General features: G+C 61.9%; 4 protein-coding genes across 4 annotated transcripts; all 4 read left to right on the top strand.

Moving 5' to 3' along the window:
- The first annotated feature begins 1001 nt into the window (after window positions 1–1001).
- On the top strand, window positions 1002–7826 carry LOC136790781 (maestro heat-like repeat-containing protein family member 2B). Its single transcript, XM_066996561.1, has 16 exons — window positions 1002–1488; window positions 1910–2032; window positions 2533–2701; window positions 3023–3121; window positions 3479–3633; window positions 3940–4083; window positions 4373–4465; window positions 4757–4826; window positions 4936–5049; window positions 5311–5384; window positions 5608–5727; window positions 5995–6087; window positions 6270–6423; window positions 6626–6666; window positions 6926–7064; window positions 7753–7826. The coding sequence occupies exons 1-16, from the start codon at window positions 1372–1374 to the stop codon at window positions 7824–7826; spliced, it is 1779 nt and encodes a 592-aa protein (XP_066852662.1). The 5' UTR covers window positions 1002–1371.
- A 783-nt stretch (window positions 7827–8609) lies between these two features.
- LOC136790744 (maestro heat-like repeat-containing protein family member 2B) lies at window positions 8610–17093 on the top strand. Its single transcript, XM_066996330.1, has 20 exons — window positions 8610–8714; window positions 9135–9290; window positions 9489–9611; window positions 9883–9962; window positions 10436–10535; window positions 10629–10724; window positions 11090–11194; window positions 11325–11448; window positions 11969–12090; window positions 12354–12506; window positions 13119–13273; window positions 13526–13667; window positions 13873–14069; window positions 14584–14721; window positions 14896–15007; window positions 15139–15285; window positions 15594–15776; window positions 16155–16310; window positions 16415–16802; window positions 16952–17093. The coding sequence occupies exons 1-20, from the start codon at window positions 8667–8669 to the stop codon at window positions 17062–17064; spliced, it is 2838 nt and encodes a 945-aa protein (XP_066852431.1). The 5' UTR covers window positions 8610–8666; the 3' UTR covers window positions 17065–17093.
- Window positions 17094–22546: 5453 nt separating this feature from the next.
- On the top strand, window positions 22547–38816 carry LOC136790780 (maestro heat-like repeat-containing protein family member 2B). Its single transcript, XM_066996560.1, has 40 exons — window positions 22547–22968; window positions 23159–23292; window positions 23714–23836; window positions 24337–24505; window positions 24827–24925; window positions 25271–25425; window positions 25732–25875; window positions 26165–26257; window positions 26549–26618; window positions 26728–26841; window positions 27103–27176; window positions 27400–27519; window positions 27787–27879; window positions 28062–28215; window positions 28418–28458; window positions 28718–28856; window positions 29549–29601; window positions 29725–29835; window positions 30103–30222; window positions 30403–30510; window positions 30931–31086; window positions 31285–31407; window positions 31680–31759; window positions 32235–32334; window positions 32428–32523; window positions 32889–32993; window positions 33124–33247; window positions 33768–33889; window positions 34153–34305; window positions 34918–35072; window positions 35325–35466; window positions 35672–35868; window positions 36307–36444; window positions 36619–36730; window positions 36862–37008; window positions 37317–37499; window positions 37878–38033; window positions 38138–38260; window positions 38432–38525; window positions 38675–38816. The coding sequence occupies exons 1-39, from the start codon at window positions 22944–22946 to the stop codon at window positions 38492–38494; spliced, it is 4614 nt and encodes a 1537-aa protein (XP_066852661.1). The 5' UTR covers window positions 22547–22943; the 3' UTR covers window positions 38495–38525; window positions 38675–38816.
- A 5501-nt stretch (window positions 38817–44317) lies between these two features.
- LOC136790779 (maestro heat-like repeat-containing protein family member 2B) lies at window positions 44318–60529 on the top strand. Its single transcript, XM_066996559.1, has 40 exons — window positions 44318–44687; window positions 44878–45011; window positions 45433–45555; window positions 46056–46224; window positions 46546–46644; window positions 46990–47144; window positions 47451–47594; window positions 47878–47970; window positions 48262–48331; window positions 48441–48554; window positions 48816–48889; window positions 49113–49232; window positions 49500–49592; window positions 49775–49928; window positions 50131–50171; window positions 50431–50569; window positions 51262–51314; window positions 51438–51548; window positions 51816–51935; window positions 52116–52223; window positions 52644–52799; window positions 52998–53120; window positions 53393–53472; window positions 53948–54047; window positions 54141–54236; window positions 54602–54706; window positions 54837–54960; window positions 55481–55602; window positions 55866–56018; window positions 56631–56785; window positions 57038–57179; window positions 57385–57581; window positions 58020–58157; window positions 58332–58443; window positions 58575–58721; window positions 59030–59212; window positions 59591–59746; window positions 59851–59973; window positions 60145–60238; window positions 60388–60529. The coding sequence occupies exons 1-39, from the start codon at window positions 44663–44665 to the stop codon at window positions 60205–60207; spliced, it is 4614 nt and encodes a 1537-aa protein (XP_066852660.1). The 5' UTR covers window positions 44318–44662; the 3' UTR covers window positions 60208–60238; window positions 60388–60529.
- The last annotated feature ends 419 nt before the right edge of the window (window positions 60530–60948 follow it).

Genomic DNA, 60948 nt, shown 5'->3' with positions numbered 1-60948 from the left:
AGTCGGTGGAGGAGATGCTGGTGGACCAGCCATGGGTCGTGTGCCTGGTGTCATCCCGGGTGACAGAGGTGAGGCGTTGCGCGGGGTCTGGTGCAGCTGTGGTGTGCGTGTGAGTGCCACGAGGTGTCGGGGAGCCCTCCGAGAAGGCAGGGGGGCAGCAGGGGAGCTGTGAGGCTTCCTGGGCTGCTCGGGCAGGAAGAGAACAACCCAGGTGAGCAGGAAGCCCTGGGCAGGAGCTTTGGGGTTCTCCCTGGGAGCTGGGGTTAGGGGTTCCCCATGCCACAGGCGTGCTGGGTTTCTTCCTTCCCACGTGGCTTCAGTGGCTTTAACCCACTCTCCTCTCCCTTCTCCCGGGACCTGGGGTCCCTGGAGAGTGGAACCAGATGGGACCGGGGCTGGGCAGAGAAGTGCACGGAAGGCCGTTGCTGAAAACCACGCAAGGACCGGAGCGAACTGGAGCGATGGAGAGTGGGGATATGCTGTGGGTTTGGGCCATGGGGGTGCTGCCACCTCCGGCCCTGCCCTGTGATGTGTCCCCGTATCCATGGCAGCCCTCAGGGAGGTCACAATGGCTGGGTGCCTCATAGCTGCTGCGGTGAGCGCAGGTGGCCCATTGCTTCTCGGCGGCCACAGGAGGAGGACCTGGAGAGAGATTCTGGGGTGATCCTGCTGTGAAGGGGAGGCTGAGAAGATTTTTTGGTGAGGGGCAGGGGGAGGCCGGGGGCTGCATCCCTATGAGTTCCCAGCACGACCAGAGATGGGGACCCCAGCCTGTGCTGTTGGTGCTGGGGAGGTTTCCTCTCCAGGCTGGGAGGATGCCTGCCCCAACCTGGTGCGAATCCCCACAGCCAGCCAAGCTGACGCAAACTGTTTGGTTGTTTCCTTCCAGCTTCCTTTGCTTGTGTAGGGGTCAGGACTGGACCTACACATCATGAGGACTGTTATAAGCGAGACCACGCAATTTTCTGGTCTATCGAAGATAATTTATTAATTAGGTAAGCAGGTAGAAGCAAAACAGCGCTGGGCGGCTGGGGAGTCTCCGCTCCATCACAGCACGCAACTTTCCCTTTTCAGTGTCGCCGTTTTATAGCATCCACGTTTTGGCTTGTCAGGACTTGTTGAATCTTCTGAAGCTGTGCAGTTCGTTGTTGGGGGTCGTTGTTTTTCTTTCAATGATCATGCCTTGTGCTCGTGTTCAAGGGGGAGGGTAGTGAAGCGGCAAACAGTATTTCACAGAGTCTTTGTTTTACCAAGGACGTTTATCCAAGACCCCCTCCCCACTATCTACTTGCTTAGTCTTCCCCCTTAACAAGGTCGTAAATTGCAAAACCTTATCTTCTCAGCAGATTCTCTGAATTCCTTTTAAAGACAATGAACAAACACCCGCTAATTTATCACAAGGACGGTGGCAGAGAGACGGGGTCTGAGACTGTTGCCATCTCTGCCACCGTCGTGAATTCCTTGTTAAAGAAGCTGCAAGACAGAGAGGTGAGCTGCGGACATCCCGCTGTGCCGTGGGGGGTTGAGGGCTCCCCTCCACCCTGGGTGCCACCGAGGGGTCTTGCCTGATGGCCCCTCTGTCCTGCTGCTGGTGCCCGGTCCCCAAAGGCTGATCCTGCGGTCACGCTGGGCTGACGCTGCTGCGCTGCCTCCTTTCCCGCAGCAGCTCAGCCTGGAGCTGCCCAAGCATCCATCCTTGTCCTGGCCCTGTACCATGGTCCCAGGCTGGTGCCTGGTGCTTGGTCGGTTCCCAGGGCTGCTGCTCCCTCGGCTCCTTTGTGTAGCTGGACACAAGCTGGGACAGGACGCGGTGGTGCTGCTTGTGGGCTCTCACTCTAGAGTGAGGGGCAGCAGCTCGCAGCTGCCCGGGAATAAGGGCAAAGCAAGTGGTGTCGTGGTCTCTCCCTAGGGTGACCGAGCGGAGACCTACCGCCGCCTCCAGCATGTCTTGCAAGGAGATGATACCCGTCTGCAGAGCGGCGTTGTGAACCGAGTGCTCGCAGAGGTGTCTGGAGACATGAAGGCAGCCCAGGTGAGCTTGTTCTCTAGAAGGGCGAAAGGAGCAGCCTGCCTCTCCCCAGCTGTGGGTGTGACATGGAGTGGCGCACAGATGGTTCACTGGGATTCAGGCCTGGGGACTTCCCCAGTGCCCCTGTGGCTGCTCCCTCTCCCAGGGAGCGCATCCCGCTAGGGGAAAGGCCGTATCCAGCCCTGCTCCAGACTGTGCAGAGCGTGGTGAGCTCCTCCACGCCAGGCGACGTGTGCGCCACCTCCCAGGGCTGGAGTTGGGCCGTGCAGCCCCCCAGTTCCTGCCTCGCGCGACTCCTGCTTAACGCAGAGGCTCTGGGGACGCGTCCCAGCTCGGGCACAGCTGTCCCGGGGGTGTTCTGTGGGGGAGACGCGGTCGTCTCGCCAGTGGCTCTGACAGCAAAACGATGAGCTGAAGCCCCGTGGTCCTCACTGGCCAGCAGGGCCTGACCTGGTGCCTCAGCCTTTCTCCTGGGCAGCATTTCACCTGTGGCTCTTTTTCAGGGTGCAATGAACAATGTGACAGCAGCTGCTGGTGACGTCCTGGTGGCTCTGGCTCGTTCCCACTTCGAATTTGTGATGTCCGAGCTCCAGGGCCACCTGAAGACCATGAGGGGAGGAGCATGCCAGGAGTTTGTGCTCACCACCTTGAGCAAACTGGCCAGCAGCTATGGTATGGCCCCTTTGGCCTCGTGCTCTGGGTTATGGTCCATGACGGCCAGGAGCAGGGACCCTGCCCCTCCCTGAACGCTGTTTTGGGCCGGAGGGCTGTGGGGTTGTGGCACCTCCTCGCCTGGAGCTGGGATTTCCGCCCCGCCACCCCAATGCCAGTGCTGCAAGGGTGGAAGCTGCTGGGGACTGAACCCGCAGCGACCTCCCCTGTCCCTCTGACACGTCCCCCAGCCCGGCAGCCCCAGCCCTCCTGCCCGCGGTGCTGCTCTGGCTCTGGCTGACCGTGGCTCCCTCTGTCCCTCTGCCTGTCCTCTCTCTGCAGCCCTGCGGTGCATCCCCTTCGTCGAAATGACGCTCCTTGCTCTGCACGCCATGCTGAGACAAGTGGAGAGCAGCCGGATCCTGCGCACCATCTGCAGTGGTGAGTAGAGGGGAAGGGGCCGGGCAGGCCCTCGGTGCCTCGCTCGGATCGCGGCGTGGTCCTGCGCTGGGGGGCAAACTTTGGGAAGGGCAGGGCGGGGGCTGCAATGGTAAGTGCTGGAGGGGAAGAGGCCTGCGAGGAAGAGGAGGAGGAGGAGGAGGAGGAGGAGGAGGAGGAGGTGCGGTGTGCAGAAGGGGAGAAGGGGCACCGTATTTTAGTTCAGATGCCGGGAGCGCAGCACTTGGCAGTCCCAAGCCGACGCCTGGTGAGCCAGGGACTGCTCCACGCAGGCGTGGGTGAGGGAGCCAGGCACGCTGCCTGTTGCAGACTTTGACGAGCTCCTTCCTTCTGGTGCAGTGCTGGAGCAGTGGTCGAGGGCGATCAACGCTTACTTCAACGCCTGGGAGCAGTGCCCCTTCCCTCGCATCGGGGAGAAGCAGCTCTGCGAGCAGGTGTACTCCCTGTTCTGCCACGCTGTGGTAAACTGGCTGGGCCGCCATAAGAAGGAGGAGGTGAGCGCTGCTGGGGCAGCAGCGGGGCTGTGCCTGGCTGGGGCTGCCCGTGCCCCCTGGGTGGGAGCAGAGGGGTGAGGGGAGGGAGCGGGCGGGCTGACGCCGTGCCCGGGGCTGGGGGCTCCCAGCTGGCAAGTGCTTGGGCCCCAGGGCCCTTTGGCAGGGGAATGCTTGCTGTCCTCTGGAGAGAGCCCTTCTGTGGGGCAGAAGGGAAAGGGAAAGCCCTCTCTGTGCAAAGGCAGGCATGTGCTGGGGGACGCCGAGTGCTAGACAGCCCTCAGAGCATCTCGTCTCTTCCCTCTGCAGGACAAGCAGGCCATCTTTGGAGCAGTGACTGCTATGATGGCTGTCGTCCTCCATGATGCGCAGCACCAGGACCAGGTGTGGAAGCAGGTCGTCTGGCTCCTGCAGCAGTACCAGGAGGTCCAAGATACTTCCCGGGTGACAGAGGTGAGGCGTTGCGCGGGGTCTGGTGCGGCTGTGGTGTGCGTGTGAGTGCCACGAGGTGTCGGGGAGCCCTCCGAGAAGGCAGGGGGGCAGCAGGGGAGCTGTGAGGCTTCCTGGGCTGCTCGGGCAGGAAGAGAACAACCCAGGTGAGCAGGAAGCCCTGGGCAGGAGCTTTGGGGTTCTCCCTGGGAGCTGGGGTTAGGGGTTCCCCATGCCACAGGCGTGCTGGGTTTCTTCCTTCCCACGTGGCTTCAGTGGCTTTAACCCACTCGTCCTCTCCCTTCTCTTGTAGAGCCTCCATTATTTCCTGAAGACCTTGGAGGAACTTCACGCTGTCGCCCCCAAGGACAAGCTCCGTGCCATCGCTGCTGCTGTGCACCACGAGGTAAAGGGAGCCCGTGCCTGTGCTGCTGGCCCAGGTCCTGCAGGCCGGATTGCCACAGAGGGGCAGGGCAGGGCAGGGCGTCCTTCCACCGGGACCTTCCTGGAGGTGCCTCGAGGCTGTGAGCACCCTGATCCTGGCTGTTTTGTGCAGGCCCGAGGGGCAGCTCAGTTCCTTCAGCACTTCCCTCTCAGCCACCTGGCAGGAGGACTCTGGAGTGCCGGGACCCAAAAGGCAGCCTCTGATCGCTGCTCTGCCTGCGATCTTTCTCTAAAATGGACCTTTCTCCCACAGCTTGGGGACGAGACCAGGCAGCACAGTGCAGGCCATAAAGAAGAACTGAGGCAGTGCATTGTGCTTCAAGGTAAGGGAGGGAATGGGACGATGCCTGTCGTGTTCTCCCAACTTCCTTGTGAACCTCAGCCATGGGGTTTTGCTGACTATTCATGCAAAATGTGGTTTCTGGCCCACAGCTCGAATCTACCCGGAGGAGACGGTCACGTTCCTGCTGTCCCAGCTGAGCAGCGAGAACCAGGGCTCCCGCGGGACAGCGCTGACTCTGCTGGGAGCTGTGGCCCGCTCTGACGGTCAGTACCACAGGCCAGGGCCGCCAGCCAGGGCTGGGGCAGTCAGGGGGCTGAAGCTATCTGCTGTCAGAGCTTTCAGGCCCTGTAACGCAGTAGTAGCGGCAGAAACAAAGTCCTTCTGGGACGCCAGTGCTTCCCCTGCAGTCAGAGCCCAGCCCTGCTGTGCTGTCCCGCTCGTCTGTGAAAAGCCTGGGAGCTTCGAGGGATCCCTTCTGCCATCTGAGCCCTGCCTGAACGCATACCTCTCTGTGTCTCTTGCAGAACCTGCAGTGAGAGAGAAGCTGCCCCTAATTGTAGAGGCCGTGCAGCCCTTGTTCACTGAGTCCGGCACCCAGGTGAGCTCATTTAGGAAGGAACAGCGAGACCAGTGGGGCAGAGAAAGCCCCCAGAGCGGGCAGGTTGTTGTGCTGTACAAAGCCTAGCCCCGACCCCTGGCAGCGAAGGCTTCTCCTGTGCACTCGTTGCCTCTCCACGGGCTGCGAGGGCTGCCCCCAGGCAAAGGTGGCTTCCCTTTGGCTGCTGGCGGGGCAGACCGTAACCACCCTGTCTCCTTGGCAGTTGAGGAGAGCGCTCCTGGGTTTCATCAAGGATCTGCTCAGCGTCAGCATCCCGAGCTGCTTGGCATGGGATGTGGTGGCGCACATCTTTGTCGAGTTCAGGCGGGCCTCGGACAGACTGGTAAGGACAGAGCGGGACACCCGCGGCTCGGTCCCGTGCCCAGGCTGTGCCGAGAGCTCCCTCAGTGGCACTCGCAGCATCGCCTGGGCCCCGCAGAACCTCGTGTGCCCGACAGCCCTGTGCAGCGCTCGCTGCTCCCAAGCTGCCCAGCACTTCCTTGGGGCTGGGACGTGGCCCCTGAGTGGGGCCTGGCTGTCCTCATCCTCCACAGAGCCTCCTGAGGTGGGAGCTGAGAGTAATGGGGGGTTTCCCAACGCTGTCTTGCAGGCGGTAGAAGACGTCCAAGAGGAAAGAGACCTTCAGGCCCAGTGCATAGGTATCCTGGAGTCTCTGGATCTCTCTGTGGAAGGGATGACCGAAGTAAGTGGTCCTGCTCCCTGCTGCTGCAGCCACTTTTCACCTTCAGGGTGTTTTTGCCAGCCCTCGCCTGCCCCCCCGGAGCTCGACCCTAATGGGCTCCAAGGGATGCGCAAGCCATCCTTTTCACCTCTGAGCCGAGATGGGAATGCTGATGTGCCAAACTTCCTCCTCCTCCTCTGCAGCTCTTGTGGCCACGGCTCCTGCAGTACGTGGTGCCGACCCAGTACTGCGGCATGCTGGTCCCGCTGTTGCGTTGTCTCCAAGCCCTGATCGAGAGGCAGAAGCAAACGGAAGGGCAAGAGGACACCGAGAAGCCTGCTGACGTCCAGGAGCAAGGTGGGACCAGAAGGTGCCCCAGCAACCTGTGCCGGGCTCGGCCAGGGGCCTGCCTGGTGCATGCCTCCCTGCACCCTGGCAGCCCCCAGGCCAGCTCTGCAGCTGCACGGGTACTCTCAGCCCCGCGTCGGGGCGTCGAAGGTGCGAGGGGCTGGGTGCAGAGGTGCTCAAGGGCTCACCCTGCCTTTTTTCCTCCTTGCAGCCAAGAAGCCCACGCCACAGGCCCTACTGGTTCGGCTGTTGGTGAGTAGCGGGGCCCCGGGGCAAGAGCTTTTCTGGCCAGGGGCAGGGGGAGATGCTGGGGCAGGGATGCTTTTGCTGGCAGCCCCGAGGAGGAGGCAGCGCGTCCCAGCGTGCCCAAGCCCATGAGCTGGGGATCCCGCTCCCTCCCTGGGGCTGGAAGCACGTGGGGGGAGGCGCCGAGGCAGAGTCGAGCTCCCTCGTGGGAGAAGCCGCGTCCCTGGTGGAAGGAGTGACCCCGTCTCTCTCTGTCCTCCTCTAGGTGGTGGCGGCTTGTGATCAGTGCAGAGAATGCGCGGTTGCTGCCCTACAGCTGCTGCAGGCCCTGCAGAGCAGGATCCACAGCTCCCTGAGGGGACTGTGGCCCATCTCCATCCCCTGCATGCTGCAGTACCTTGAAGGTAAGGTGCCAGTGTGGAGGGCCGGGCTCAGGAGAGCTGGAGGGGGCAGGAAAACAGCCTCCCAGCATGGCGTAGGGGAACCGCTGCCGTCCCCCTTCCAGGCAGCCAGCGTGGAGGCTGGGGGCAGCGATCTGCTGGGATCAGCTCGTCCCAGGGGTGGACGGGGCCATCGATGTCCCCGTGGAGGGCAGGTCTGGGCAGTGTCCCCCTGCCCCTGCTGGGACGGTGCTTGGGGCAGGGGTGGGACCAGCGCCCCTGGCTCTGGAAGGCCGAGTGCCTGGGGCAGGTCTGCAGCAGCCGTTCTGGGCAGCTCGGTCCCACGCTGGGCAGCGCAGTAGCCTGGGAGGAGGCCCTAAATGGGCTGCAAGTGTTGGGTCTGTCAGGAGAAAATGTGTGCGGCTGTGCACGCTGGGGCACGGTGCTCGAGTAGTGCGGGGATCACAGTCGGGCAGCGGCGATCGGCCCCAGTCAGTCTTTCCTTCCCTGGCTTGAGTCGGTGGCTCTGGCCAATGTCCCTGGGATCCAGCTGAGGTCTGCAGCCTGGCAAGAGCTTTGGTGCAGGCAATTTTAGGCCCTTTCAAGCCTGGGACTTCTGGGGTTTTTGGCTCCCAGGGAAGGAGAGCACTGAACTCTTCTCCGGTGCTGGCTTAAGTGACAGCGAGGCATTTTGCTTCCTCTTGCTTTCCAGAAAAAACAGAGGGCTTCCTGGACTCTGAAGAGTGGCAGTGCAATCTGCTTAAGGTACAGCATCCCTGGGGGTGAGGCTGTGGGCAGTTGTGCCCCGACAGCTCCTGGGGCACGTGAACGTGAAAGGCCCGGGCAAAGGGCGAGACAACATTTGCCTCCTGTCGTGTTCCCCCCCAGTTCCTGACGGAGTCGGTGGAGGAGATGCTGGTGGACCAGCCATGGGTCGTGTGCCTGAGCCGGGAGCTGAGCCAGCAGCTGAGCAACCCCTCCAGCAGCGCCGAGGACAAGGTTTGCGCCCTGCCTGCGCCCTCCTGGCAGCACAGCCCCGGGGCACCCAGCTCCGGGGCTGGGGCTGAAGGAGCGCGTTCCCCGTGCGGGCTGTCGTCACCGCTCCCCCTGCCCTCGCCCCAAAGATGCTTCCCTCCGTGCTGCCCAGGGTCGGCTACAGCCGGGCGCCGCGGCTGCTCCCTGGGCTGTTGGGGCCTGTCGCGGCCAGGCCCTGTCCTGACAAGTCGCGCCGTTACCACGTCTCGGTCTCGGTCTCTTCTCTTTCAGAACTTCCTGTACCAGGCTCTCGGCACGGTGCTGGCCTCTTGTCGGCAGCTCACCCACGTCCAAGGGCAGCTGCTGAAATACTTGAAAGAAACAGATGCCACCAGCCCATGTGACAGACAGGTGAGGTTTCCTCTCCTGCCCCTGCTCTGCCTGGTGTCCCCTCGTCCCAGCCCTGCTCCAGACCTTTTTCATTTCCTTGTAGCTGTTGTTTCCCTCAGGCAATGTCCTGCCTTGCCGTCGTAGCTGGCCAGGACTGGCCAGCGTGTGCCAGAGCTCACTCCCATTTCTCCATCACTGCAGGGAATAGCTTCAGTGGTCTCCTATGCTGCTGAGCGCCACTTCTACCTGGCCCTGGATGCAATGCGCAAGTTCACCAATTGGCTCATCACATTTGACAGATGTCGAAAGGTAATGGGTGCAGGGTTTTAGTGTTCGGCCTTCTCTTGCCCTGTTCTCACTTCCTGAACAGTGGCGGCCGAGTCGTGGCAGCCACATTGCATTTACCCCTCCCGTAAGAGCTACCTAAGACGCACTGCCCCCTCCAGAAAGCTGAGGGCCAGGAGCCGGAGCCCTGTGAGCTCTTGCTGGCTCTGCCCCTCACCTGGGGGCCATGGGCAAGCCTTTCATGGCCAGTACGCCCCTGACGGGCACAGGCTGCTCACCTCAGGGCAGGAATGGGACAAACTCCTTCGGATGGTTTTCCACGGCCCTGCACAGCTGAGCCACACAGCCCCTTACAGCCCCGCTCCCCAGCCCCACAAATTCGTCGAGTCCTGGGGCACAGCAGGGCCAGCGGACTGACATCTCGGGACATCTTACTCAACACAGGCGCAGAAGGGACACCAGAGAGCTCAGGCCACTTGGGCTGCAGCCATGCTTACCTATGGCAAGGTTGCACTGCACGCGCCCAAGTCAGAACTGCTGGCCTGCGTGGAGGAAGACATCCTGGCCAACATCCTGGAGCTCTTCCATGCCTGCAGAAAGGTAGGAGCGTGGGGCACAGAGGGGCAGGGAGGGCTGGGGGCCCCCACGTGCCGAGGTGGAAGGTCTCTTTCTGAACGTCCCCTGAGTGGTTTGTCCTGAATGTCCAGGTCCAACCCCAGCCCCTAAGAACCCCTCGCCCGTGTTCCTCTCCCAGCTCTTCAAGCAGTTCAACTGGTGTTTTTCTCTCTCGGGTCTCAGGAACTGCAGCACAAGCTCGCCCTGCTGAACGGCATCAAGGAGGTCACCTGTGCCATCCAGGCTGCGGACACCAAGCACAGCTTCAGGCTCTGCAAGAAGCCGGAGGTGCTAGAGATCCTGCTGGTGAGTGCCTGGAGCCGGGGCTGCCCGCAGGGGAGGCGCGATGGTCTCCCCCAGCCACCCACCAGCTCCTGAGCTCCCAAAGCCTTGTCCCCAGCTGCTGGGCCCTGGGGAGCTGGCACTCGGTGGCTGGAGAGCACGGTGGCTCTGTGGTGGCCGTGGGGATGAAGGGGCTGGTGCGGGCGCAGGCCTGTCAGCAGAGCCGGCTCCTGGGGCGGGTGGGCAGGCTCTCCGTGCCATTGCCGCCCTGAGTGCGTCTCTCTGGGACTTGCAGGACTTGATGGAGGAGGATGCCTGCGACACCCCTGTGTCCCAAGTGCATCTCAAGATGCTTCAGCTCCTGGAGCAGCTGAGGTGAGGTCTGTGCCCCAGGCTGTGGGGGCTCGCTGTGCGTCCCAGCCCAGCCGGCTGGTGCAGCCCCAGTGGTCTCGAGTGTGGGGCAGGGAGCTGCCGGCTCTGGGCCGGGACGGCGTGCCCCGTCCTGGGTGACTTCCGAAGGCCGGGGGGCTGTTGGGGCTGGGGGGCCGCATCCACAGAGACGGGGCTGGGCTGTCATGGTCAGCGAGCCATGAGCGCTGTGCCGGCAGAAAGCCCCTGGCTCTCCAGGGGACGGGGAGGGCAAGGAACGGGCACCTGGGGGGGGTCTCCTTGCCCCTGGGGGTGAGTGCTTGGCCGCTGCCGGGGAGCTGCCAGGAACTGCCGGAGCTGGAGCTCACCAGCACGGGCTGGGGGGGCCGGGTCTGGGGCTCAAACCCAGTTGGCGTTTGGGCCACTCTGGAGATTGCTGGTAAACCCCCTCACTGTTTTCTCCTTTTTTCTCCATCCAGCACGCTGAAGCCTTGCATGGACTGGGAGTACAGGTGCTCCCAGGTGGCTGTGTGCTGCTGGAGAGTCCTGTCGTGCCCTCCTGAGGAGACAGAGCTGCAGGTACCTGCCAGCCCTTCCCTGCACACCTCAGCGCTCCCTGTGCCCTGGCAGCTGCCGCGGTGCTCAGCCTCACTCCTCCTTTCCCGTTTTCAGTCTCTGCAGACATCGTGTGAGGAAGCTCTGGGCCAGCTTGTGTCAGCCCTTCTCAAAGCAGAAGGGACCTCCAGCGCCTTCGCGGACGTGGTCTCTGTGAGTATCCATGAGGCAGTGGGGCAGAGTTGGGGCCTTAGGGGATGCCCAGAGGAGGATCCGTTCCCTGCCGCAGTGCCAGGGCAGGCAAAGGAACGGGCCCTGCGGGAGGCAAAGCCAAGAGCCAGGCTCCCAAGTGCCAGGCTGGCACAGGGAGATGCCGGTGGGGAAACGGCTCCTGGGTGAGGGCAGGGGTGCGTGGAGCGAGCGGGGCAGGGGGGTGGCAGTGCCGGTGCTCGGCGGGGCTGGGGCCACGCGGAGCCGCAGGGCAGGCCCTGCGGGAAGGGGCCAGAAGAGGAGGGAGGCAGAGAGGGGTGCTGGGGAGAGAAGGACACCCGTCACGAGACGCATGTGCTCCACCCCAGATCTTGCTGTGCCACCTCACGTCAACGAAAGCATGGGAGCGAGAGAGGGCCCTGCAGGTCTGCGCCCAGCTGCTGGGCACTTACGAAGAGCTCTTCAAGTGTTCGGTGAGTAGGGAGCCCCGCGTGCCCTGTCCCCTCTCCCTGCTGGCCACGGCCCCGACGCCTGGCCATGGCCTGGGGAGGCGAGCAGGCACTGGGCTGCCTGCGAGCTTCCTCCTGCCTCTCGCCCCCGCAGAGGGAACGCACCTGCTCGCAGTTCGGCTCCTTGGTCGGCGTGCTGGGGCCTCTGCTGAGCGACTCCCAGGCCACGTCCCGGCAGAGGGCAGGGGCCTGCCTCAGCTGCCTCCTCCGGATCCAAGGTGAGGAAAGCGGGTTCTTCCTGGCCCCCATCAGCCCCATCTTCTCTTCCTTCCCTGCCCAGCGAGGGCTTTTGTTTACGTCCCTTCCCAGCCAGTCAAGAAACACTGTCGCGACGAATGAGGGGAGTGGACGGGGCGCTCTGTGGCCCTGCACAATCACCGTTCCCACTAAGAAATCGGTTGGAAGCGAGCTCCTGCCCCCTCCTCAGTGAGCAGCGTCTGCGCTGAGGAATTTGCGGGGAGGTTTGCTCCCTCCCGGAGACGCTGGTGCCCGGTGCAGGACCTGGGGACGCAGCAGCTGGGAGCAGAGGCCTGCGGCTGCTGGGACCCCACAGCCCCAAAACAGCTCCAGGGGAAGGAGGGCTCTGTGCGGCCCGGGATGTGTCAGCCACGGAGCCGGGCTGGTGGCATCCTGCCACGGGAGGGTTGGGAGGGCCCTGGCCTTTGCTCCCCAGCCTCCTCTATCCACGTGTGGCGCCAGAGATTCAGTTCCCCTAACCAGGACTCCCTTCTCTCACAGCATGTGGCATGACGAAGACCAGGAGAGCGGTGCTCCAAGTGCCTGACTGCAAGGAGCTGTGTGAGAGGCTGAAGAGCACGGAGGACGGGTCTCTGTGTGAGGACCCTGCCAAAATAGCGAAGGTAACTGGCTCCAGAGAGTGAGGTGGGGGCCCCAGTGCATTTGTCAGGAGGTGCGTTTCGCACGCAGGGAAACAAGACGAGAGGAGATGGTTCTAAACCCCTCCGCTGCAGGAAGTACAAAAAAGCAGCGTATGCACAGAGGAGTGTGCCCTGAGTGCCCTCTCAGTGACCAGCGAGCTGCTGAGCTCAGAGGCCCCTGGAGTTTCCTTTCTGTTCTAAAGAGCCGGAGCAGAGCTGTGACAGTGTCTCTCCTGTCTCTCCAGGGGGTTTGCCAGTACTTCCCCCAGGGACAGGCCAGGAGCTTCATGGACGCCATCATGAAGACCTTCGAATGCGCTAACGAGGAGCGTGCACAGGCAGCTGGCGACTGGATGATCGGATTCCTGGAAGCGTGCGGAAAGGAAATACGTCCAGAGGTAAGGGAGACCCTTGTAACCCTCGGCCTCGACTTCTCTCTGTTGGCTGTTGTGCTGCACCTCGTGTGGGCTGAAGAAATGCAGCCCGAGCGTGGAGCTGAGGGGACCGCTGCTGCCTGACACGTTCTGCTCTGTGCGGTCCTCTGACGAGGACTCAGGCACTGCACTCTCAAGTCTCCCGTCGGCGCAGGTCCTTGCCCCGGGCGAGGCAGTTACCGCTGGGACACACCAACCTTCCCGTTCCTCCCCACTGCCTGCAAGGTGTCGGAGCCTGCTGGGTTGCGATCTCCCATCGCTGCAGCCGTGCGCCGGCGATTATCCAGGCTGTTGGGCATAAAACGTGCCCAGGCCTTCGGTGTGCCCAAATCGCTCAGCTGCTGCCACCGCCGGCCCCAGGCACACGCAGCGACGGAGGGGGGTGTGCGCGTGTGCACGTTGGTGTGCGTCAGCGCCGAGAGCACACGCGCCCCCAGCCGTGAGGCAGGGCTCAGGGACGAGGGCTTGTCAGCGTGCCAAGGCGGCAGGCGTTGCTCAGGCGCCGAGTGACCGTGCTGGGGTCCTGCACAGGCAAAGGATACGCTGAGGTGTGCCATCTCGCCCCTTGCCTTGCAGGTGCCTGAAGTCGTGAACATCCTGTGGAAGGCCATGTACACCATGCAGCAGGGCACCCTCAGGGACCTGCTCTTGAAGGCAGCCCGTCTCCTGGCTGGCTTCCACCTTCAGCCTGTGGTGGACAGCCTCCTCCAGACAGAACTGCCCTCAGAGAGGTATGTGCGCTCCCCCCTTGCCCCGCTGTGGCCAAACAGCAACCCCAGGCTTGCCTGCGGTAGGCAGATCCAGGGAAGCAGCAGGTCCCATTCCTCCCCCAGAAGCCTGAGCTCTGCGAGATCGTGCACTCGTGCCTCTGGGGAAGCAGGCATCGTATGCCCGCTGCTGGCGAGGAGAGCGTTTGGCCTCTGGGGAGGGCACCAGGGCTGCCAGAGGACGGGGCTCACGGGTGAACGTCTGGTTGCTTGCAGAGACATGGTGCAGCTCTGGAGGAGCCTGGGCAGCAGCGACGTCGGGCCTCAGGTCCTGAGGCACTTAGCAGAGAGGCTGGACAAGGCACCTGAAACCAGACCTTTGTGCAACGATGCTGATCAAGAGCCGCATCGTCTCAAGGTATGTTCGTTGGCAGAAGCATTTCTGCAGCTTCCCACCTGCTTTCTAACTTAGCTCATCAGGGTGAGGGACTTGGGGGTCATCCGAGGCTGTCCCAGGTGTGAGACCTGCCGGCAGGAAGAGTCCCCCAGGGGGACAGGGGCACCAGTGGGCTGGTGGGAAAGGCGGTGTTTAACAGGTTCTTGTGGGTCACATTTCCCTGCAGCTCCTCTGTGCGATCTCTGAGGTGGTGTCTGCTCTGCTGACCGCGGAGGCAGTCCGGGACCTGCTTCCTCACCTCCTTCCAGTCCTCCTGCAGTGGGTCAGCAAGGAACTGGGGGTAGAGTTGCTGTTTCCCCCTCTGAGTCCTCCAAGAGGACTCCTCCTCTTCAAGGACATGGGACAAGAGGAGCAGTTGTGCGGGTAAGGAGCAGCAGGGGCGGGGAACGGGGGGCTTCAGTTCCCCAGCCAGGCACGTTTGTTCGTGGTGCTGAGGGAGCCAAAGGGCTGCCCTGTTTCCCAAGCCTGCCCTGTTTCCCAGGTGTGGAAACGGGTCGCCGGGGCTCGTTTGACTTCTGTCCTCTGCTGGAGAAGGATCCCAGACGGGATCGTTCCCAGGATGTCCCCAGGGGATGTTCCCAGACGGGACGGGACCGACGGCTGCTCTCGGCCTGTCTCCTCTGCGTCCCCGATTACAGCGTGTCCTTCCTCTCTCTGGACCGATCCAGGAGAGACCGGGCGTGTCCTTCCTCTCTCTGGACCGATCCGGGAGAGACCGGGCGTCAAACCCTGCGCAGGGCTGGCAGCTCTCGGGACAGGGGAGACCCCAGGCATGGGGCAGCTCGGGGCGCTGGGACCGGGGCGTTTCGGCAGAGCCAAGACAAAACTTCCCCTCCGGTGCCACGATGTGAGATTTCTGTGGGTTTTCTTTCGCCAGACTCTACTGTGATGCTCTGGAGCAAGTGCTGAGAAGATGCCTGGACGAGAGGTGGCAGCAGGTGCTCTGCAGGCACGGAGTGTGGCCATCCCTGGACTTGCCTCAGTGGCACTGCAACAGCGTGCAGCTGCTGACCAGGTGAGAGCCCAGCGGGTGGCTGTGCCCCGGGAAGCAGCCGCAGGACCCTTCCCGTGTGCCTGGGGAGCTCTCCTGGGAGGCAGGGCAGCGCCTGCGTCGCAGCAGGGGACGTTTCGGGCCGCTGCCCATGGCCTTCCCACCTGACCACGTCACCTGCTTGTGCTCTGTGTGCAGTGTGCTGCTCCGTGCCCGGCTCGTCTCGCGTGCGCTCATACAGACCTTCCTGCCGTGGCTGCACTCCCCCTTGCCAAACCTGCAGGTCACGGCGCTGGCTTTCTTCGCTGAGGTGAGGCGGCACGTGGGGCGGGGTGGGCTCAGAGGGCTTTTCGGAAGAAACTGCTGCTTGGGGTGTCTCTTTATGGAAGAGACCAGCCGAGGTCCCATGCCAGCACTAACAGACCTTTGGCTGTCTTGTAGCTGATGAAGGACCCGCCAGCTGAGGGGAAGGATCTCCTGAAGCCCCTGGTACGGCTCTTCCTGGAGAAGCTGCAGCATCCGAGCTGTGTTGTGCAGCACATGGCAGCGAGAGGCCTGGGCAGTGCTGTCAGTGGCTTGCCCAAGAAGGTGAGGCGCACTTTCCTCTGCTCTGGCTGCAGCCCCCCAGCAGAGAGCCGGGCAGAGGCTGAGTGAGAGCCAAGCAGAGCCGCGGGGCAGTTCGGGAGCCTGGGGCAGAGCAGCACGGGCAGATGGGGGCTTCCCAACGGCCAGGCTGCTCTCCAAGCTCAGCACGGTGGCAGCGGGGAACCGTGCGAGTGCAGTTCGTCACGGGGTTGTGCCGCAGCCGCACCCCCTTGCCAAACAGACGTGGGGAGAAAGGGTGGGCATTGCAGGCAGGAGCCGCGAGCAGCTTGTGCGCATCTTTGGCGTTGCAGGTTCAAAAGCACAAGAGGAGCATCGTGGCAGCACTGGAGCGTGAAATGAGGAACGTGGACCATCCAGAGGTGGCTGCGGAGAGCATGTTGGCCCTGGCAGAAATACTTGCAAAGCAGACGGCGAAGGGCTTGGGCGGGGCCTTCAGACGCATCGCCCGCTCCACCAGGAAGTTCCTTGATGCCGTGAGTGAACCTACTTTTCTCCCACTTGTCCGAGGGGCGTGGGGTGGGCAGGGGCCTGCCCGTGCTGCGTGGAGGTGCTCCTCCAGGCAACCAGCTGCCGTGGCCCCTCTCTCTCTCTCTCCTGCGGGTGGGACGCACCGAGCGCCCCGGCACTCAGGTGCCATTTCTTAGGGATGGGACGAGGAAGGGACCTTCCACATGGCAGGGAAGGGGCCGGGATGAGGTGACCTCGTTCTGGAGCTGGTTTCCAAAGTGCCACTGCCAACAGCGCTGTGCTCGCTCGCCCTCAGTTGTCAGTCCCTGATGCTTCGTTGTTGCAGAGAGGCTGGGAGACGATGCCTTCGTGACCCAGCTCACAGATGGCTTTCTGGGTTGCAGAAGCAAGAGGACCTTCGTTTTGCGGCCTTCAGTCTCTACACGGCCCTGGCTGCTGGCGCCAAGGACAATCTCACCACGTTCTTCAGCGGAGAAGTGGAGCAGATATTGGGAAGCCTCTTCCTGCACCTCCAGGACCCCAGCTGTGCAGTATCCAGCGTAAGAACCCCCTGAGCTTATTTGCCAACCCACAGAAAGGCTCCCTGAGGAGCTGCCTCCCTGGCAAGGGAGAAGGAACGACCGAGCACAATGCTCTTTTCCAGGTTTGCAGGACAGCCCTCTATGTCTGCGCTCCTTTCGTCGAGCCAAAGGGGCTGCAGGTAGTCGTCAAGAATGCCATCGGACGCAGTGGAGCACAGCTGCAGAGCGAGGTCTGCTCTTACCTGGTGAGTGAGCCCTGTCCCGGGGCGACGCTGGGGCCACGGGGCCCGGCACCGAGCGGGGAGCATGGCGTGACGCGTCCGTCCGTCCCACCGCACGCTCCCCGGGAGTCTGAGGGCTCGGCAGCGAGGCCTCTCCGGCCCAAGCAGAATTCACACCTCCCTGCTCTCCCCCAGGAGACACATGCTCCCGAGCTGCTGAAGACACTGAAGCGCCAGCAGAAGCCACCACTGGAGAAGCGGTCCACAGATGCCACTCTCCACGTCCTTGGTGAGAGCCGGGACGGAGCTCTCTGCTCCGCTCCCACCGGGGCGGCCCAGGGGCCGCCAAGCGCTGCCCCAGCCGCCTTCCCTACGGTGCCCAGGAGGGCACGGCCAGGGGCCGTATCTTGACACTGCCTCTTCTTCCCCACGCTACAGAAGCCAGCCCGGAGCACAAAGAAGGCAGCCCAAAGCATGCTGAAGACATCCCAGAGCATGCAGAAGATCTCTCGGGGCACACAGAAGACGTCCCCGAGCTTGCAGAGGCCTGAGCACCCACAGAATAAAAATCCAGAGAGCACAGCGGCTGTGGACTGGGTCCTTCCCAGGGTGGCATTGGTGGGAGCTGGGGCCAGGCAGCGCTGCCTGCAAACCTCTCAGCACTGGTGGGATGGGGAGGGTCAGGGCCAAAGCACCAGTGCTCCGATCCCCCCATCCATGTCCAAATGTAGTCCCAAAGCTGGGAAAAAACAAGAAAACCTTGAAGAAAATTGGGAGGCCTGCAGCTTGTGTAGTCTTTTAGCTGAAGGAAAGAGACAGGTAGCCTTGAGCTAGCAGAAGCAAGGAAGATAAGGGATAAAAGGTTAAAAAGAAGAAGGAGAAAACCAGCTCCAGACTGGTTTTCCAACTATAGTTACCTTTTGCTCAATAAGGGTCATTAACATATTAAAAATCACGCCCATCAAAATGCTAATGTATGCTGATGTGGGATTTGGTGTCCTCCCCTCCACCACTGTTCCTTTGTAATGAGCACACTCAGTAGAGATAAGTTAGGTGAGCTATGACAGCCAATCAAAAGTAACCAAAGAGAGAGTTTTCACAAGTTTGCTGTGTATAAATTACGGTGATTCGAGTCAGAGGTGTGCTTGCTTTGAGAAAGATCGCCAAGCACCCGACTCTGCAGAGTTATATAATTAATTATTTAATTAAACGACCTTCATGTGGATTCTGACTCTGTGTGCTTGTTGGCGCGGGCACGAACCTACGGACTACACAAACACGGCCTGGGGCAGAAAGAAAGCAAAACGGGGGGGCTGCTGATGGCGGCTGGGATCACAGCTGGGGAAACTGGGCTGGGGCACGAAAACAGAGGTGAAATGTTGCACGTTGGGGCTCAACGCCAGTCTTTGTGCACTAGCTTTGGGGCCCTATGTGAAGATGGAGTCATCATCTGTCTTTGGGGGGCTCAAAATGAGCCGTGTTTGGCTGGTTTTCAGGCTCAACAATGCAGGCAGTCCTGTGGTTTCCAGCCTTTATAGGAGGCTCGTTGGGCAGCTGTGGGCGGCTTGAAAAGGGAGACCACCTGCTGTGTTTTGTGGGCCCAGCCAGGCTCATCTGTCCAGCCTGGGGGCTCAGAAATGGAGAGTAAGCAGCACGTTTTGGGATCTCGGAATCGAGCCCAGTGCCAGTGTACTCAGGCTCAGAAACTGAACCCACCGGCTGCTTTGGGGCCAAGCCCTCAGCCAGGCCAGACTGTATTAGTTACTATGTATACAGTGCACAACTATAGGGCGTCTGGCATTAACATTTCAGTTAGAACAGCGATCGAGTTGCCCAGGCTTTTGGGACAAGCACCAGCTGTAATTACCTGCAGACAGGTAATTACACGCACAACACAGCCGGTCAGCGTTCACACAACATGTGAGCACAGCACGAAGATGAAGACCGACCGTCGTGACAGAGACGCATTTACAGCCCTGCCTACGCCCGGGCTGGCTCCAACGCGACTGGAGGGGGCCGGGAACCGGGAACAGGGGCCGGGAATTGGGGCTGGGAACCGGGAACAGGGGCCGGGAACCAGGAACAGGGGCCGGGAATTGGGGCCGGGAACCGGGAACAGGGGCCGGGAACCGGGAACAGGGGCCGGGAATTGGGGCCGGGAACCGGGAACAGGGGCCGGGAACCAGGAACAGGGGCCGGGAATTGGGGCCGGGAACCGGGAACAGGGGCCGGGAACCGGGAACAGGGGCCGGGAATTGGGGCCGGGAACCGGGCACAGGGGCCGGGCCTCGCCGCGCGGCTGCCGTTACCACAGCGCCGCCTGGCGGGCGTGAGGCAGCCCCTCAGCGCCCTTGCTGAGGAGACCGTTCCATGGCTGTTAGGTGGCCGTTACAGTCGTTATGTGGTCGTTAGGGCTGTTAGATGGCCGTTTCTGCCTCAGCTTTGCCATTCTTCACCAGAAGAAACGAGTCTGACACCCAAAGTTGAGGTTCCCCGTGGTCTGAGTGCTGCCAGCCCAGTGATAGATAGCACAGGTGGCTCAGCAGTTAGTTCCGTTGGCTTGTCAAAGCAAGCAAAATTTAATCACACAGTCACAGAATCATCTAGGTTGGAAGAGACCTCCAAGATCACCTAGTCCAACCTCTGACCTAACACGAACCAGTCCTCCACTAAACCATATCACTAAGCTCCACATCTAAACGTCTTTTAAAGACCTCCAGGGATGGTGACTCAACCACTTCCCTGGGCAGCCCATTCCAATGCCTACCAACCCTTTCAGTAAAGAAGTTTTTCCTACTATCCAACCCAAACCACCCCTGGCGCAACTTTAGCCCATTCCCCCTCGTCCTGTCACTGGGCCTTTTGGAGAACAGAGCAATCCCCACCTCGCTACAGCCTCCTTTAAGGTATCTGTAGAGAGCGATAAGGTCGCCCTTGAGCCTCCTCTTCTCCAGGCTAAACAACTCCGGCTCCCTCAGCCGCTCCTCGTAAGACTTGTTCTCCACACCCCTCACCAGCTTCATTGCCCTTCTCTGGACACGCTCGAGCACCTCGATGTCCGTCTTGTAGTGAGGGGCCCAAACCTGAACACAGCACTCCAGGTGTGGCCTCACCAAGCCGAGTACAGGGGGACAATCACTTCCCTAGTCCTGCTGGCCGCGCCGTTTCTGATACAAGCCAGGATGCTGTTGGCCTTCTTGGCCACCTGAGCACACTGCTGGCTTATATCCAACCAACTATCAACCAATACTGCCAGGTCCTTCCCTGCCAGGCAGTTCCAGGCTCTCATCTCCCAGCCTGTAGCACTGCTTGGGGTTGTTGTGCCCCAAATGCAGGACCCAGCACTTGGCCTTGTTGAACTTCATACGGTTGGCCTCAGCCCATCGGTTCAGCCTATTCAGATCCTCCTGCAGAGCCTTCCTACCCTCGAGCAGATCAACACATGCACCCAACTTGGTGTCGCCTGCAAACTTACTGAGGGTGCACTCAATCCCCTCATCCAGATCATTGATAAAGATATTGAAGGGAACTGGCCCTAGTACTCAGCCCTGGGGGACTCCACTAGTGACTGGCGTCCAACTGGATTTAACTGCATTCAGCACGACTCTTTGGGTCCAGCAATCCAGCCAGTTTTTAACCCAACAAAGCGTACGCCAGTCCAAGCCATGAGCAGCCAGTTTCTTGAGGAGAATACTGTGGGAAATGGTGTCAAAAGCCTTACTGAAGTCAAGGTAGACCACTTCCACAGCCTTTCCCTCGTCCACTAAGCGCGTCACTTCTTCATAGAAGGAGATCAGGTTCGTCAAGCGGGACCTGCCTTTCATAAACCCATGCTGACTGGGCCTGATCGCCTCGTTGCCCTGCAAGTGCCGCGTGATAACACTCAAGATAATCTGCTCCATGAGCTTCCCTGGCACCGAAGTCAGACTGACAGGCCTATAGTTTCCCAGGTCCACCCTCCGGCCCCTCTTCTAAATAGGTATCACATTTGCTAGCCGCCAGTCGACTGGGACCTCCCCTGATAGCCAGGACTGCTGATAAGTGATGGAAAGCAGCTTGGTCAGAACTTCCACCACTTAGTTCTCTCAGCACCCTCGGGTGGATCCTCTCTGGCCCCATTGACTTCCATACATCTAAGTGCTGTAGCAGGTCGCCAACCATTTCCTCGTGGATTATGAGGGCCACATTCTGCTCCCCATCCCCTTCCACCGGCTCAGGGGGCTGGGTACCCAAGAGAACAACTGGCCTTGCCGCTAAAGACTGAGGCAAAGAAGGCATTAAGCACCTCAGCCTTCTCCTCGTCTCTTGTCACTAGGTTTCCCCCCGCATCCAGTAGAGGATGGAGATTCTCCTTAGTCCTCCTTTTTGTGTTCATGTATTTATAAAAACAGTAGCCAGATTGAGATCCAGATGAGCTTTGGCCTTTCTAATTTTGCCCATGCACAGCCTCGCAACAGCCTTATCATCCTCCTGAGTGGCCCACCCTCTTTTCCAAAGGCCATAAACCCTCTTTTTCTTCCTGAGCTCTCTGTTCAGCTAGGCCGGTCTTCTTCCATGCTGGCTCGTCTTTGGGCACGTGGGGACGGTCTGCTCCTGAGCCTTTAAGATTTCCTTCTTGAAGAGTGCCCAGCCTTCCTGGACTCCTCTGCCCTTCAGGACTGCCTCCCAAGGGACTCTGCCAACCAGTGTCCTGAACAGCTCAAAGTCTGCCCTCCGACAGTCCAAGATAGCAGTTTTACTGATCCCACTCCTGACATCGCCAAGGATAGAGAACTCTACCGTTTCATGGTCACTCTGCCCAAGACAGCTCCCAACCACCACATCTCCCACCAGTCCTTCTCTGTTTGTGAACAGAAGGTCTAGTGGTGCACCTCCCACCACCCCTGGTAATCTAGTGAAGCAAGTCCAGGAGATGCCAATTGCCTCCTTTTCTTATATATATATATATATATATATTTTTTTTTTTTCCCTCAGACACATCTGCAAACCAAGCCCATGGAGTCTCCAACAGCAGAAATTGCTTTTTTGTGCTTGTACTGCAGGGGGCCATCGATGTGCCCCGTGGAGGGCAGGTCTGGGCAGTGTCCCCCTGCCCCTGCTGGGACGGTGCTTGGGACAGGGGTGGGACCAGCGCCCCTGGCTCTGGAAGGCCGAGTGCCTGGGGCAGGTCTGCAGCAGCCGTTCTGGGCAGCTCGGTCCCACGCTGGGCAGCGTAGTAGCCTGGGAGGAGGCCCTAAATGGGCTGCAAGTGTTGGGTCTGTCAGGAGAAAATGTGTGCGGCTGTGCACGCTGGGGCACGGTGCTCGAGTAGTGCGGGGATCACAGTCGGGCAGCGGCGATCGGCCCCAATCAGTCTTTCCTTCCCCGGCTTGAGTCGGTGGCTCTGGCCAATGTCCCTGGGATCCAGCCCGGGTCTGCAGCCTGGCAAGAGCTTTGGTGCAGGCAATTTTAGGCCCTTTCAAGCCCGGGACTTCTGGGGTTTTTGGCTCCCAGGGAAGGAGAGCACTGAACTCTTCTCCGGTGCTGGCTTAAGTGACAGCGACGCATTTTGCTTCCTCTTGCTTTCCAGAAAAAACAGAGGGCTCCCTGGACTCTGAAGAGTGGCAGTGCTATCTGCTTAAGGTACAGCATCCCTGGGGGTGAGGCTGTGGGCAGTTGTGCCCCGACAGCTCCTGGGGCACGTGAACGTGAAAGGCCCGGGCAAAGGGCGAGACAACATTTGCCTCCTGTCGTGTTCCCCCCCAGTTCCTGACGGAGTCGGTGGAGGAGATGCTGGTGGACCAGCCATGGGTCGTGTGCCTGGTGTCATCCCGGGTGACAGAGGTGAGGCGTTGCGCGGGGTCTGGTGCGGCTGTGGTGTGCGTGTGAGTGCCACGAGGTGTCAGGGAGCCCTCCGAGAAGGCAGGGGGGCAGCAGGGGAGCTGTGAGGCTTCCTGGGCTGCTCGGGCATGAAGAGAACAACCCAGGTGAGCAGGAAGCCCTGGGCAGGAGCTTTGGGGTTCTCCCTGGGAGCTGGGGTTAGGGGTTCCCCATGCCACAGGCGTGCTGGGTTTCTTCCTTCCCACGTGGCTTCAGTGGCTTTAACCCACTCGTCCTCTCCCTTCTCCAGGGACCTGGGGCCCCTGGAGAGTGGAACCAGATGGGACCGGGGCTGGGCAGAGAAGCGCACGGAAGGCCGTTGCTGAAAACCACGCAAGGACCGGAGCGAACTGGAGCGATGGAGAGTGGGGATATGCTGTGGGTTTGGGCCATGGGGGTGCTGCCACCTCCGGCCCTGCCCTGTGATGTGTCCCCGTATCCATGGCAGCCCTCAGGGAGGTCACAATGGCTGGGTGCCTCATAGCTGCTGCGGTGAGCGCAGGTGGCCCATTGCTTCTCGGCGGCCACAGGAGGAGGACCTGGAGAGAGATTCTGGGGTGATCCTGCTGTGATGGGGAGGCTGAGAAGATTTTTTGGTGAGGGGCAGGGGGAGGCCGGGGGCTGCATCCCTATGAGTTCCCAGCACGACCAGAGATGGGGACCCCAGCCTGTGCTGTTGGTGCTGGGGAGGATTCCTCTCCAGGCTGGGAGGATGCCTGCCCCAACCTGGTGCGAATCCCCACAGCCAGCCAAGCTGACGCAAACTGTTTGGTTGTTTCCTTCCAGCTTCCTTTGCTTGTGTAGGGGTCAGGACTGGACCTACACGTCATGAGGACGGTGGCAGAGAGACAGGGTCTGAGACTGTTGCCATCTCTGCCACCGTCGTGAATTCCTTGTTAAAGAAGCTGCAAGACAGAGAGGTGAGCTGCGGACATCCCGCTGTGCCGTGGGGGGTTGAGGGCTCCCCTCCACCCTGGGTGCCACCGAGGGGTCTTGCCTGATGGCCCCTCTGTCCTGCTGCTGGTGCCCGGTCCCCAAAGGCTGACCCTGCGGTCACGCTGGGCTGACGCTGCTGCGCTGCCTCCTTTCCCGCAGCAGCTCAGCCTGGAGCTGCCCAAGCATCCATCCTTGTCCTGGCCCTGTACCATGGTCCCAGGCTGGTGCCTGGTGCTTGGTCGGTTCCCAGGGCTGCTGCTCCCTCGGCTCCTTTGTGTAGCTGGACACAAGCTGGGACAGGACGCGGTGGTGCTGCTTGTGGGCTCTCACTCTAGAGTGAGGGGCAGCAGCTCGCAGCTGCCCGGGAATAAGGGCAAAGCAAGTGGTGTCGTGGTCTCTCCCTAGGGTGACCGAGCGGAGACTTACCGCCGCCTCCAGCATGTCTTGCAAGGAGATGATACCCGTCTGCAGAGCGGCGTTGTGAACCGAGTGCTCGCAGAGGTGTCTGGAGACATGAAGGCAGCCCAGGTGAGCTTGTTCTCTAGAAGGGCGAACGGAGCAGCCTGCCTCTCCCCAGCTGTGGGTGTGACATGGAGTGGCGCACAGATGGTTCACTGGGATTCAGGCCTGGGGACTTCCCCAGTGCCCCTGTGGCTGCTCCCTCTCCCAGGGAGCGCATCCCGCTAGGGGAAAGGCCGTATCCAGCCCTGCTCCAGACTGTGCAGAGCGTGGTGAGCTCCTCCACGCCAGGCGACGTGTGCGCCACCTCCCAGGGCCGGAGTTGGGCCGTGCAGTCCCCCAGTTCCTGCCTCGCGCGACTCCTGCTTAACGCAGAGGCTCTGGGGACGCGTCCCAGCTCGGGCACAGCTGTCCCGGGGGTGTTCTGTGGGGGAGACGCGGTCGTCTCGCCAGTGGCTCTGACAGCAAAACGATGAGCTGAAGCCCCGTGGTCCTCACTGGCCAGCAGGGCCTGACCTGGTGCCTCAGCCTTTCTCCTGGGCAGCATTTCACCTGTGGCTCTTTTTCAGGGTGCAATGAACAATGTGACAGCAGCTGCTGGTGACGTCCTGGTGGCTCTGGCTCGTTCCCACTTTGGATTTGTGATGTCCGAGCTCCAGGGCCACCTGAAGACCATGAGGGGAGGAGCATGCCAGGAGTTTGTGCTCACCACCTTGAGCAAACTGGCCAGCAGCTATGGTATGGCCCCTTTGGCCTCGTGCTCTGGGTTATGGTCCATGACGGCCAGGAGCAGGGACCCTGCCCCTCCCTGAACGCTGTTTTGGGCCGGAGGGCTGTGGGGTTGTGGCACCTCCTCGCCTGGAGCTGGGATTTCCGCCCCACCACCCCAATGCCAGTGCTGCAAGGGTGGAAGCTGCTGGGGACTGAACCCGCAGCGACCTCCCCTGTCCCTCTGACACGTCCCCCAGCCCGGCAGCCCCAGCCCTCCTGCCCGCGGTGCTGCTCTGGCTCTGGCTGACCGTGGCTCCCTCTGTCCCTCTGCCTGTCCTCTCTCTGCAGCCCTGCGGTGCATCCCCTTCGTCGAAATGACGCTCCTTGCTCTGCACGCCATGCTGAGACAAGTGGAGAGCAGCCGGATCCTGCGCACCATCTGCAGTGGTGAGTAGAGGGGAAGGGGCCGGGCAGGCCCTCGGTGCCTCGCTCGGATCGCGGCGTGGTCCTGCGCTGGGGGGCAAACTTTGGGAAGGGCAGGGCGGGGGCTGCAATGGTAAGTGCTGGAGGGGAAGAGGCCTGCGAGGAAGAGGAGGAGGAGGAGGAGGAGGAGGTGCGGTGTGCAGAAGGGGAGAAGGGGCACCGTATTTTAGTTCAGATGCCGGGAGCGCAGCACTTGGCAGTCCCAAGCCGACGCCTGGTGAGCCAGGGACTGCTCCACGCAGGCGTGGGTGAGGGAGCCAGGCACGCTGCCTGTTGCAGACTTTGACGAGCTCCTTCCTTCTGGTGCAGTGCTGGAGCAGTGGTCGAGGGCGATCAACGCTTACTTCAACGCCTGGGAGCAGTGCCCCTTCCCTCGCATCGGGGAGAAGCAGCTCTGCGAGCAGGTGTACTCCCTGTTCTGCCACGCTGTGGTAAACTGGCTGGGCCGCCATAAGAAGGAGGAGGTGAGCGCTGCTGGGGCAGCAGCGGGGCTGTGCCTGGCTGGGGCTGCCCGTGCCCCCTGGGTGGGAGCAGAGGGGTGAGGGGAGGGAGCGGGCGGGCTGACGCCGTGCCCGGGGCTGGGGGCTCCCAGCTGGCAAGTGCTTGGGCCCCAGGGCCCTTTGGCAGGGGAATGCTTGCTGTCCTCTGGAGAGAGCCCTTCTGTGGGGCAGAAGGGAAAGGGAAAGCCCTCTCTGTGCAAAGGCAGGCATGTGCTGGGGGACGCCGAGTGCTAGACAGCCCTCAGAGCATCTCGTCTCTTCCCTCTGCAGGACAAGCAGGCCATCTTCGGAGCAGTGACTGCTATGATGGCTGTCGTCCTCCATGATGCGCAGCACCAGGACCGGGTGTGGAAGCAGGTCGTCTGGCTCCTGCAGCAGTACCAGGAGGTCCAAGATACTTCCCGGGTGACAGAGGTGAGGCGTTGCGCGGGCTCTGGTGCGGCTGTGGTGTGCGTGTGAGTGCCACGAGGTGTCGGGGAGCCCTCCGAGAAGGCAGGGGGGCAGCAGGGGAGCTGTGAGGCTTCCTGGGCTGCTCGGGCAGGAAGAGAACAACCCAGGTGAGCAGGAAGCCCTGGGCAGGAGCTCTGGGGTTCTCCCTGGGAGCTGGGGTTAGGGGTTCCCCATGCCACAGGCGTGCTGGGTTTCTTCCTTCCCACGTGGCTTCAGTGGCTTTAACCCACTCGTCCTCTCCCTTCTCTTGTAGAGCCTCCATTATTTCCTGAAGACCTTGGAGGAACTTCACGCTGTCGCCCCCAAGGACAAGCTCCATGCCATCGCTGCTGCTGTGCACCACGAGGTAAAGGGAGCCCGTGCCTGTGCTGCTGGCCCAGGTCCTGCAGGCCGGATTGCCACAGAGGGGCAGGGCAGGGCAGGGCGTCCTTCCACCAGGACCTTCCTGGAGGTGCCTCGAGGCTGTGAGCACCCTGATCCTGGCTGTTTTGTGCAGGCCCGAGGGGCAGCTCAGTTCCTTCAGCACTTCCCTCTCAGCCACCTGGCAGGAGGACTCTGGAGTGCCGGGACCCAAAAGGCAGCCTCTGATCGCTGCTCTGCCTGCGATCTTTCTCTAAAATGGACCTTTCTCCCACAGCTTGGGGACGAGACCAGGCAGCACAGTGCAGGCCATAAAGAAGAACTGAGGCAGTGCATTGTGCTTCAAGGTAAGGGAGGGAATGGGACGATGCCTGTCGTGTTCTCCCAACTTCCTTGTGAACCTCAGCCATGGGGTTTTGCTGACTATTCATGCAAAACGTGGTTTCTTGCCCGCAGCTCGAATCTACCCGGAGGAGACGGTCACGTTCCTGCTGTCCCAGCTGAGCAGCGAGAACCAGGGCTCCCGCGGGACAGCGCTGACTCTGCTGGGAGCTGTGGCCCGCTCTGACGGTCAGTACCACAGGCCAGGGCCGCCAGCCAGGGCTGGGGCAGTCAGGGGGCTGAAGCTATCTGCTGTCAGAGCTTTCAGGCCCTGTAACGCAGTAGTAGCGGCAGAAACAAAGTCCTTCTGGGACGCCAGTGCTTCCCCTGCAGTCAGAGCCCAGCCCTGCTGTGCTGTCCCGCTCGTCTGTGAAAAGCCTGGGAGCTTCGAGGGATCCCTTCTGCCATCTGAGCCCTGCCTGAACGCATACCTCTCTGTGTCTCTTGCAGAACCTGCAGTGAGAGAGAAGCTGCCCCTAATTGTAGAGGCCGTGCAGCCCTTGTTCACTGAGTCCGGCACCCAGGTGAGCTCATTTAGGAAGGAACAGCGAGACCAGTGGGGCAGAGAAAGCCCCCAGAGCGGGCAGGTTGTTGTGCTGTACAAAGCCTAGCCCCGACCCCTGGCAGCGAAGGCTTCTCCTGTGCACTCGTTGCCTCTCCACGGGCTGCGAGGGCTGCCCCCAGGCAAAGGTGGCTTCCCTTTGGCTGCTGGCGGGGCAGACCGTAACCACCCTGTCTCCTTGGCAGTTGAGGAGAGCGCTCCTGGGTTTCATCAAGGATCTGCTCAGCGTCAGCATCCCGAGCTGCTTGGCATGGGATGTGGTGGCGCACATCTTTGTCGAGTTCAGGCGGGCCTCGGACAGACTGGTAAGGACAGAGCGGGACACCCGCGGCTCGGTCCCGGGCCCAGGCTGTGCCGAGAGCTCCCTCAGTGGCACTCGCAGCATCGCCTGGGCCCCGCAGAACCTCGTGTGCCCGACAGCCCTGTGCAGCGCTCGCTGCTCCCAAGCTGCCCAGCACTTCCTTGGGGCTGGGACGTGGCCCCTGAGTGGGGCCTGGCTGTCCTCATCCTCCACAGAGCCTCCTGAGGTGGGAGCTGAGAGTAATGGGGGGTTTCCCAACGCTGTCTTGCAGGCGGTAGAAGACGTCCAAGAGGAAAGAGACCTTCAGGCCCAGTGCATAGGTATCCTGGAGTCTCTGGATCTCTCTGTGGAAGGGATGACCGAAGTAAGTGGTCCTGCTCCCTGCTGCTGCAGCCACTTTTCACCTTCAGGGTGTTTTTGCCAGCCCTCGCCTGCCCCCCCGGAGCTCGACCCTAATGGGCTCCAAGGGATGCGCAAGCCATCCTTTTCACCTCTGAGCCGAGATGGGAATGCTGATGTGCCAAACTTCCTCCTCCTCCTCTGCAGCTCTTGTGGCCACGGCTCCTGCAGTACGTGGTGCCGGCCCAGTACTGCGGCATGCTGGTCCCGCTGTTGCGTTGTCTCCAAGCCCTGATCGAGAGGCAGAAGCAAACGGAAGGGCAAGAGGACACCGAGAAGCCTGCTGACGTCCAGGAGCAAGGTGGGACCAGAAGGTGCCCCAGCAACCTGTGCCGGGCTCGGCCAGGGGCCTGCCTGGTGCATGCCTCCCTGCACCCTGGCAGCCCCCAGGCCAGCTCTGCAGCTGCATGGGTACTCTCAGCCCCGCGTCGGGGCGTCGAAGGTGCGAGGGGCTGGGTGCAGAGGTGCTCAGGGGCTCACCCTGCCTTTTTTCCTCCTTGCAGCCAAGAAGCCCACGCCACAGGCCCTACTGGTTCGGCTGTTGGTGAGTAGCGGGGCCCCGGGGCAAGAGCTTTTCTGGCCAGGGGCAGGGGGAGATGCTGGGGCAGGGATGCTTTTGCTGGCAGCCCCGAGGAGGAGGCAGCGCGTCCCAGCGTGCCCAAGCCCACGAGCTGGGGATCCCGCTCCCTCCCTGGGGCTGGAAGCACGTGGGGGGAGGCGCCGAGGCAGAGTCGAGCTCCCTCGTGGGAGAAGCCGCGTCCCTGGTGGAAGGAGTGACCCCGTCTCTCTCTGTCCTCGTCTAGGTGGTGGCGGCTTGTGATCAGTGCAGGGAATGCGCGGTTGCTGCCCTACAGCTGCTGCAGGCCCTGCAGAGCAGGATCCACAGCTCCCTGAGGGGACTGTGGCCCATCCGCATCCCCCGCATGCTGCAGTACCTTGAAGGTAAGGTGCCAGTGTGGAGGGCCGGGCTCAGGAGAGCTGGAGGGGGCAGGAAAACAGCCTCCCAGCATGGCGTAGGGGAACCGCTGCCGTCCCCCTTCCAGGCAGCCAGCGTGGAGGCTGGGGGCAGCGATCTGCTGGGATCAGCTCGTCCCAGGGGTGGACGGGGCCATCGATGTCCCCGTGGAGGGCAGGTCTGGGCAGTGTCCCCCTGCCCCTGCTGGGACGGTGCTTGGGACAGGGGTGGGACCAGCGCCCCTGGCTCTGGAAGGCCGAGTGCCTGGGGCAGGTCTGCAGCAGCCGTTCTGGGCAGCTCGGTCCCACGCTGGGCAGCGCAGTAGCCTGGGAGGAGGCCCTAAATGGGCTGCAAGTGTTGGGTCTGTCAGGAGAAAATGTGTGCGGCTGTGCACGCTGGGGCACGGTGCTCGAGTAGTGCGGGGATCACAGTCGGGCAGCGGCGATCGGCCCCAGTCAGTCTTTCCTTCCCCGGCTTGAGTCGGTGGCTCTGGCCAATGTCCCTGGGATCCAGCCCGGGTCTGCAGCCTGGCAAGAGCTTTGGTGCAGGCAATTTTAGGCCCTTTCAAGCCCGGGACTTCTGGGGTTTTTGGCTCCCAGGGAAGGAGAGCACTGAACTCTTTCTTCTCCGGTGCTGGCTTAAGTGACAGCGAGGCATTTTGCTTCCTCTTGCTTTCCAGAAAAAACAGAGGGCTTCCTGGACTCTGAAGAGTGGCAGTGCTATCTGCTTAAGGTACAGCATCCCTGGGGGTGAGGCTGTGGGCAGTTGTGCCCCGACAGCTCCTGGGGCACGTGAACGTGAAAGGCCCGGGCAAAGGGCGAGACAACATTTGCCTCCTGTCGTGTTCCCCCCCAGTTCCTGACGGAGTCGGTGGAGGAGATGCTGGTGGACCAGCCATGGGTCGTGTGCCTGAGCCGGGAGCTGAGCCAGCAGCTGAGCAACCCCTCCAGCAGCGCCGAGGACAAGGTTTGCGCCCTGCCTGCACCCTCCTGGCAGCACAGCCCCGGGGCACCCAGCTCCGGGGCTGGGGCTGAAGGAGCGCGTTCCCCGTGCGGGCTGTCGTCACCGCTCCCCCTGCCCTCGCCCCAAAGATGCTTCCCTCCGTGCTGCCCAGGGTCGGCTACAGCCGGGCGCCGCGGCTGCTCCCTGGGCTGTTGGGGCCTGTCGCGGCCAGGCCCTGTCCTGACAAGCCGCGCTGTTACCACGTCTCGGTCTCGGTCTCTTCTCTTTCAGAACTTCCTGTACCAGGCTCTCGGCACGGTGCTGGCCTCTTGTCGGCAGCTCACCCACGTCCAAGGGCAGCTGCTGAAATACTTAAAAGAAACAGATGCCACCAGCCCATGTGACAGACAGGTGAGGTTTCCTCTCCTGCCCCTGCTCTGCCCGGTGTCCCCTCGTCCCAGCCCTGCTCCGGACCTTTTTCATTTCCTTGTAGCTGCTGTTTCCCTCGGGCAATGTCCTGCCTTGCCGTCGTAGCTGGCCAGGACTGGCCAGCGTGTGCCAGAGCTCACTCCCATTTCTCCATCACTGCAGGGAATAGCTTCAGTGGTCTCCTATGCTGCTGAGCGCCACTTCTACCTGGCCCTGGATGCAATGCGTGAGTTCACCCAGTGGCTCATCGCATTCGACAGACGTCGAAAGGTAATGGGTGCAGGGTTTTAGTGTTCGGCCTTCTCTTGCCCTGTTCTCACTTCCTGAACAGTGGCGGCCGAGTCGTGGCAGCCACATTGCATTTACCCCTCCCGTAAGAGCTACCTAAGACGCACTGCCCCCTCCAGAAAGCTGAGGGCCAGGAGCCGGAGCCCTGTGAGCTCTTGCTGGCTCTGCCCCTCACCTGGGGGCCATGGGCAAGCCTTTCATGGCCAGTACGCCCCTGACGGGCACAGGCTGCTCACCTCAGGGCAGGAATGGGACAAACTCCTTCGGATGGTTTTCCACGGCCCTGCACAGCTGAGCCACACAGCCCCTTACAGCCCCGCTCCCCAGCCCCACAAATTCGTCGAGTCCTGGGGCACAGCAGGGCCAGCGGACTGACATCTCGGGGCATCTTACTCAACACAGGCGCAGAAGGGACACCAGAGAGCTCAGGCTGCTTGGGCTGCAGCCATGCTTACCTATGGCAAGGTTGCACTGCACGCGCCCAAGTCAGAACTGCTGGCCTGCGTGGAGGAAGACATCCTGGCCAACATCCTGGAGCTCTTCCATGCCTGCAGAAAGGTAGGAGCGTGGGGCACAGAGGGGCAGGGAGGGCTGGGGGCCCCCACGTGCCGAGGTGGACGGTCTCTTTCTGAACGTCCCCTGAGTGGTTTGTCCTGAATGTCCAGGACCAACCCCAGCCCCTAAGAACCCCTCGCCCGTGTTCCTCTCCCAGCTCTTCAAGCAGTTCAACTGGTGTTTTTCTCTCTCGGGTCTCAGGAACTGCAGCACAAGCTCGCCCTGCTGAACGGCATCAAGGAGGTCACCTGTGCCATCCAGGCTGCGGACACCAAGCACAGCTTCAGGCTCTGCAAGAAGCCGGAGGTGCTAGAGATCCTGCTGGTGAGTGCCTGGAGCCGGGGCTGCCCGCAGGGGAGGTGCGATGGTCTCCCCCGGCCACCCACCAGCTCCTGAGCTCCCGAAGCCTTGTCCCCAGCTTCTGGGCCCTGGGGAGCTGGCACTCGGTGGCTGGGGAGCACGGTGGCTCTGTGGTGGCCGTGGGGATGAAGGGGCTGGTGCGGGCGCAGGCCTGTCAGCAGAGCCGGCTCCTGGGGCGGGTGGGCAGGCTCTCCGTGCCACTGCCCGCCCTGAGTGCGTCTCTCTGGGACTTGCAGGACTTGATGGAGGAGGATGCCTGCGACACCCCTGTGTCCCAAGTGCATCTCAAGATGCTTCAGCTCCTGGAGCAGCTGAGGTGAGGTCTGTGCCCCAGGCTGTGGGGGCTCGCTGTGCGTCCCAGCCCAGCCGGCTGGTGCAGCCCCAGTGGTCTCGAGTACGGGGCAGGGAGCTGCGCGGCTCTGGGCCGGGACGGCGTGCCCCGTCCTGGGTGACTTCCGAAGGCCGGGGGGCTGTTGGGGCTGGGGGGCCGCATCCACAGAGACGGGGCTGGGCTGTCATGGTCAGCGAGCCATGAGCGCTGTGCCGGCAGAAAGGCCCTGGCTCTCCAGGGGACGGGAAGGGCAAGGAACGGGCACCTGGGGGGGGTCTCCTTGCCCCTGGGGGTGAGTGCTTGGCCGCTGCCAGGGAGCTGCCAGGAACTGCCGGAGCTGGAGCTCACCAGCACGGGCTGGGGGGGCCGGGTCTGGGGCTCAAACCCAGTCGGCGTTTGGGCCACTCTGGAGATTGCTGGTAAACCCCCTCACTGTTCTCTCCTTCTTTTCTCCATCCAGCACGCTGAAGCCTTGCATGGACTGGGAGAACAGGTGCTCCCAGGTGGCTGTGTGCTGCTGGAGAGTCCTGTCGTGCCCTCCTGAGGAGACAGAGCTGCAGGTACCTGCCAGCCCTTCCCTGCACACCTCAGCGCTCCCTGTGCCCTGGCAGCTGCCGCGGTGCTCAGCCTCACTCCTCCTTTCCCGTTTTCAGTCTCTGCAGGCATCGTGTGAGGAAGCTCTGGGCCAGCTTGTGTCAGCCCTTCTCAAAGCAGAAGGGACCTCCAGCGCCTTCGCGGACGTGGTCTCCGTGAGTATCCATGAGGCAGTGGGGCAGAGTTGGGGCCTTAGGGGATGCCCAGAGGAGGATCCGTTCCCTGCCGCAGTGCCAGGGCAGGCAAAGGAACGGGCCCTGCGGGAGGCAAAGCCAAGAGCCAGGCTCCCAAGTGCCAGGCTGGCACAGGGAGATGCCGGTGGGGAAACGGCTCCTGGGTGAGGGCAGGGGTGCGTGGAGCGAGCGGGGCAGGGGGGTGGCAGTGCCGGTGCTCGGCGGGGCTGGGGCCACGCGGAGCCGCAGGGCAGGCCCTGCGGGAAGGGGCCAGAAGAGGAGGGAGGCAGAGAGGGGTGCTGGGGAGAGAAGGACACCCGTCACGAGACGCATGTGCTCCACCCCAGATCTTGCTGCGCCACCTCACGTCAACGAAAGCATGGGAGCGAGAGAGGGCCCTGCAGGTCTGCGCCCAGCTGCTGGGCACTTACGAAGAGCTCTTCAAGTGTTCGGTGAGTAGGGAGCCCCGCGTGCCCCGTCCCCTCTCCCTGCTGGCCACGGCCCCGACGGCTGGCCATGGCCTGGGGAGGCGAGCAGGCACTGGGCTGCCTGCGAGCTTCCTCCTGCCTCTCGCCCCCGCAGAGGGAACGCACCTGCTCGCAGTTCGGCTCCTTGGTCGGCGTGCTGGGGCCTCTGCTGAGCGACTCCCAGGCCACGTCCCGGCAGAGGGCAGGGGCCTGCCTCAGCTGCCTCCTCCGGATCCAAGGTGAGGAAAGCGGGTTCTTCCTGGCCCCCATCAGCCCCATCTTCTCTTCCTTCCCTGCCCAGCGAGGGCTTTTGTTTACGTCCCTTCCCAGCCAGTCAAGAAACACTGTCGCGACGAATGAGGGGAGTGGACGGGGCGCTCTGTGGCCCTGCACAATCACCGTTCCCACTAAGAAATCGGTTGGAAGCGAGCTCCTGCCCCCTCCTCAGTGAGCAGCGTCTGCGCTGAGGAATTTGCGGGGAGGTTTGCTCCCTCCCGGAGACGCTGGTGCCCGGTGCAGGACCTGGGGACGCAGCAGCTGGGAGCAGAGGCCTGCGGCTGCTGGGACCCCACAGCCCCAAAACAGCTCCAGGGGAAGGAGGGCTCTGTGCGGCCCGGGATGTGTCAGCCACGGAGCCGGGCTGGTGGCATCCTGCCACGGGAGGGTTGGGAGGGCCCTGGCCTTTGCTCCCCAGCCTCCTCTATCCACGTCTGGTGCCAGAGATTCAGTTCCCCTAACCAGGACTCCCTTCTCTCACAGCATGTGGCATGACGAAGACCAGGAGAGCGGTGCTCCAAGTGCCTGACTGCAAGGAGCTGTGTGAGAGGCTGAAGAGCACGGAGGACGGGTCTCTGTGTGAGGACCCTGCCAAAATAGCGAAGGTAACTGGCTCCAGAGAGTGAGGTGGGGGCCCCAGTGCATTTGTCAGGAGGTGCGTTTCGCACGCAGGGAAACAAGACGAGAGGAGATGGTTCTAAACCCCTCCGCTGCAGGAAGTACAAAAAAGCAGCGTATGCACAGAGGAGTGTGCCCTGAGTGCCCTCTCAGTGACCAGCGAGCTGCTGAGCTCAGAGGCCCCTGGAGTTTCCTTTCTGTTCTAAAGAGCCGGAGCAGAGCTGTGACAGTGTCTCTCCTGTCTCTCCAGGGGGTTTGCCAGTACTTCCCCCAGGGACAGGCCAGGAGCTTCATGGACGCCATCATGAAGACCTTCGAATGCGCTAACGAGGAGCGTGCACAGGCAGCTGGCGACTGGATGATCGGATTCCTGGAAGCGTGCGGAAAGGAAATACGTCCAGAGGTAAGGGAGACCCTTGTTCCCCTCGGCCTTGACTTCTCTCTGTTGGCTGTTGTGCTGCACCTCGTGTGGGCTGAAGAAATGCAGCCCGAGCGCGGAGCTGAGGGGACCGCTGCTGCTTGACACGTTCTGCTCTGTGCGGTCCTCTGACGAGGACTCAGGCACTGCACTCTCAAGTCTCCCGTCGGCGCAGGTCCTTGCCCCGGGCGAGGCAGTTACCGCTGGGACACACCAACCTTCCCGTTCCTCCCCACTGCCTGCAAGGTGTCGGAGCCTGCTGGGTTGCGATCTCCCATCGCTGCAGCCGTGCGCCGGCGATTATCCAGGCTGTTGGGCATAAAACGTGCCCAGGCCTTCGGTGTGCTCAAATCGCTCAGCTGCTGCCACCGCCGGCCCCAGGCACACGCAGCGACGGAGGGGGGTGTGCGCGTGTGCACGTTGGTGTGCATCAGCGCCGAGAGCACACGCGCCCCCAGCCGTGAGGCAGGGCTCAGGGACGAGGGCTTGTCAGCGTGCCAAGGCGGCAGGCGTTGCTCAGGCGCCGAGTGACCGTGCTGGGGTCCTGCACAGGCAAAGGATACGCTGAGGTGTGCCATCTCGCCCCTTGCCTTGCAGGTGCCTGAAGTCGTGAACATCCTGTGGAAGGCCATGTATACCATGCAGCAGGGCACCCTCAGGGACCTGCTCTTCAAGGCAGCCCGTCTCCTGGCCGGCTTCCACCCCCAGCCTGTGGTGGACAGCCTCCTCCAGACAGAACTGCCCTCAGAGAGGTATGTGCGCTCCCCCCTTGCCCCGCTGTGGCCAAACAGCAACCCCAGGCTTGCCTGCGGAAGGCAGATCCAGGGAAGCAGCAGGTCCCATTCCTCCCCCAGAAGCCTGGGCTCTGCGAGATCGTGCGCTCGTGCCTCTGGGGAAGCAGGCATCGTATGCCCGCTGCTGGCGAGGAGAGCGTTTGGCCTCTGGGGAGGGCACCAGGGCTGCCAGAGGACGGGGCTCACGGGTGAACGTCTGGTTGCTTGCAGAGACATGGTGCAGCTCTGGAGGAGCCTGGGCAGCAGCGACCTCGGGCCTCAGGTCCTGAGGCACTTAGCAGAGAGGCTGGACAAGGCACCTGAAACCAGACCTTTGTGCAACGATGCTGATCAAGAGCCGCATCGTCTCAAGGTATGTTCGTCGGCAGAAGCATTTCTGCAGCTTCCCACCTGCTTTCTAACTTAGCTCATCAGGGTGAGGGAGTTGGGGGTCATCCGAGGCTGTCCCAGGTGTGAGACCTGCCGGCAGGAAGAGTCCCCCAGGGGGACAGGGGCACCAGCGGGCTGGTGGGAAAGGCGGTGTTTAACAGGTTCTTGTGGGTCACATTTCCCTGCAGCTCCTCTGTGCGATCTCTGAGGTAGTGTCTGCTCTGCTGACCGCGGAGGCAGTCCGGGACCTGCTTCCTCACCTCCTTCCAGTCCTCCTGCAGTGGGTCAGCAACGAACTGGGGGTAGAGTTGCTGTTTCCCCCTCTGAGTCCTCCAAGAGGACTCCTCCTCTTCAAGGACACGGGACAAGAGGAGCTGTTGTGCGGGTAAGGAGCAGCAGGGGCGGGGAACGGGGGGCTTCAGTTCCCCAGCCAGGCACGTTTGTTCGTGGTGCTGAGGGAGCCAAAGGGCTGCCCTGTTTCCCAAGCCTGCCCTGTCTCCCAGGTGTGGAAACGGGTCGCCGGGGCTCGTTTGACTTCTGTCCTCTGCTGGAGAAGGATCTGTTCCCAGACGGGACGGGACCGACGGCTGCTCTCGGCCTGTCTCCTCTGCGTCCCCGATTACAGCGTGTCCTTCCTCTCCCTGGACCGATCCAGGAGAGACCGGGCGTCAAACCCTGCGCAGGGCTGGCAGCTCTCGGGACAGGGGAGACCCCAGGCGTGGGGCAGCCCGGGGCGCTGGGACCGGGGCGTTTCGGCAGAGCCAAGACAAAACTTCCCCTCTGGTGCCACGATGTGAGATTTCTGTGGGTTTTCTTTCGCCAGACTCTACTGTGATGCTCTGGAGCAAGTGCTGAGAAGATGCCTGGACGAGAGGTGGCAGCAGGTGCTCTGCAGGCACGGAGTGTGGCCATCCTTGGACTTGCCTCAGTGGCACTGCAACAGCGTGCAGCTGCTGACCAGGTGAGAGCCCAGCGGGTGGCTGTGCCCCGGGAAGCAGCCGCAGGACCCTTCCCGTGTGCCTGGGGAGCTCTCCTGGGAGGCAGGGCAGCGCCTGCGTCGCAGCAGGGGACGTTTCGGGCCGTGGCCCATGGCCTTCCCACCTGACCACGTCACCTGCTTGTGCTCTGTGTGCAGTGTGCTGCTCCGTGCCCGGCTCGTCTCGCGTGCGCTCATACAGACCTTCCTGCCGTGGCTGCACTCCCCCTTGCCAAACCTGCAGGTCACGGCGCTGGCTTTCTTCGCTGAGGTGAGGCGGCGCGTGGGGCGGGGCGGGCTCAGAGGGCTTTTCGGAAGAAACTGCTGCTTGGGGTGTCTCTTTATGGAAGAGACCAGCCGAGGTCCCATGCCAGCACTAACAGACCTTTGGCTGTCTTGTAGCTGATGAAGGACCCGCCAGCTGAGGGGAAGGATCTCCTGAAGCCCCTGGTACGGCTCTTCCTGGAGAAGCTGCAGCATCCGAGCTGTGCTGTGCAGCACATGGCAGCGAGAGGCCTGGGCAGTGCTGTCAGTGGCTTGCCCAAGAAGGTGAGGCGCACTTTCCTCTGCTCTGGCTGCAGCCCCCCAGCAGAGAGCCGGGCAGAGGCTGAGTGAGAGCCAAGCAGAGCCGCGGGGCAGTTCGGGAGCCTGGGGCAGAGCAGCACGGGCAGATGGGGGCTTCCCAACGGCCAGGCTGCTCTCCAAGCTCAGCACGGTGGCAGCGGGGAACCGTGCGAGTGCCGTTCGTCACGGGGTTGTGCCGCAGCCGCACCCCCTTGCCGAACAGACGTGGGGAGAAAGGGTGGGCATTGCAGGCAGGAGCCGCGAGCAGCTTGTGCGCATCTTTGGCGTTGCAGGTTCAAAAGCACAAGAGGAGCATCGTGGCAGCACTGGAGCGTGAAATGAGGAACGTGGACCATCCAGAGGTGGCTGTGGAGAGCATGTTGGCCCTGGCAGAAATATTTGCAAAGCAGACGGCGAAGGGCTTGGGCGGGGCCTTCAGACGCATCGCCCGCTCCACCAGGAAGTTCCTTGATGCCGTGAGTGAACCTACTTTTCTCCCACTTGTCCAAGGGGCGTGGGGTGGGCAGGGGCCTGCCCGTGCTGCGTGGAGGTGCTCCTCCAGGCAACCAGCTGCCGTGGCCCCTCTCTCTCTCTCTCCTGCGGGTGGGACGCACCGAGCGCCCCGGCACTCAGGTGCCATTTCTTAGGGGTGGGACGAGGAAGGGACCTTCCACATGGCAGGGAAGGGGCCGGGATGAGGTGACCTCGTTCTGGAGCTGGTTTCCAAAGGGCCACTGCCAACAGCGCTGTGCTCGCTCGCCCTCAGTTGTCAGTCCCTGATGCTTCGTTGTTGCAGAGAGGCTGGGAGACGATGCATTCGTGACCCAGCTCACAGATGGCTTTCTGGGTTGCAGGAGCAAGAGGACCTTCGTTTTGCGGCCTTCAGTCTCTACACGGCCCTGGCTGCTGGCGCCAAGGACAATCTCACCACGTTCTTCAGCGGAGAAGTGGAGCAGATATTGGGAAGCCTCTTCCTGCACCTCCAGGACCCCAGCTGTGCAGTATCCAGCGTAAGAACCCCCTGAGCTTATTTGCCAACCCACAGAAAGGCTCCCTGAGGAGCTGCCTCCCTGGCAAGGGAGAAGGAACGACCGAGCACAATGCTCTTTTCCAGGTTTGCAGGACAGCCCTCTATGTCTGCGCTCCTTTCGTCGAGCCAAAGGGGCTGCAGGTAGTCGTCAAGAATGCCATCGGGCGCAGTGGAGCACAGCTGCAGAGCGAGGTCTGCTCTTACCTGGTGAGTGAGCCCTGTCCCGGGGCGACGCTGGGGCCACGGGGCCCGGCACCGAGCGGGGAGCATGGCGTGACGCGTCCGTCCGTCCCGCCGCATGCTCCCCGGGAGTCTGAGGGCTCGGCAGCGAGGCCTCTCCGGCCCAAGCAGAATTCACACCTCCCTGCTCTCCCCCAGGAGACACATGCTCCCGAGCTGCTGAAGACACTGAAGCGCCAGCAGAAGCCACCACTGGAGTAGCGGTCCACAGATGCCACTCTCCACGTCCTTGGTGAGAGCCGGGACGGAGCTCTCTGCTCCGCTCCCACCGGGGCGGCCCAGGGGCCGCCAAGCGCTGCCCCAGCCGCCTTCCCTACGGTGCCCAGGAGGGCACGGCCAGGGGCCGTATCTTGACACTGCCTCTTCTTCCCCACGCTACAGAAGCCAGCCCGGAGCACAAAGAAGGCAGCCCAAAGCATGCTGAAGACATCCCAGAGCATGCAGAAGATCTCTCGGGGCACACAGAAGACGTCCCCGAGCTTGCAGAGGCCTGAGCACCCACAGAATAAAAATCCAGAGAGCACAGCGGCTGTGGACTGGGTCCTTCCCAGGGTGGCATTGGTGGGAGCTGGGGCCAGGCAGCGCTGCCTGCAAACCTCTCAGCACTGGTGGGATGGGGAGGGTCAGGGCCAAAGCACCAGTGCTCCGATCCCCCCATCCATGTCCAAATGTAGTCCCAAAGCTGGGAAAAAACAAGAAAACCTTGAAGAAAATTGGGAGGCCTGCAGCTTGTGTAGTCTTTTAGCTGAAGGAAAGAGACAGGTAGCCTTGAGCTAGCAGAAGCAAGGAAGATAAGGGATAAAAGGTTAAAAAGAAGAAGGAGAAAACCAGCTCCAGACTGGTTTTCCAACTATAGTTACCTTTTGCTCAATAAGGGTCATTAACATATTAAAAATCACGCCCATCAAAATGCTAATGTATGCTGATGTGGGATTTGGTGTCCTCCCCTCCACCACTGTTCCTTTGTAATGAGCACACTCAGTAGAGATAAGTTAGGTGAGCTATGACAGCCAATCAAAAGTAACCAAAGAGAGAGTTTTCACAAGTTTGCTGTGTATAAATTACGGTGATTCGAGTCAGAGGTGTGCTTGCTTTGAGAAAGATCGCCAAGCACCCGACTCTGCAGAGTTATATAATTAATTATTTAATTAAACGACCTTCATGTGGATTCTGACTCTGTGTGCTTGTTGGCGCGGGCACGAACCTACGGACTACACAAACACGGCCTGGGGCAGAAAGAAAGCAAAACGGGGGGGCTGCTGATGGCGGCTGGGATCACAGCTGGGGAAACTGGGCTGGGGCACGAAAACAGAGGTGAAATGTTGCACGTTGGGGCTCAACGCCAGTCTTTGTGCACTAGCTTTGGGGCCCTATGTGAAGATGGAGTCATCATCTGTCTTTGGGGGGCTCAAAATGAGCCTTGTTTGGCTGGTTTTCAGGCTCAGCAATGCAGGCAGTCCTGTGGTTTCCAGCCTTTATAGGAGGCTCGTTGGGCAGCTGTGGGCGGCTTGAAAAGGGAGACCACCTGCTGTGTTTTGTGGGCCCAGCCAGGCTCATCTGTCCAGCCTGGGGGCTCAGAAATGGAGAGTAAGCAGCACGTTTTGGGATCTCGGAATCGAGCCCAGTGCCAGTGTACTCAGGCTCAGAAACTGAACCCACCGGCTGCTTTGGGGCCAAGCCCTCAGCCAGGCCAGACTGTATTAGTTACTATGTATACAGTGCACAACTAGGGCGTCTGGCATTAACATTTCAGTTAGAACAGCGATCGAGTTGCCCAGGCTTTTGGGACAAGCACCAGCTGTAATTACCTGCAGACAGGTAATTACACGCACAACACAGCCGGTCAGCGTTCACACAACATGTGAGCACAGCACGAAGATGAAGACCGACCGTCGTGACAGAGACGCATTTACAGCCCTGCCTACGCCCGGGCTGGCTCCAACGCGACTGGAGGGGGCCGGGAACCGGGAACAGGGGCCGGGAATTGGGGCTGGGAACCGGGAACAGGGGCCGGGAACCAGGAACAGGGGCCGGGAATTGGGGCCGGGAACCGGGAACAGGGGCCGGGAACCGGGAACAGGGGCCGGGAATTGGGGCCGGGAACCGGGAACAGGGGCCGGGAACCAGGAACAGGGGCCGGGAATTGGGGCCGGGAACCGGGAACAGGGGCCGGGAACCGGGAACAGGGGCCGGGAATTGGGGCCGGGAACCGGGCACAGGGGCCGGGCCTCGCCGCGCGGCTGCCGTTACCACAGCGCCGCCTGGCGGGCGTGAGGCAGCCCCTCAGCGCCCTTGCTGAGGAGACCGTTCCATGGCTGTTAGGTGGCCGTTACAGTCGTTATGTGGTCGTTAGGGCTGTTAGATGGCCGTTTCTGCCTCAGCTTTGCCATTCTTCACCAGAAGAAACGAGTCTGACACCCAAAGTTGAGGTTCCCCGTGGTCTGAGTGCTGCCAGCCCAGTGATAGATAGCACAGGTGGCTCAGCAGTTAGTTCCGTTGGCTTGTCAAAGCAAGCAAAATTTAATCACACAGTCACAGAATCATCTAGGTTGGAAGAGACCTCCAAGATCACCTAGTCCAACCTCTGACCTAACACGAACCAGTCCTCCACTAAACCATATCACTAAGCTCCACATCTAAACGTCTTTTAAAGACCTCCAGGGATGGTGACTCAACCACTTCCCTGGGCAGCCCATTCCAATGCCTACCAACCCTTTCAGTAAAGAAGTTTTTCCTACTATCCAACCCAAACCACCCCTGGCGCAACTTTAGCCCATTCCCCCTCGTCCTGTCACTGGGCCTTTTGGAGAACAGAGCAATCCCCACCTCGCTACAGCCTCCTTTAAGGTATCTGTAGAGAGCGATAAGGTCGCCCTTGAGCCTCCTCTTCTCCAGGCTAAACAACTCCGGCTCCCTCAGCCGCTCCTCGTAAGACTTGTTCTCCACACCCCTCACCAGCTTCATTGCCCTTCTCTGGACACGCTCGAGCACCTCGATGTCCGTCTTGTAGTGAGGGGCCCAAACCTGAACACAGCACTCCAGGTGTGGCCTCACCAAGCCGAGTACAGGGGGACAATCACTTCCCTAGTCCTGCTGGCCGCGCCGTTTCTGATACAAGCCAGGATGCTGTTGGCCTTCTTGGCCACCTGAGCACACTGCTGGCTTATATCCAACCAACTATCAACCAATACTGCCAGGTCCTTCCCTGCCAGGCAGTTCCAGGCTCTCATCTCCCAGCCTGTAGCACTGCTTGGGGTTGTTGTGCCCCAAATGCAGGACCCAGCACTTGGCCTTGTTGAACTTCATACGGTTGGCCTCAGCCCATCGGTTCAGCCTATTCAGATCCTCCTGCAGAGCCTTCCTACCCTCGAGCAGATCAACACATGCACCCAACTTGGTGTCGCCTGCAAACTTACTGAGGGTGCACTCAATCCCCTCATCCAGATCATTGATAAAGATATTGAAGGGAACTGGCCCTAGTACTCAGCCCTGGGGGACTCCACTAGTGACTGGCGTCCAACTGGATTTAACTGCATTCAGCACGACTCTTTGGGTCCAGCAATCCAGCCAGTTTTTAACCCAACAAAGCGTACGCCAGTCCAAGCCATGAGCAGCCAGTTTCTTGAGGAGAATACTGTGGGAAATGGTGTCAAAAGCCTTACTGAAGTCAAGGTAGACCACTTCCACAGCCTTTCCCTCGTCCACTAAGCGCGTCACTTCTTCATAGAAGGAGATCAGGTTCGTCAAGCAGGACCTGCCTTTCATAAACCCATGCTGACTGGGCCTGATCGCCTCGTTGCCCTGCAAGTGCCGCGTGATAACACTCAAGATAATCTGCTCCATGAGCTTCCCTGGCACCGAAGTCAGACTGACAGGCCTATAGTTTCCCAGGTCCACCCTCCGGCCCCTCTTCTAAATAGGTATCACATTTGCTAGCCGCCAGTCGACTGGGACCTCCCCTGATAGCCAGGACTGCTGATAAGTGATGGAAAGCAGCTTGGTCAGAACTTCCACCACTTAGTTCTCTCAGCATCCTCGGGTGGATCCTCTCTGGCCCCGTTGACTTCCATACATCTAAGTGCTGTAGCAGGTCGCCAACCATTTCCTCGTGGATTATGAGGGCCACATTCTGCTCCCCATCCCCTTCCACCGGCTCAGGGGGCTGGGTACCCAAGAGAACAACTGGCCTTGCCGCTAAAGACTGAGGCAAAGAAGGCATTAAGCACCTCAGCCTTCTCCTCGTCTCTTGTCACTAGGTTTCCCCCCGCATCCAGTAGAGGATGGAGATTCTCCTTAGTCCTCCTTTTTGTGTTCATGTATTTATAAAAACAGTAGCCAGATTGAGATCCAGATGAGCTTTGGCCTTTCTAATTTTGCCCATGCACAGCCTCGCAACAGCCTTATCATCCTCCTGAGTGGCCCACCCTCTTTTCCAAAGGCCATAAACCCTCTTTTTCTTCCTGAGCTCTCTGTTCAGCTAGGCCGGTCTTCTTCCATGCTGGCTCGTCTTTGGGCACGTGGGGACGGTCTGCTCCTGAGCCTTTAAGATTTCCTTCTTGAAGAGTGCCCAGCCTTCCTGGACTCCTCTGCCCTTCAGGACTGCCTCCCAAGGGACTCTGCCAACCAGTGTCCTGAACAGCTCAAAGTCTGCCCTCCGACAGTCCAAGATAGCAGTTTTACTGATCCCACTCCTGACTTCGCCAAGGATAGAGAACTCTACCGTTTCGTGGTCACTCTGCCCAAGACAGCTCCCAACCACCACATCTCCCACCAGTCCTTCTCTGTTTGTGAACAGAAGGTCTAGTGGTGCACCTCCCACCACCCCTGGTAATCTAGTGAAGCAAGTCCAGGAGATGCCAATTGCCTCCTTTTCTTATATATATATATATATATATATATTTTTTTTCCCTCAGACACATCTGCAAACCAAGCCCATGGAGTCTCCAACAGCAGAAATTGCTTTTTTGTGCTTGTACTGCAGGGGGCCATCGATGTGCCCCGTGGAGGGCAGGTCTGGGCAGTGTCCCCCTGCCCCTGCTGGGACGGTGCTTGGGACAGGGGTGGGACCAGCGCCCCTGGCTCTGGAAGGCCGAGTGCCTGGGGCAGGTCTGCAGCAGCCGTTCTGGGCAGCTCGGTCCCACGCTGGGCAGCGTAGTAGCCTGGGAGGAGGCCCTAAATGGGCTGCAAGTGTTGGGTCTGTCAGGAGAAAATGTGTGCGGCTGTGCACGCTGGGGCACGGTGCTCGAGTAGTGCGGGGATCACAGTCGGGCAGCGGCGATCGGCCCCAATCAGTCTTTCCTTCCCCGGCTTGAGTCGGTGGCTCTGGCCAATGTCCCTGGGATCCAGCCCGGGTCTGCAGCCTGGCAAGAGCTTTGGTGCAGGCAATTTTAGGCCCTTTCAAGCCCGGGACTTCTGGGGTTTTTGGCTCCCAGGGAAGGAGAGCACTGAACTCTTCTCCGGTGCTGGCTTAAGTGACAGCGAGGCATTTTGCTTCCTCTTGCTTTCCAGAAAAAACAGAGGGCTCCCTGGACTCTGAAGAGTGGCAGTGCTATCTGCTTAAGGTACAGCATCCCTGGGGGTGAGGCTGTGGGCAGTTGTGCCCCGACAGCTCCTGGGGCACGTGAACGTGAAAGGCCCGGGCAAAGGGCGAGACAACATTTGCCTCCTGTCGTGTTCCCCCCCAGTTCCTGACGGAGTCGGTGGAGGAGATGCTGGTGGACCAGCCATGGGTCGTGTGCCTGGTGTCATCCCGGGTGACAGAGGTGAGGCGTTGCGCGGGGTCTGGTGCGGCTGTGGTGTGCGTGTGAGTGCCACGAGGTGTCAGGGAGCCCTCCGAGAAGGCAGGGGGGCAGCAGGGGAGCTGTGAGGCTTCCTGGGCTGCTCGGGCATGAAGAGAACAACCCAGGTGAGCAGGAAGCCCTGGGCAGGAGCTTTGGGGTTCTCCCTGGGAGCTGGGGTTAGGGGTTCCCCATGCCACAGGCGTGCTGGGTTTCTTCCTTCCCACGTGGCTTCAGTGGCTTTAACCCACTCGTCCTCTCCCTTCTCCAGGGACCTGGGGCCCCTGGAGAGTGGAACCAGATGGGACCGGGGCTGGGCAGAGAAGCGCACGGAAGGCCGTTGCTGAAAACCACGCAAGGACCGGAGCGAACTGGAGCGATGGAGGGTGGGGATATGCTGTGGGTTTGGGCCATGGGGGTGCTGCCACCTCCGGCCCTGCCCTGTGATGTGTCCCCGTATCCATGGCAGCCCTCAGGGAGGTCACAATGGCTGGGTGCCTCATAGCTGCTGCGGTGAGCGCAGGTGGCCCATTGCTTCTCGGCGGCCACAGGAGGAGGACCTGGAGAGAGATTCTGGGGTGATCCTGCTGTGATGGGGAGGCTGAGAAGATTTTTTGGTGAGGGGCAGGGGGAGGCCGGGGGCTGCATCCCTATGAGTTCCCAGCACGACCAGAGATGGGGACCCCAGCCTGTGCTGTTGGTGCTGGGGAGGATTCCTCTCCAGGCTGGGAGGATGCCCGCCCCAACCTGGTGCGAATCCCCACAGCCAGCCAAGCTGACGCAAACTGTTTGGTTGTTTCCTTCCAGCTTCCTTTGCTTGTGTAGGGGTCAGGACTGGACCTACACGTCATGAGGACGGTGGCAGAGAGACAGGGTCTGAGACTGTTGCCATCTCTGCCACCGTCGTGAATTCCTTGTTAAAGAAGCTGCAAGACAGAGAGGTGAGCTGCGGACATCCCGCTGTGCCGTGGGGGGTTGAGGGCTCCCCTCCACCCTGGGTGCCACCGAGGGGTCTTGCCTGATGGCCCCTCTGTCCTGCTGCTGGTGCCCGGTCCCCAAAGGCTGATCCTGCGGTCACGCTGGGCTGACGCTGCTGCGCTGCCTCCTTTCCCGCAGCAGCTCAGCCTGGAGCTGCCCAAGCATCCATCCTTGTCCTGGCCCTGTACCATGGTCCCAGGCTGGTGCCTGGTGCTTGGTCGGTTCCCAGGGCTGCTGCTCCCTCGGCTCCTTTGTGTAGCTGGACACAAGCTGGGACAGGACGCGGTGGTGCTGCTTGTGGGCTCTCACTCTAGAGTGAGGGGCAGCAGCTCGCAGCTGCCCGGGAATAAGGGCAAAGCAAGTGGTGTCGTGGTCTCTCCCTAGGGTGACCGAGCGGAGACTTACCGCCGCCTCCAGCATGTCTTGCAAGGAGATGATACCCGTCTGCAGAGCGGCGTTGTGAACCGAGTGCTCGCAGAGGTGTCTGGAGACATGAAGGCAGCCCAGGTGAGCTTGTTCTCTAGAAGGGCGAACGGAGCAGCCTGCCTCTCCCCAGCTGTGGGTGTGACATGGAGTGGCGCACAGATGGTTCACTGGGATTCAGGCCTGGGGACTTCCCCAGTGCCCCTGTGGCTGCTCCCTCTCCCAGGGAGCGCATCCCGCTAGGGGAAAGGCCGTATCCAGCCCTGCTCCAGACTGTGCAGAGCGTGGTGAGCTCCTCCACGCCAGGCGACGTGTGCGCCACCTCCCAGGGCCGGAGTTGGGCCGTGCAGTCCCCCAGTTCCTGCCTCGCGCGACTCCTGCTTAACGCAGAGGCTCTGGGGACGCGTCCCAGCTCGGGCACAGCTGTCCCGGGGGTGTTCTGTGGGGGAGACGCGGTCGTCTCGCCAGTGGCTCTGACAGCAAAACGATGAGCTGAAGCCCCGTGGTCCTCACTGGCCAGCAGGGCCTGACCTGGTGCCTCAGCCTTTCTCCTGGGCAGCATTTCACCTGTGGCTCTTTTTCAGGGTGCAATGAACAATGTGACAGCAGCTGCTGGTGACGTCCTGGTGGCTCTGGCTCGTTCCCACTTTGGATTTGTGATGTCCGAGCTCCAGGGCCACCTGAAGACCATGAGGGGAGGAGCATGCCAGGAGTTTGTGCTCACCACCTTGAGCAAACTGGCCAGCAGCTATGGTATGGCCCCTTTGGCCTCGTGCTCTGGGTTATGGTCCATGACGGCCAGGAGCAGGGACCCTGCCCCTCCCTGAACGCTGTTTTGGGCCGGAGGGCTGTGGGGTTGTGGCACCTCCTCGCCTGGAGCTGGGATTTCCGCCCCACCACCCCAATGCCAGTGCTGCAAGGGTGGAAGCTGCTGGGGACTGAACCCGCAGCGACCTCCCCTGTCCCTCTGACACGTCCCCCAGCCCGGCAGCCCCAGCCCTCCTGCCCGCGGTGCTGCTCTGGCTCTGGCTGACCGTGGCTCCCTCTGTCCCTCTGCCTGTCCTCTCTCTGCAGCCCTGCGGTGCATCCCCTTCGTCGAAATGACGCTCCTTGCTCTGCACGCCATGCTGAGACAAGTGGAGAGCAGCCGGATCCTGCGCACCATCTGCAGTGGTGAGTAGAGGGGAAGGGGCCGGGCAGGCCCTCGGTGCCTCGCTCGGATCGCGGCGTGGTCCTGCGCTGGGGGGCAAACTTTGGGAAGGGCAGGGCGGGGGCTGCAATGGTAAGTGCTGGAGGGGAAGAGGCCTGCGAGGAAGAGGAGGAGGAGGAGGAGGAGGAGGTGCGGTGTGCAGAAGGGGAGAAGGGGCACCGTATTTTAGTTCAGATGCCGGGAGCGCAGCACTTGGCAGTCCCAAGCCGACGCCTGGTGAGCCAGGGACTGCTCCACGCAGGCGTGGGTGAGGGAGCCAGGCACGCTGCCTGTTGCAGACTTTGACGAGCTCCTTCCTTCTGGTGCAGTGCTGGAGCAGTGGTCGAGGGCGATCAACGCTTACTTCAACGCCTGGGAGCAGTGCCCCTTCCCTCGCATCGGGGAGAAGCAGCTCTGCGAGCAGGTGTACTCCCTGTTCTGCCACGCTGTGGTAAACTGGCTGGGCCGCCATAAGAAGGAGGAGGTGAGCGCTGCTGGGGCAGCAGCGGGGCTGTGCCTGGCTGGGGCTGCCCGTGCCCCCTGGGTGGGAGCAGAGGGGTGAGGGGAGGGAGCGGGCGGGCTGACGCCTTGCCCGGGGCTGGGGGCTCCCAGCTGGCAAGTGCTTGGGCCCCAGGGCCCTTTGGCAGGGGAATGCTTGCTGTCCTCTGGAGAGAGCCCTTCTGTGGGGCAGAAGGGAAAGGGAAAGCCCTCTCTGTGCAAAGGCAGGCATGTGCTGGGGGACGCCGAGTGCTAGACAGCCCTCAGAGCATCTCGTCTCTTCCCTCTGCAGGACAAGCAGGCCATCTTCGGAGCAGTGACTGCTATGATGGCTGTCGTCCTCCATGATGCGCAGCACCAGGACCGGGTGTGGAAGCAGGTCGTCTGGCTCCTGCAGCAGTACCAGGAGGTCCAAGATACTTCCCGGGTGACAGAGGTGAGGCGTTGCGCGGGGTCTGGTGCGGCTGTGGTGTGAGTGCCACGAGGTGTCGGGGAGCCCTCCGAGAAGGCAGGGGGGCAGCAGGGGAGCTGTGAGGCTTCCTGGGCTGCTCGGGCAGGAAGAGAACAACCCAGGTGAGCAGGAAGCCCTGGGCAGGAGCTTTGGGGTTCTCCCTGGGAGCTGGGGTTAGGGGTTCCCCATGCCACAGGCGTGCTGGGTTTCTTCCTTCCCACGTGGCTTCAGTGGCTTTAACCCACTCGTCCTCTCCCTTCTCTTGTAGAGCCTCCATTATTTCCTGAAGACCTTGGAGGAACTTCACGCTGTCGCCCCCAAGGACAAGCTCCGTGCCATCGCTGCTGCTGTGCACCACGAGGTAAAGGGAGCCCGTGCCTGTGCTGCTGGCCCAGGTCCTGCAGGCCGGATTGCCACAGAGGGGCAGGGCAGGGCAGGGCGTCCTTCCACCGGGACCTTCCTGGAGGTGCCTCGAGGCTGTGAGCACCCTGATCCTGGCTGTTTTGTGCAGGCCCGAGGGGCAGCTCAGTTCCTTCAGCACTTCCCTCTCAGCCACCTGGCAGGAGGACTCTGGAGTGCCGGGACCCAAAAGGCAGCCTCTGATCGCTGCTCTGCCTGCGATCTTTCTCTAAAATGGACCTTTCTCCCACAGCTTGGGGACGAGACCAGGCAGCACAGTGCAGGCCATAAAGAAGAACTGAGGCAGTGCATTGTGCTTCAAGGTAAGGGAGGGAATGGGACGATGCCTGTCGTGTTCTCCCAACTTCCTTGTGAACCTCAGCCATGGGGTTTTGCTGACTATTCATGCAAAACGTGGTTTCTGGCCCGCAGCTCGAATCTACCCGGAGGAGACGGTCACGTTCCTGCTGTCCCAGCTGAGCAGCGAGAACCAGGGCTCCCGCGGGACAGCGCTGACTCTGCTGGGAGCTGTGGCCCGCTCTGACGGTCAGTACCACAGGCCAGGGCCGCCAGCCAGGGCTGGGGCAGTCAGGGGGCTGAAGCTATCTGCTGTCAGAGCTTTCAGGCCCTGTAACGCAGTAGTAGCGGCAGAAACAAAGTCCTTCTGGGACGCCAGTGCTTCCCCTGCAGTCAGAGCCCAGCCCTGCTGTGCTGTCCCGCTCGTCTGTGAAAAGCCTGGGAGCTTCGAGGGATCCCTTCTGCCATCTGAGCCCTGCCTGAACGCATACCTCTCTGTGTCTCTTGCAGAACCTGCAGTGAGAGAGAAGCTGCCCCTAATTGTAGAGGCCGTGCAGCCCTTGTTCACTGAGTCCGGCACCCAGGTGAGCTCATTTAGGAAGGAACAGCGAGACCAGTGGGGCAGAGAAAGCCCCCAGAGCGGGCAGGTTGTTGTGCTGTACAAAGCCTAGCCCCGACCCCTGGCAGCGAAGGCTTCTCCTGTGCACTCGTTGCCTCTCCACGGGCTGCGAGGGCTGCCCCCAGGCAAAGGTGGCTTCCCTTTGGCTGCTGGCGGGGCAGACCGTAACCACCCTGTCTCCTTGGCAGTTGAGGAGAGCGCTCCTGGGTTTCATCAAGGATCTGCTCAGCGTCAGCATCCCGAGCTGCTTGGCATGGGATGTGGTGGCGCACATCTTTGTCGAGTTCAGGCGGGCCTCGGACAGACTGGTAAGGACAGAGCGGGACACCCGCGGCTCGGTCCCGTGCCCAGGCTGTGCCGAGAGCTCCCTCAGTGGCACTCGCAGCATCGCCTGGGCCCCGCAGAACCTCGTGTGCCCGACAGCCCTGTGCAGCGCTCGCTGCTCCCAAGCTGCCCAGCACTTCCTTGGGGCTGGGACGTGGCCCCTGAGTGGGGCCTGGCTGTCCTCATCCTCCACAGAGCCTCCTGAGGTGGGAGCTGAGAGTAATGGGGGGTTTCCCAACGCTGTCTTGCAGGCGGTAGAAGACGTCCAAGAGGAAAGAGACCTTCAGGCCCAGTGCATAGGTATCCTGGAGTCTCTGGATCTCTCTGTGGAAGGGATGACCGAAGTAAGTGGTCCTGCTCCCTGCTGCTGCAGCCACTTTTCACCTTCAGGGTGTTTTTGCCAGCCCTCGCCTGCCCCCCCGGAGCTCGACCCTAATGGGCTCCAAGGGATGCGCAAGCCATCCTTTTCACCTCTGAGCCGAGATGGGAATGCTGATGTGCCAAACTTCCTCCTCCTCCTCTGCAGCTCTTGTGGCCACGGCTCCTGCAGTACGTGGTGCCGGCCCAGTACTGCGGCATGCTGGTCCCGCTGTTGCGTTGTCTCCAAGCCCTGATCGAGAGGCAGAAGCAAACGGAAGGGCAAGAGGACACCGAGAAGCCTGCTGACGTCCAGGAGCAAGGTGGGACCAGAAGGTGCCCCAGCAACCTGTGCCGGGCTCGGCCAGGGGCCTGCCTGGTGCATGCCTCCCTGCACCCTGGCAGCCCCCAGGCCAGCTCTGCAGCTGCATGGGTACTCTCAGCCCCGCGTCGGGGCGTCGAAGGTGCGAGGGGCTGGGTGCAGAGGTGCTCAGGGGCTCACCCTGCCTTTTTTCCTCCTTGCAGCCAAGAAGCCCACGCCACAGGCCCTACTGGTTCGGCTGTTGGTGAGTAGCGGGGCCCCGGGGCAAGAGCTTTTCTGGCCAGGGGCAGGGGGAGATGCTGGGGCAGGGATGCTTTTGCTGGCAGCCCCGAGGAGGAGGCAGCGCGTCCCAGCGTGCCCAAGCCCACGAGCTGGGGATCCCGCTCCCTCCCTGGGGCTGGAAGCACGTGGGGGGAGGCGCCGAGGCAGAGTCGAGCTCCCTCGTGGGAGAAGCCGCGTCCCTGGTGGAAGGAGTGACCCCGTCTCTCTCTGTCCTCGTCTAGGTGGTGGCGGCTTGTGATCAGTGCAGAGAATGCGCGGTTGCTGCCCTACAGCTGCTGCAGGCCCTGCAGAGCAGGATCCACAGCTCCCTGAGGGGACTGTGGCCCATCCGCATCCCCCGCATGCTGCAGTACCTTGAAGGTAAGGTGCCAGTGTGGAGGGCCGGGCTCAGGAGAGCTGGAGGGGGCAGGAAAACAGCCTCCCAGCATGGCGTAGGGGAACCGCTGCCGTCCCCCTTCCAGGCAGCCAGCGTGGAGGCTGGGGGCAGCGATCTGCTGGGATCAGCTCGTCCCAGGGGTGGACGGGGCCATCGATGTCCCCATGGAGGGCAGGTCTGGGCAGTGTCCCCCTGCCCCTGCTGGGACGGTGCTTGGGACAGGGGTGGGACCAGCGCCCCTGGCTCTGGAAGGCCGAGTGCCTGGGGCAGGTCTGCAGCAGCCGTTCTGGGCAGCTCGGTCCCACGCTGGGCAGCGCAGTAGCCTGGGAGGAGGCCCTAAATGGGCTGCAAGTGTTGGGTCTGTCAGGAGAAAATGTGTGCGGCTGTGCACGCTGGGGCACGGTGCTCGAGTAGTGCGGGGATCACAGTCGGGCAGCGGCGATCGGCCCCAGTCAGTCTTTCCTTCCCCGGCTTGAGTCGGTGGCTCTGGCCAATGTCCCTGGGATCCAGCCGGGGTCTGCAGCCTGGCAAGAGCTTTGGTGCAGGCAATTTTAGGCCCTTTCAAGCCCGGGACTTCTGGGGTTTTTGGCTCCCAGGGAAGGAGAGCACTGAACTCTTTCTTCTCCGGTGCTGGCTTAAGTGACAGCGAGGCATTTTGCTTCCTCTTGCTTTCCAGAAAAAACAGAGGGCTTCCTGGACTCTGAAGAGTGGCAGTGCTATCTGCTTAAGGTACAGCATCCCTGGGGGTGAGGCTGTGGGCAGTTGTGCCCCGACAGCTCCTGGGGCACGTGAACGTGAAAGGCCCGGGCAAAGGGCGAGACAACATTTGCCTCCTGTCGTGTTCCCCCCCAGTTCCTGACGGAGTCGGTGGAGGAGATGCTGGTGGACCAGCCATGGGTCGTGTGCCTGAGCCGGGAGCTGAGCCAGCAGCTGAGCAACCCCTCCAGCAGCGCCGAGGACAAGGTTTGCGCCCTGCCTGCACCCTCCTGGCAGCACAGCCCCGGGGCACCCAGCTCCGGGGCTGGGGCTGAAGGAGCGCGTTCCCCGTGCGGGCTGTCGTCACCGCTCCCCCTGCCCTCGCCCCAAAGATGCTTCCCTCCGTGCTGCCCAGGGTCGGCTACAGCCGGGCGCCGCGGCTGCTCCCTGGGCTGTTGGGGCCTGTCGCGGCCAGGCCCTGTCCTGACAAGCCGCGCCGTTACCACGTCTCGGTCTCGGTCTCTTCTCTTTCAGAACTTCCTGTACCAGGCTCTCGGCACAGTGCTGGCCTCTTGTCGGCAGCTCACCCACGTCCAAGGGCAGCTGCTGAAATACTTAAAAGAAACAGATGCCACCAGCCCATGTGACAGACAGGTGAGGTTTCCTCTCCTGCCCCTGCTCTGCCCGGTGTCCCCTCGTCCCAGCCCTGCTCCGGACCTTTTTCATTTCCTTGTAGCTGCTGTTTCCCTCGGGCAATGTCCTGCCTTGCCGTCGTAGCTGGCCAGGACTGGCCAGCGTGTGCCAGAGCTCACTCCCATTTCTCCATCACTGCAGGGAATAGCTTCAGTGGTCTCCTATGCTGCTGAGCGCCACTTCTACCTGGCCCTGGATGCAATGCGTGAGTTCACCCAGTGGCTCATCGCATTCGACAGACGTCGAAAGGTAATGGGTGCAGGGTTTTAGTGTTCGGCCTTCTCTTGCCCTGTTCTCACTTCCTGAACAGTGGCGGCCGAGTCGTGGCAGCCACATTGCATTTACCCCTCCCGTAAGAGCTACCTAAGACACACTGCCCCCTCCAGAAAGCTGAGGGCCAGGAGCCGGAGCCCTGTGAGCTCTTGCTGGCTCTGCCCCTCACCTGGGGGCCATGGGCAAGCCTTTCATGGCCAGTACGCCCCTGCCGGGCACAGGCTGCTCACCTCAGGGCAGGAATGGGACAAACTCCTTCGGATGGTTTTCCACGGCCCTGCACAGCTGAGCCACACAGCCCCTTACAGCCCCGCTCCCCAGCCCCACAAATTCGTCGAGTCCTGGGGCACAGCAGGGCCAGCGGACTGACATCTCGGGGCATCTTACTCAACACAGGCGCAGAAGGGACACCAGAGAGCTCAGGCCGCTTGGGCTGCAGCCATGCTTACCTATGGCAAGGTTGCACTGCACGCGCCCAAGTCAGAACTGCTGGCCTGCGTGGAGGAAGACATCCTGGCCAACATCCTGGAGCTCTTCCATGCCTGCAGAAAGGTAGGAGCGTGGGGCACAGAGGGGCAGGGAGGGCTGGGGGCCCCCACGTGCCGAGGTGGACGGTCTCTTTCTGAACGTCCCCTGAGTGGTTTGTCCTGAATGTCCAGGACCAACCCCAGCCCCTAAGAACCCCTCGCCCGTGTTCCTCTCCCAGCTCTTCAAGCAGTTCAACTGGTGTTTTTCTCTCTCGGGTCTCAGGAACTGCAGCACAAGCTCGCCCTGCTGAACGGCATCAAGGAGGTCACCTGTGCCATCCAGGCTGCGGACACCAAGCACAGCTTCAGGCTCTGCAAGAAGCCGGAGGTGCTAGAGATCCTGCTGGTGAGTGCCTGGAGCCGGGGCTGCCCGCAGGGGAGGTGCGATGGTCTCCCCCGGCCACCCACCAGCTCCTGAGCTCCCGAAGCCTTGTCCCCAGCTTCTGGGCCCTGGGGAGCTGGCACTCGGTGGCTGGGGAGCACGGTGGCTCTGTGGTGGCCGTGGGGATGAAGGGGCTGGTGCGGGCGCAGGCCTGTCAGCAGAGCCGGCTCCTGGGGCGGGTGGGCAGGCTCTCCGTGCCACAGCCCGCCCTGAGTGCGTCTCTCTGGGACTTGCAGGACTTGATGGAGGAGGATGCCTGCGACACCCCTGTGTCCCAAGTGCATCTCAAGATGCTTCAGCTCCTGGAGCAGCTGAGGTGAGGTCTGTGCCCCAGGCTGTGGGGGCTCGCTGTGCGTCCCAGCCCAGCCGGCTGGTGCAGCCCCAGTGGTCTCGAGTACGGGGCAGGGAGCTGCGGGGTTCTGGGCCGGAACGGCGTGCCCCATCCTGGGTGACTTCCAAAGGCCGGGGGGCTGTTGGGGCTGGGGGGCCGCATCCACAGAGACGGGGCTGGGCTGTCATGGTCAGCGAGCCATGAGCGCTGTGCCGGCAGAAAGCCCCTGGCTCTCCAGGGGACGGGAAGGGCAAGGAACGGGCACCTGGGGGGGGTCTCCTTGCCCCTGGGGGTGAGTGCTTGGCCGCTGCCAGGGAGCTGCCAGGAACTGCCGGAGCTGGAGCTCACCAGCACGGGCTGGGGGGGCCGGGTCTGGGGCTCAAACCCAGTCGGCGTTTGGGCCACTCTGGAGATTGCTGGTAAACCCCCTCACTGTTCTCTCCTTCTTTTCTCCATCCAGCACGCTGAAGCCTTGCATGGACTGGGAGAACAGGTGCTCCCAGGTGGCTGTGTGCTGCTGGAGAGTCCTGTCGTGCCCTCCTGAGGAGACAGAGCTGCAGGTACCTGCCAGCCCTTCCCTGCACACCTCAGCGCTCCCTGTGCCCTGGCAGCTGCCGCGGTGCTCAGCCTCACTCCTCCTTTCCCGTTTTCAGTCTCTGCAGGCATCGTGTGAGGAAGCTCTGGGCCAGCTTGTGTCAGCCCTTCTCAAAGCAGAAGGGACCTCCAGCGCCTTCGCGGACGTGGTCTCCGTGAGTATCCATGAGGCAGTGGGGCAGAGTTGGGGCCTTAGGGGATGCCCAGAGGAGGATCCGTTCCCTGCCGCAGTGCCAGGGCAGGCAAAGGAACGGGCCCTGCGGGAGGCAAAGCCAAGAGCCAGGCTCCCAAGTGCCAGGCTGGCACAGGGAGATGCCGGTGGGGAAACGGCTCCTGGGTGAGGGCAGGGGTGCGTGGAGCGAGCGGGGCAGGGGGGTGGCAGTGCCGGTGCTCGGCGGGGCTGGGGCCACGCGGAGCCGCAGGGCAGGCCCTGCGGGAAGGGGCCAGAAGAGGAGGGAGGCAGAGAGGGGTGCTGGGGAGAGAAGGACACCCGTCACGAGACGCATGTGCTCCACCCCAGATCTTGCTGCGCCACCTCACGTCAACGAAAGCATGGGAGCGAGAGAGGGCCCTGCAGGTCTGCGCCCAGCTGCTGGGCACTTACGAAGAGCTCTTCAAGTGTTCGGTGAGTAGGGAGCCCCGCGTGCCCCGTCCCCTCTCCCTGCTGGCCACGACCCCGACGCCTGGCCATGGCCTGGGGAGGCGAGCAGGCACTGGGCTGCCTGCGAGCTTCCTCCTGCCTCTCGCCCCCGCAGAGGGAACGCACCTGCTCGCAGTTCGGCTCCTTGGTCGGCGTGCTGGGGCCTCTGCTGAGCGACTCCCAGGCCACGTCCCGGCAGAGGGCAGGGGCCTGCCTCAGCTGCCTCCTCCGGATCCAAGGTGAGGAAAGCGGGTTCTTCCTGGCCCCCATCAGCCCCATCTTCTCTTCCTTCCCTGCCCAGCGAGGGCTTTTGTTTACGTCCCTTCCCAGCCAGTCAAGAAACACTGTCGCGACGAATGAGGGGAGTGGACGGGGCGCTCTGTGGCCCTGCACAATCACCGTTCCCACTAAGAAATCGGTTGGAAGCGAGCTCCTGCCCCCTCCTCAGTGAGCAGCGTCTGCGCTGAGGAATTTGCGGGGAGGTTTGCTCCCTCCCGGAGACGCTGGTGCCCGGTGCAGGACCTGGGGACGCAGCAGCTGGGAGCAGAGGCCTGCGGCTGCTGGGACCCCACAGCCCCAAAACAGCTCCAGGGGAAGGAGGGCTCTGTGCGGCCCGGGATGTGTCAGCCACGGAGCCGGGCTGGTGGCATCCTGCCACGGGAGGGTTGGGAGGGCCCTGGCCTTTGCTCCCCAGCCTCCTCTATCCACGTCTGGCGCCAGAGATTCAGTTCCCCTAACCAGGACTCCCTTCCCTCACAGCATGTGGCATGACGAAGACCAGGAGAGCGGTGCTCCAAGTGCCTGACTGCAAGGAGCTGTGTGAGAGGCTGAAGAGCACGGAGGACGGGTCTCTGTGTGAGGACCCTGCCAAAATAGCGAAGGTAACTGGCTCCAGAGAGTGAGGTGGGGGCCCCAGTGCATTTGTCAGGAGGTGCGTTTCGCACGCAGGGAAACAAGACGAGAGGAGATGGTTCTAAACCCCTCCGCTGCAGGAAGTACAAAAAAGCAGCGTATGCACAGAGGAGTGTGCCCTGAGTGCCCTCTCAGTGACCAGCGAGCTGCTGAGCTCAGAGGCCCCTGGAGTTTCCTTTCTGTTCTAAAGAGCCGGAGCAGAGCTGTGACAGTGTCTCTCCTGTCTCTCCAGGGGGTTTGCCAGTACTTCCCCCAGGGACAGGCCAGGAGCTTCATGGACGCCATCATGAAGACCTTCGAATGCGCTAACGAGGAGCGTGCACAGGCAGCTGGCGACTGGATGATCGGATTCCTGGAAGCGTGCGGAAAGGAAATACGTCCAGAGGTAAGGGAGACCCTTGTTCCCCTCGGCCTTGACTTCTCTCTGTTGGCTGTTGTGCTGCACCTCGTGTGGGCTGAAGAAATGCAGCCCGAGCGCGGAGCTGAGGGGACCGCTGCTGCTTGACACGTTCTGCTCTGTGCGGTCCTCTGACGAGGACTCAGGCACTGCACTCTCAAGTCTCCCGTCGGCGCAGGTCCTTGCCCCGGGCGAGGCAGTTACCGCTGGGACACACCAACCTTCCCGTTCCTCCCCACTGCCTGCAAGGTGTCCGAGCCTGCTGGGTTGCGATCTCCCATCGCTGCAGCCGTGCGCCGGCGATTATCCAGGCTGTTGGGCATAAAACGTGCCCAGGCCTTCGGTGTGCTCAAATCGCTCAGCTGCTGCCACCGCCGGCCCCAGGCACACGCAGCGACGGAGGGGGGTGTGCGCGTGTGCACATTGGTGTGCGTCAGCGCCGAGAGCACACGCGCCCCCAGCCGTGAGGCAGGGCTCAGGGACGAGGGCTTGTCAGCGTGCCAAGGCGGCAGGCGTTGCTCAGGCGCCGAGTGACCGTGCTGGGGTCCTGCACAGGCAAAGGATACGCTGAGGTGTGCCATCTCGCCCCTTGCCTTGCAGGTGCCTGAAGTCGTGAACATCCTGTGGAAGGCCATGTATACCATGCAGCAGGGCACCCTCAGGGACCTGCTCTTCAAGGCAGCCCGTCTCCTGGCCGGCTTCCACCCCCAGCCTGTGGTGGACAGCCTCCTCCAGACAGAACTGCCCTCAGAGAGGTATGTGCGCTCCCCCCTTGCCCCGCTGTGGCCAAACAGCAACCCCAGGCTTGCCTGCGGAAGGCAGATCCAGGGAAGCAGCAGGTCCCATTCCTCCCCCAGAAGCCTGGGCTCTGCGAGATCGTGCGCTCGTGCCTCTGGGGAAGCAGGCATCGTATGCCCGCTGCTGGCGAGGAGAGCGTTTGGCCTCTGGGGAGGGCACCAGGGCTGCCAGAGGACGGGGCTCACGGGTGAACGTCTGGTTGCTTGCAGAGACATGGTGCAGCTCTGGAGGAGCCTGGGCAGCAGCGACCTCGGGCCTCAGGTCCTGAGGCACTTAGCAGAGAGGCTGGACAAGGCACCTAAAACCAGACCTTTGTGCAACGATGCTGATCAAGAGCCGCATCGTCTCAAGGTATGTTCGTCGGCAGAAGCATTTCTGCAGCTTCCCACCTGCTTTCTAACTTAGCTCATCAGGGTGAGGGAGTTGGGGGTCATCCGAGGCTGTCCCAGGTGTGAGACCTGCCGGCAGGAAGAGTCCCCCAGGGGGACAGGGGCACCAGCGGGCTGGTGGGAAAGGCGGTGTTTAACAGGTTCTTGTGGGTCACATTTCCCTGCAGCTCCTCTGTGCGATCTCTGAGGTAGTGTCTGCTCTGCTGACCGCAGAGGCAGTCCGGGACCTGCTTCCTCACCTCCTTCCAGTCCTCCTGCAGTGGGTCAGCAACGAACTGGGGGTAGAGTTGCTGTTTCCCCCTCTGAGTCCTCCAAGAGGACTCCTCCTCTTCAAGGACACGGGACAAGAGGAGCTGTTGTGCGGGTAAGGAGCAGCAGGGGCGGGGAACGGGGGGCTTCAGTTCCCCAGCCAGGCACGTTTGTTCGTGGTGCTGAGGGAGCCAAAGGGCTGCCCTGTTTCCCAAGCCTGCCCTGTCTCCCAGGTGTGGAAACGGGTCGCCGGGGCTCGTTTGACTTCTGTCCTCTGCTGGAGAAGGATCTGTTCCCAGACGGGACAGGACCGACGGCTGCTCTCGGCCTGTCTCCTCTGCGTCCCCGATTACAGCGTGTCCTTCCTCTCCCTGGACCGATCCAGGAGAGACCGGGCGTCAAACCCTGCGCAGGGTTGGCAGCTCTCGGGACAGGGGAGACCCCAGGCGTGGGGCAGCCCGGGGCGCTGGGACCGGGGCGTTTCGGCAGAGCCAAGACAAAACTTCCCCTCTGGTGCCACGATGTGAGATTTCTGTGGGTTTTCTTTCGCCAGACTCTACTGTGATGCTCTGGAGCAAGTGCTGAGAAGATGCCTGGATGAGAGGTGGCAGCAGGTGCTCTGCAGGCACGGAGTGTGGCCATCCTTGGACTTGCCTCAGTGGCACTGCAACAGCGTGCAGCTGCTGACCAGGTGAGAGCCCAGCGGGTGGCTGTGCCCCGGGAAGCAGCCGCAGGACCCTTCCCGTGTGCCTGGGGAGCTCTCCTGGGAGGCAGGGCAGCGCCTGCGTCGCAGCAGGGGACGTTTCGGGCCGTGGCCCGTGGCCTTCCCACCTGACCACGTCACCTGCTTGTGCTCTGTGTGCAGTGTGCTGCTCCGTGCCCGGCTCGTCTCGCGTGCGCTCATACAGACCTTCCTGCCGTGGCTGCACTCCCCCTTGCCAAACCTGCAGGTCACGGCGCTGGCTTTCTTCGCTGAGGTGAGGCGGCGCGTGGGGCGGGGCGGGCTCAGAGGGCTTTTCGGAAGAAACTGCTGCTTGGGGTGTCTCTTTATGGAAGAGACCAGCCGAGGTCCCATGCCAGCACTAACAGACCTTTGGCTGTCTTGTAGCTGATGAAGGACCCGCCAGCTGAGGGGAAGGATCTCCTGAAGCCCCTGGTACGGCTCTTCCTGGAGAAGCTGCAGCATCCGAGCTGTGCTGTGCAGCACATGGCAGCGAGAGGCCTGGGCAGTGCTGTCAGTGGCTTGCCCAAGAAGGTGAGGCGCACTTTCCTCTGCTCTGGCTGCAGCCCCCCAGCAGAGAGCCGGGCAGAGGCTGAGTGAGAGCCAAGCAGAGCCGCGGGGCAGTTCGGGAGCCTGGGGCAGAGCAGCACGGACAGATGGGGGCTTCCCAACGGCCAGGCTGCTCTCCAAGCTCAGCACGGTGGCAGCGGGGAACCGTGCGAGTGCCGTTCGTCACGGGGTTGTGCCGCAGCCGCACCCCCTTGCCGAACAGACGTGGGGAGAAAGGGTGGGCATTGCAGGCAGGAGCCGCGAGCAGCTTGTGCGCATCTTTGGCGTTGCAGGTTCAAAAGCACAAGAGGAGCATCGTGGCAGCACTGGAGCGTGAAATGAGGAACGTGGACCATCCAGAGGTGGCTGCGGAGAGCATGTTGGCCCTGGCAGAAATATTTGCAAAGCAGACGGCGAAGGGCTTGGGCGGGGCCTTCAGACGCATCGCCCGCTCCACCAGGAAGTTCCTTGATGCCGTGAGTGAACCTACTTTTCTCCCACTTGTCCGAGGGGCGTGGGGTGGGCAGGGGCCTGCCCGTGCTGCGTGGAGGTGCTCCTCCAGGCAACCAGCTGCCGTGGCCCCTCTCTCTCTCTCTCCTGCGGGTGGGACGCACCGAGCGCCCCGGCACTCAGGTGCCATTTCTTAGGGGTGGGACGAGGAAGGGACCTTCCACATGGCAGGGACGGGGCCGGGATGAGGTGACCTCGTTCTGGAGCTGGTTTCCAAAGGGCCACTGCCAACAGCGCTGTGCTCGCTCGCCCTCAGTTGTCAGTCCCTGATGCTTCGTTGTTGCAGAGAGGCTGGGAGACGATGCATTCGTGACCCAGCTCACAGATGGCTTTCTGGGTTGCAGGAGCAAGAGGACCTTCGTTTTGCGGCCTTCAGTCTCTACACGGCCCTGGCTGCTGGCGCCAAGGACAATCTCACCACGTTCTTCAGCGGAGAAGTGGAGCAGATATTGGGAAGCCTCTTCCTGCACCTCCAGGACCCCAGCTGTGCAGTATCCAGCGTAAGAACCCCCTGAGCTTATTTGCCAACCCACAGAAAGGCTCCCTGAGGAGCTGCCTCCCTGGCAAGGGAGAAGGAACGACCGAGCACAATGCTCTTTTCCAGGTTTGCAGGACAGCCCTCTATGTCTGCGCTCCTTTCGTCGAGCCAAAGGGGCTGCAGGTAGTCGTCAAGAATGCCATCGGGCGCAGTGGAGCACAGCTGCAGAGCGAGGTCTGCTCTTACCTGGTGAGTGAGCCCTGTCCCGGGGCGACGCTGGGGCCACGGGGCCCGGCACCGAGCGGGGAGCATGGCGTGACGCGTCCGTCCGTCCCGCCGCATGCTCCCCGGGAGTCTGAGGGCTCGGCAGCGAGGCCTCTCCGGCCCAAGCAGAATTCACACCTCCCTGCTCTCCCCCAGGAGACACATGCTCCCGAGCTGCTGAAGACACTGAAGCGCCAGCAGAAGCCACCACTGGAGTAGCGGTCCACAGATGCCACTCTCCACGTCCTTGGTGAGAGCCGGGACGGAGCTCTCTGCTCCGCTCCCACCGGGGCGGCCCAGGGGCCGCCAAGCGCTGCCCCAGCCGCCTTCCCTACGGTGCCCAGGAGGGCACGGCCAGGGGCCGTATCTTGACACTGCCTCTTCTTCCCCACGCTACAGAAGCCAGCCCGGAGCACAAAGAAGGCAGCCCAAAGCATGCTGAAGACATCCCAGAGCATGCAGAAGATCTCTCGGGGCACACAGAAGACGTCCCCGAGCTTGCAGAGGCCTGAGCACCCACAGAATAAAAATCCAGAGAGCACAGCGGCTGTGGACTGGGTCCTTCCCAGGGTGGCATTGGTGGGAGCTGGGGCCAGGCAGCGCTGCCTGCAAACCTCTCAGCACTGGTGGGATGGGGAGGGTCAGGGCCAAAGCACCAGTGCTCCGATCCCCCCATCCATGTCCAAATGTAGTCCCAAAGCTGGGAAAAAACAAGAAAACCTTGAAGAAAATTGGGAGGCCTGCAGCTTGTGTAGTCTTTTAGCTGAAGGAAAGAGACAGGTAGCCTTGAGCTAGCAGAAGCAAGGAAGATAAGGGATAAAAGGTTAAAAAGAAGAAGGAGAAAACCAGCTCCAGACTGGTTTTCCAACTATAGTTACCTTTTGCTCATTAAGGGTCATTAACATATTAAAAATCACGCCCATCAAAATGCTAATGTATGCTGATGTGGGATTTGGTGTC

The sequence above is a fragment of the Anser cygnoides genome, chromosome 4 (assembly GCF_040182565.1).
Source record: "Anser cygnoides isolate HZ-2024a breed goose chromosome 4, Taihu_goose_T2T_genome, whole genome shotgun sequence".
Classification (NCBI taxonomy): Eukaryota; Metazoa; Chordata; class Aves; order Anseriformes; family Anatidae; genus Anser; species Anser cygnoides.
This window is presented reverse-complemented; position numbering and strand designations above follow the sequence as displayed.

Bases quoted from the DNA above. Each gene is read 5' to 3' on its own strand.
- LOC136790780 (XM_066996560.1), top strand. From the start codon at position 22,944: ATGGGGAGGCTGAGAAGATTTTTTG. The intron at 23,293-23,713 runs GTGAGCTGCGGA...GTCTCTCCCTAG, and splicing joins AGAAGCTGCAAGACAGAGAG to GGTGACCGAGCGGAGACTTA. The intron at 32,524-32,888 runs GTGAGTATCCAT...GCTCCACCCCAG, and splicing joins CCTTCGCGGACGTGGTCTCC to ATCTTGCTGCGCCACCTCAC.
- LOC136790781 (XM_066996561.1), top strand. From the start codon at position 1,372: ATGAACAAACACCCGCTAATTTATCACAAGGACGGTGGCAGAGAGACG. The intron at 2,702-3,022 runs GTATGGCCCCTT...CTCTCTCTGCAG, and splicing joins CAAACTGGCCAGCAGCTATG to CCCTGCGGTGCATCCCCTTC. The intron at 3,122-3,478 runs GTGAGTAGAGGG...CTTCTGGTGCAG, and splicing joins CCTGCGCACCATCTGCAGTG to TGCTGGAGCAGTGGTCGAGG.
- LOC136790744 (XM_066996330.1), top strand. From the start codon at position 8,667: ATGCGCAAGTTCACCAATTGGCTCATCACATTTGACAGATGTCGAAAG. The intron at 10,536-10,628 runs GTACCTGCCAGC...TCCCGTTTTCAG, and splicing joins CTGAGGAGACAGAGCTGCAG to TCTCTGCAGACATCGTGTGA. The intron at 14,722-14,895 runs GTGAGAGCCCAG...CTCTGTGTGCAG, and splicing joins AGCGTGCAGCTGCTGACCAG to TGTGCTGCTCCGTGCCCGGC.
- LOC136790779 (XM_066996559.1), top strand. From the start codon at position 44,663: ATGGGGAGGCTGAGAAGATTTTTTG. The intron at 56,786-57,037 runs GTATGTGCGCTC...GGTTGCTTGCAG, and splicing joins ACAGAACTGCCCTCAGAGAG to AGACATGGTGCAGCTCTGGA. The intron at 59,213-59,590 runs GTGAGTGAACCT...TCTGGGTTGCAG, and splicing joins CCAGGAAGTTCCTTGATGCC to GAGCAAGAGGACCTTCGTTT.